This window comes from Hesperophylax consimilis, unplaced genomic scaffold, assembly GCF_061612785.1.
Source record: "Hesperophylax consimilis isolate HC1 unplaced genomic scaffold, BYU_Hcon_1.0 scaffold_40, whole genome shotgun sequence".
In the NCBI taxonomy this organism is placed as follows: Eukaryota; Metazoa; Arthropoda; class Insecta; order Trichoptera; family Limnephilidae; genus Hesperophylax; species Hesperophylax consimilis.
Window position 1 is genome coordinate 1 of NW_028301270.1, and position 72089 is coordinate 72089.

Sequence of the window (72089 nt, forward strand, 5' to 3'; positions counted from 1 at the left end):
TTAAAATTAAAGAATTAGTTCACTGGTGAACTAAACAAGTCTCATGATTTGTATTAAAATTACAACTCTGGTGTTAATTAGTAATATATTATATTATACATGATAAAACTAAAACTCTCATTCTTTGCGCTTATATTGATTTTGTCTACTAGATACCTTTGGTTAATTTTAAAGAAAAAACATTATATTTATCCACGATAAAACGAAAATGTTATCACAATTTTTAACATATAAAGCAGAAAACATTACAGTTTCAGTTGTTCAATTACAATAGTAATTATTTCAACATATTTTCTATTAAAATTAAAGAATTAGTTCACTGGTGAACTAAACAAGTCTCATGATTTGTATTAAAATTACAACTCTGGTGTTAATTAGTAATATATTATATTATACATGATAAAACTAAAACTCTCATTCTTTGCGCTTATATTGATTTTGTCTACTAGATACCTTTGGTTAATTTTAAAGAAAAAACATTATATTTATCCACGATAAAACGAAAATGTTATCACAATTTTTAACATATAAAGCAGAAAACATTACAGTTTCAGTTGTTCAATTACAATAGTAATTATTTCAACATATTTTCTATTAAAATTAAAGAATTAGTTCACTGGTGAACTAAACAAGTCTCATGATTTGTATTAAAATTACAACTCTGGTTGTACGGGACCAAGTTAGTGAAGCCCGCACAAATACTGCAAATTCAATAGGGCACCGGCACACATTGACACCTTGATCTGAGAGTTTTTGCAGGGGCAGTAGGAAAACATTAAATTAAACAAGTATTACTTTCCCGAGAACTCTCGGATGAGAAGTGACTGTTTGTACCAGTTACTTCTCTATTTATTGGACAAAATTATACATTAAATTTCACACATGTTCAATGAGAGTAATTAGCGATCACCCTTATCTCTTCACTGTGTTGAACAAAACAAAAACATTAGTTTTTAAATGTATGGTGGCGCCGAAAATCCATTAATATTAACTATAGCAGTCGCACATTAAGGATGTGGAATAATATTATAGTATCATATTTATTTTGACGCAGATATCTAAATGGTTTTATCAAAAATATTAAGGACATCGTAAAAACTTGAGATCTTGTTATCTCATAATGACTTTGGCTCTGCACGTCCGATATACTCCCCACGGTGCAGTCTCTGCTGCGCCCAGCTACTCCGTCGGGCGTGTTCTGTTTCATCCCAGCGTCTCGTGTTTGCAGTTGATGTCATTGCAAGGGGTTTCGGCTAGGCAGGTGTTGTCGTGCTGGTGATTGGATCGGCTGGTGTTGTTGAAGCAGGTAGTATGACGGCGATTTTAATGGCCGGTCTAACATATATTCCGGAACTTGTCTGGATACGGGCTGTCCTGACTTGTCCGTCAGCGGCGGGCACGGCCTCAAGGACGCGGCCACGCGGCCAGCTGTTCCGTGGCAGCGTGGAGTCCATAATGACCACCAGGTCATCCTTCTTAATGGGTGTGACCGGGTTGTGCCATTTTTGCCGAGCCGCCATGGTGGGAAGGTATTCTAGAAGCCACCGCCTCCAGAATATGTCTGCAAGTTGCTGGCCGATACGCCACTGGCGGCGAAGGCATATTTCCTCTTCCTTTTTGCCAAACATGGACAAGAGGGGACGCTTTCCAGCCGACCCTAGAAGAAAGTGGTTGGGGGTCAAAGGCTCTTCGTCGCGTGGGTCAACTGATATGTGAGTGAGTGGTCTGTTGTTCACTGTGAATTCAGCCTCTGCCAGGGCCGTGAGTAAGGTTTCTTCTCTAGGTGCCCGTTCCTTAAGTGTGGTGCTCAGGGCTCTTTTTACTGACCGTACAAGCCTCTCCCAAGCTCCCCCCATGTGGGGCGTCATTGGAGGTATGAAATGCCACTCAATGCCCTGGGTGGCTATGGCATCAAGCATTCTGGCATCGTGGCTCAATGATACCAGAGCGTCTCTCATCTCTGCATCGGCTCCATGAAAATTTGTTCCGTTGTCGGAGTACATGGCTGCGGGTTGTCCCCTTCGCGCAGTCATCCGCTGTATGGCCATGATGGCTGAGTCTGCGGTCAGTGAGGCGGCCAGTTCTATGTGAATGGCGCGGGTCGAGAGACAAGTGAAGATGGCTCCATATCGTTTTTCCCGATGTCTGCCAACCGTGATCTCCATAGGCCCGAAGTAGTCGAGCCCGCAATGTGTAAATGGGCGGATGTGATGCATCAGTCGAGGTGGTGGTAGCGCCCCCATTAGTGGTGGAGAGGGTTTGCTTCTCCTTATGTGGCAGGTGGGGCAGGCGTGTGCTATCTTCCTGCTTGTAGTGCGCAGACGCAGTACAAAGAAATCGCCCCGCACCTCTGCGACCGTCTTCTCCGTGCTGGGATGGTCCGCCTTCTGGTGGTAGTGGCGAATCAGGAGCTGAGTGTACGGGTGGTCTCCATCCAGGATGACGGGAGTCCGTGCTACACACTTCGTTTTCGCTAGAGCTCGCAGCCGGGTACCCATCCGCAGGGCGCCGTCTTGTCCGAAGAAGGGGTTTAATGGGTTCAGACGACTACCAGTCGGCAGCATTTGGCCTTGCTTGAGGGTGGTCATGTCAGTATTGAAGGCGTCCTCCTGAGACCTTTTTATCCATCTGTCTTCCGCCTCCTTGATCTCCTCCGCTCGCAGTGGGCCCCCTACAGATTTGTTAATTTTCATCCGACATCGTTTCACAAAGCGGAGAACCCATGCTGTTGCACGAATCAGCCGTTGCCATGAGGAGAATCTCTCGATGGATGGTAAGGCTTCCCTTGCAGTTGATAGAAGGCCGACGTAGTGAGGCTTAACCTCTAGTGTCTGGTCGTCGGGCCTTTTGACAGGTGCACGCTCTTTTGGCCACGCACTCTCAGGTAAAATGATAAAGGCCGGGCCGGTAAACCACCTTCCTTTGGGTGATAGGTCGGGCACATCTGAGTCCCTTGTACCGATGTCAGCGGGATTGAGCTTGGTTGGCACCCATCTCCAGTCGAGTATGTTGGTTAACTCATCTATTTCGCCCAGTCTGTTTGCCACGAAGGCAGAGTACGTACGTGGGTCAGTTCGTAACCAGCACAATACGGTTGCAGAGTCTGTCCAGAAGTACGTTTGGGATATACGGGCCTGGCTTTCCTTGTGGATGGTCTGGGCTAGTCTTGCCGCGATGAGTCCGGCTTGTAACTCAAGGCGGGGAATGGAGAGGGGCTTCAGTGGCGCCACTTTGCATTTACTGGCCAGAAATGTCGCCTGTAGGGATCCATTTACTTCTTCGGTGTAATAGGCGACAGCGCAGCAGGCTTGTTCTGACGCATCGCAGAAGAGATGTAGGGTCACGCTGTTCTGCTTGAGATGGAGGCAGCGTCTCGGAACTGAAATACTGTGTGTATTCAACAGGCTCAGCCATTCGGTCCACCTCTGTGTATGTTCAGGGGTAATGGGGTTGTCCCAGCCTATACTCGAGCGCCACACGGCCTGCAGCAGTATCTTCGACCGGATTGTAAGGCAGGAAATGAAGCCTACTGGGTCGAAGATTTTCATTACTATTGAGAGCAGCTGCCTTTTCGTGGGTCGCGTGGCCACTTCTGGGGTGATCGCCTCTTGGAATGAGTACAGGAAGTTATCAGTGGATGGGTCCCAAACTAGTCCGAGCACTCGTTCCGTCTCCGTACCTCCACCGCTGATCCGCACTGTGGAACTGGCCCGGTCTTCTGTGGGAACACCGGCTATGGCAGCTGGACTGTTAGATGCCCAGCTAGTTAGGTGGAATCCTCCTTTTGCGAGGAGGGTGCTCACACCGTGGACGAGTGAGGCAGCTTCCTGACAACTGTCTACCGCATCTAGGTAGTCATCCATGTAGAATTTAGAACGAATGGCTGCTGCGGCAGTCGGGTTCTCATGTTCGTATTCCCCGGCTACCTTGTTCCGGACGAACTGGGCGCTGCTCGGTGAACAAGTGGCTCCGAACATCATAGATGACATCTGGTAAGTATCAGGTTCGTGTTGGTTCGGTAATCTCCAGAGGTAGAGTTGGGACAGCTGATCTTCCCGCCTTATCTTGATCTGCAGAAACATTTCCTTGATATCTGCGGCAATGGCGATGTTTCCCTCTCGAAAGCGCAGAATATTCCCTAAGAGGGAAGACAGCAGGTCAGGGCCGGTAAGCAGCTGGTCATTAAGGGAGGTCCCTCGGCATCGACTGGCGGCGTCAAACACTATCCTGATCTTCCCTGGCTTATTGGGGTTTGTCACCGCAAAGTGCGGCAGGTACCATTTTCTGGGTGCGGTTGTTGACGCTTCCAGTTTAGACAGCTTCCTGGCGTAGCCTTTGTTGACCAGCTGGCTCATCTTGTCGCTGTAGGCTGCTGCCAGATTCTGATCTGCTGCCAGCTTCTTCTCAAGGGAATGAAGTCGTTTCAGCGCGCACTGCCGGTTGTCAGGCAATGTGGCTTCCGGATTACGCCACAGGAGGCCAGTTTCCCACCTCCCAGTGCGAAGAGGCCGGGTAGTCGTGTTCATTAGTGCGATGGCCCTTTGTTCGCTTGCCTGGGTTCTCACCGCGGCAGTTACGCCAAGAGAGTCGACGGCAAAGTTGCATTTTACCAATTCTCTTAGGCGGATATCTGCGGCTGATTCAATTTGTAGTGCCAGCGTCGTGGATTTATTGTCACTGCCAGTCCCGACACCCCCATGGGCGATCCACCCCAGTGCGGTTCGTGACACTATTCGCGTAGTGTCATGGTCTTCGCGCACTTCCCGTGAAACGATCAGATGAGCATTGTCTTGCCCTATCAAAAGTTTTGGGGTGACAAGGTTTCCCTGGGCCTGTTGTTCTGGCAGGTTGAGGTCGGAGATCGTGTTGGCGATGATGTAGTAGGTGTCACTGCTATCACATCCTCTTATGGTCAGCTTCACTCGGCGGGAGAGTGTGTCAGAGGTGCACATCCCTTTGGCGCCATGGATCCGTATGCTGCGGACTGGGCCGCTCACCCCGATCCGTGTCGCGATGTCAGCGTCGACAAGTGTCACAGTTGAGCCTTCGTCGAGGAGCGCGAACACCAAAACTTTGCTTCCTTGGGGGACGCCCAACATAACCTGCACAATTTTTAACAGCACGCTCCGGTCCGTCGTCTGGCGTCACAAGTTAACCTCACCGACAGCACCTTCCGGTACGAACTGTGGGTCATGAAGCAAACGGTGATGTGGTGATCTGCACCCTCCTATGCCGCACCATGCCTTGGTTTTACAGTCCCGCGAGTGGTGTCGATCCAGACACTTACGACACAGGTTCTTCTGTCGCACCATTGTCCACCGGAGGGCGAGACTTTTCTCCGCGAACTCGGTGCACTCGCGAGTTTTGTGGTTGCCACCGCACTGGCCGCAACTTTCACTAGACAGTTTGCGTTTACGCGTATTGTTCATTTTATTTTCGCGAGGCTCACTCCTCTTTCGCGATGTAACAAATTCAGCGGGTCTAGAGTCTGGTTTAACTTCTTCACCGTTTACTACATGCACCTGCTCGGTCCGTCGCGGTCGAGGTCGCACTGGGTCGATCATCCCGCTGTTGGGTATAGCGTTAGCCATACTTTTCAGAAATGCTGCCAGCTGAGTTATTGTAGCTAGACTCGTAAGACCACGTGTCTCATACAGCCAGGTCATCCGTAGCGTAATCGGCATCTTTGTTGTGATGTCATTCAGTAGGGTGGGGTTGGTCAGGTATCCGTCAGTCCTAAGGATCCTAAGTGATGTCACCAAGTTCTGGACGGTTCCGGAGAAGTCTGCCAGGTCCTCGAGGGTTGCGTCTATTGTGAGATACGGCAGCTTTTTCACCTTTTCCAACATCAGCGTGGCTATTGCGCTGGCGCCACCGTATCGCTGCTCGAGGACAGAGAGGATCTCTGGAACTTGAGCGGGATCCATGAGGAGAGGGCCGACTGCATCCCGAGCCTTCCCTTTTAGTGAACGCTGCAGCCGGATGAGGTTTTCAGATGAAGTCATTCTGCAAGTGGTTGTGGATTGGGTGTACTGGGCTTTCCATGTGGGCCACTCGAGCGGGTCACCCAGGAAGAGGGGAAGATCCTTGGCCGTGGTCTGCCTTGCGATTAAGGCGGCCATCCGTGTATCGTCCTCTATCGTGCGAGGGCTTTCTTGGGCACGGGACGTGCGAAAACCCTCTGCTATTGCTGAGGTGATCTGGGACAGCTGATCAGCGCCTTTTTGCACCCACTCGTGAGTGTGCTGTGCTGTCTCATCGGCCGTAGGCAGTGGCGGAAACAGTGGTGAAAAATCCTGACTCGTAGGGAATTGCTGCGATCTGTTATGCGTAAATTCCACTTCTCCAGGTACTGCTGCTTGGGGCTGTCGCTCGGGGTACTGTGGTAGAGTATAATCGGCTATGGGAATGCTTGCCACGGGTGCCGTGTGTCCCGTAGTTTCCGACAGTATATGCACTGAGCGTGCATTTGAGGCGGGTCCGGGTTTTATGATAGCGTGGCCAGCATTTGAGGCGGGCCGTGTTCCCGGCAGTGTACGCACCGGGCATGCATTCAAGGCTTTCCCGGGTGCTGTGATAGTGTAACCGGCTTTCGAGGCGGGCCACACTCCAGGCGCTGTTTGCACCGGGCATGCATTCGAGGCTTGCCCGGGTGCTGTGATAGCGTAGCCGGCATTCGAGGCGGGCCACGCTTCAGGCGCTGTTTGCACCGGGCATGCATTCGAGGCTTGCCCGGGTGCTGTGATAGCGTAGCCGGCATTCGAGGCGGGCCACGCTCCAGGCGCTGTTTGCACCGGGCATGCATTCGAGGCTTGCCCGGGTGCTGTGATAGCGTAGCCGGCATTCGAGGCGGGCCACGCTCCAGGCGCTGTTTGCACCGGGCATGCATTCGAGGCTTGCCCGGGTGCTGTGATAGCGTAGCCGGCATTCGAGGCGGGCCACGCTCCAGGCGCTGTTTGCACCGGGCATGCATTCGAGGCTTGCCCGGGTGCTGTGATAGCGTAGCCGGCATTCGAGGCGGGCCACGTTCCAGGCGCTGTTTGCACCGGGCATGCATTCGAGGCTTGCCCGGGTGCTGTGATAGCGTAGTCGGCATTCGAGGCGGGCCACGCTCCAGGCGCTGTTTGCACCGGGCATGCATTCGAGGCTTGCCCGGGTGCTGTGATAGCGTAGCCGGCATTCGAGGCGGGCCAGGCTCCAGGCGCCACGGGGGCTTGGGTAGTTGTGAACCTGGAATCGGCAGGTTGGTGGCCTGCTTGCAGTGCGGCGGATGTCTTTGTTGCTGCTGCCAGGGCTGCAAGTAGGTTGGCGGTGTGCTTAACGTGCTGCTTCTCTCGAGTGCGCAACTCACGGCGCAACATTTGTATTGCATCCTCAGTTGACTCTGACCGTTGGTCATCATCCTCTCCGTCGGACTCCTGGGGGGCCGGGGAACTGTGGGTCAGGATGGGACCCCAAGCTGTGGTTGATTGTTCAATGGAGTCCGAGGCAAGCATAGCTTGATCAGCTTGCTGGGGTGCATCTTGGCTAATGGGAACATCAGTCGGAGAGTTGGAAGTAGGGTCCGGGGCTCGGCGAGACATACGTTTGTCTCGGTCTGCGGGAACGCTGGTTGCTGATCGCGACGCCCCGGATGAAGTAGAGATTTTATGGCCACTGCGAAGCGAAGGCATCTTTACTGAAGCACGATTAAAGGCGTAATGCGTAGAACCGGCACGAAGGACCAATTTGTACGGGACCAAGTTAGTGAAGCCCGCACAAATACTGCAAATTCAATAGGGCACCGGCACACATTGACACCTTGATCTGAGAGTTTTTGCAGGGGCAGTAGGAAAACATTAAATTAAACAAGTATTACTTTCCCGAGAACTCTCGGATGAGAAGTGACTGTTTGTACCAGTTACTTCTCTATTTATTGGACAAAATTATACATTAAATTTCACACATGTTCAATGAGAGTAATTAGCGATCACCCTTATCTCTTCACTGTGTTGAACAAAACAAAAACATTAGTTTTTAAATGTATGGTGGCGCCGAAAATCCATTAATATTAACTATAGCAGTCGCACATTAAGGATGTGGAATAATATTATAGTATCATATTTATTTTGACGCAGATATCTAAATGGTTTTATCAAAAATATTAAGGACATCGTAAAAACTTGAGATCTTGTTATCTCATAATGACTTTGGCTCTGCACGTCCGATATACTGGTGTTAATTAGTAATATATTATATTATACATGATAAAACTAAAACTCTCATTCTTTGCGCTTATATTGATTTTGTCTACTAGATACCTTTGGTTAATTTTAAAGAAAAAACATTATATTTATCCACGATAAAACGAAAATGTTATCACAATTTTTAACATATAAAGCAGAAAACATTACAGTTTCAGTTGTTCAATTACAACTATAATAATTTCAACATATTTTCTATTATAAGCTAAAGAAGAATAAATGTACAGATAAACAACTATGATTTTGGTTTTAATTAAATAAAAAATGAAAAAAAGTAAAACATATTTATCCAAGATAAAAATAAAACTCTCATTGATGACGCTGATATTGATTTTGTATACTAGATATATTTGGTTAATTTTAAAGAAAAACATTATATTTATCCATGATAAAACGAAAATGCTACTAAATGGTATCACAATTTTTATCATATAACGCAGAAAACATTACAGTTTCAGTTGTTCAATTACGATTGTAATTATTTCAACATATTTTCTATTATAAGCTAAAGAAGAATAAATGTACCGACAAAGAACTATGATTTTGGTTTTAATTAAATTAAAACATTGAATTTATCCATGATAAAAATGCAGCGTTTTATGTGGACTGAAGCTTTTTAAAATTTAAATGTTAAACAATTCTTTTTATATTATACAGAAAATGATGTTTATAAAAAATGTTACATATTTTGAATACAAGTTAAACACCACATTTAGTTTTATTTATCAACCCAGTGTTGATTGCGGACCATATGGGAGGGAGTTGAAGAGTCGGAGGTCAACTTCGACTTTTCCTCTCTCCAGCCACTGCTGGCTGCAACAGGGGAGAAGTTTGCTTAACCAATCAAAAAAAAAATAATGGACTTTAGCTGTAATCATGAGAATTATGAGATTCAATTGAATCTCATAATTCTCTATTAAATTTGGTGGTTAAACTATTGGAAGAAATAAGACATCTAATTGTTAAGAATTAGATTTGGCCTTTATTTCTTCCAATATTTTAGTTAAGAGTGTTAACACTCCATCAAAAAATTCTTTTTGATTTTGCAAATTCCTCTCCCCCTGTTTGATGAGGGTAGCGGATAGACTCTGGGAATATTCGAACCTCTGATTTGCCGCAGTACGCCTCGGAGTCTGTGCGGGTAAAGGCTCAAGGGTAGGGGGTTCCACAAGGGGAGGTGTGGCCTCCAAGAGCAGCGGTTCCTCAACAGACTGCCAGCTGCTGCAGCCAGCAACAGGCTGGGGTCCTCCGAGAGATGAGAAGTCGAAGTTGACCTCCGACGGTTCGACTCCCGTGTGCCCCGTAATGAGCACCGGGTTTATGCAGTTTAAAATAAGCTCGTCAGTCGCATTGAGGCTGACTGCTGGAGCTGGTGGTCCGCCTCCTGTCCCGGCCGCATGCCGCTTCAAGGAGGCATTCTTTGTTTTAGCTTTCGACCTTAAGTCTTGCCATGTCTGAAAATATTTTTGAATTATATTAATTATTTACACAAAATATTAGTGGAAAGAGACTTTATAAGATCTTTAATTATTAAAAAAGAAGGACAACATCAAGATCACACAATTTTACTTGAATTTCGAAACAATCGGCTTTGAAGTAACATAGCCCCACTATCATTCTTTTCAATATCGTGATTTTTAACATACACATTAGGCTTAAAATGAAACACCATGTGAGCGGTGACCGGACAACTCAGAATGAAATCAACTAAACTCTTCAGAAAAGTCAATAAAGGTGGTGATAAAAATAAATAAAAAATTGGTTAAGGGCTATTTCAGAATTATTTTTTTCGTAGCTTTGACGTTTCAAAGAGGTGTTGAGTTGACTTGATTTGGCGTGAAACCCATGTGAGATGGGAGCATGGTGTTCGTTTTGTTGAAAAGAAATTTGTCATAGGCAGTGCTTCGCCTGAACGAAGCGTTAAGGTAACAAATAGACATTAAATGTACAATACACACAAATTAATGGAAATGAATAAACAAACCTTTCTCCAGTGTTTAAAATCCTTATTCGCTCCTGCCAGGGCATTTAGTTGCTCGGCAATACCTATCCATCTACGCCGGGATTCTGCAAATGTAAAAGTGGGTGAAAATTTCCCACTCACTAAATCTTTATCCGAACTTACAAGCTCAATTAAGAGTTGCTTTTGGCAATTTGTGATGTGTCCGGCAGCCATTTCTGTTTTGAATAACGAACATATAACGAATAACTGTTTGACAGTCACACCATAGAAATCCCAAAAACACCAGGAACATAGACAATATTTACAGGGGTGCCAATATAATCATCTCTTCTACCAACTTCGACCGTTCGACGCTCAAGAATACGTAAAATTGAAACATTCGAAAAAGTTAGTCGCGGCGACTAGTAGTTTTTCACTCGAAGACGGCGCATACGAAAACTATTGATCGTTTAACTCCAGAATCGCAGGCCAGGCCTAGGCGCGCTACCGCCGAATTACGAAGTCAGTGCTGTCATATTTTAGTGTTCGTATGCGACACGGGAGTCGATTTTCGCCATGAAGTTTTTATGTTTTAAATCGAAAGTTTTACGAAAATTAAAATGTTAAAATTATTAAAATGAGCACAGTTAAAAAAGGAAAAGGAGTAAAGAAATAAATGAAGTCATATATTTTAATAAATATGTATTTTTTATTTAGGAAATGACATAACATACAAAACACATGTAGGTTTATCTCTAATAATAATGGAAACATATAACAAATCGTATTTTTGTAATTAAATTAAATTACATAGGTATTATATTCACACAATAATGGACACATTACATTATGTAGGAAATAATTGTTTCTAAAATATATTAAATATTACTAATTTCTTAAATTCCTCATGAAAGTAATGTTTATACTGGAAGATTGGAAGTGAAATTTGAACACATATCAGATAGACAATTTAGTATAATAATATATTATGTATAATTGGAAATAAGTTTCTAATAAATTCTATTAAAAGTAATGTTTATACTGGAAGATTGGAAGTGAAATTTGAACAGATTCAGATAGACAATTTAGTATGATAATATATTATGTATAATTGGAAAGAATTGTTTCTAATAAATTCCTCATGAAAGTAATGTACACATACTCACCATCGACTAGGATAGAAACTATAAAAAAGGCGTAACCATAGACAATATAATTCTCATTCGGAGCCAACCCATTGGCTAGCCTAAAATCGGCCAATGACAGCGGCCTAAAAACATGCATGAAGTTCGTATTGGTTTGTGGAAAATATACGTCACAAGTCACCCATAGAGATAACCGTGTCTTTTTTTTCTGACCCACTTTTTTCTCGGAGTTATACCCCCCTGCTTTTCGTGCTCTCGAAAAAAACAGTGTTTGTGTTGCCAAACCCAGGTTTTGGCTTATCTACAATTAATCCCATTTCACTTTTAAACCGTTCCTGTAATTCTTTTTTTCTAGTACTTAAAATAAGTTTATTTGCATCCCCTCTGACTTGCCAGAGTTGTATTCGATAAGCGATAATACCTGGATGACTTTTATAGCGCCGTTTTTGTGCAAAAACACCTCAAAACATTCAAAAGTTTTTATACAGGCATGCAATGTAGATAAGCCGAAGGAATAAAGTTTTTCAAAAGTTTTTATACAGGCATGCAATGTAGATAAGCCGAAGGAATAAAATTCTTGCCGTGGAACTCTATTGATAACCGTAGTATTCATTTCACTGGGTTTGGCACCACAAATATAACACGACATAGTCGACTTGTTTCCAGTCATTACATTGCAAATTTTGCCATCTACCATAGTTAATAACATTTTAAATTTTATATTCAAATCTATATCTTTAATGTTAATTCTAAAATTTATCAAATCCGAGAAGCTGCGATCCACTTTTTGGTTACATTCAAAGATATTAAGTGTACTTGGCTTTTCAAATTTTTTTCACTGCATGCACTGAGATTTTGACGTTCAAATTTACTTAAAATATAAATAATAATACCTGGATGACTTTTATAGCGCCGTTTTTGTGCAAAAACACCTCAAGGGCTCAAGGGCATATATTCCCTGAAACCTTTCTTTCTTGGGTAAACTTCTCCACGTCTCGAACAATTCCTACCTGGAAATCTGGTATGTGGTGCCTGTGAAATGACAAATTATGATTGGTGAGCATTAATGAGCAAAAATATCGAAACTGATTTGAATAGAAAATGAATTGTTCAATCTACAAAAAAAAAATCACGGAACCTTATTGATGCTTTATCCGAAAAAAAATCTCGAGAAGTTAGAAATTGAATATTTTTAAACCACATAAAAATACACAAGTTAAACATTATTTTTTTAAAAAACTGTAATGTTTTATATTAAAAATTTTCAATTATAACATACGACGTAGATTTTGCAACAATAAAATTTGGCTGTCATCAGTTGTTTTGTTCTGCTCTATCTAAAATTAATTTTTTACCATTCTTTTTTGTTTTCTGGCAAAAAAAAAGTGTAGTGTGTTGTGCCTTGAGGTTTCTTCTCCCTCCTGATCTTCCAGGAGTCACTTTTCGCTGCTGATTTCCAGATATTTATAAACTTTTTTTACTTCTGTCATTTTCCATACTATTATTGTAGTTGTTTACTGTTGTGAATAATTGAGGAAGATTTCCCTCCTGGACCCCCTACAAAGCCCCCAGATCCCTCTCCAGACCCCCCAGACGGGGAAAATGGCGAAATTTCTGACAGTGATTCTGTCATTTTGACTTCTACCAAAAAAAGGAAATTAACTCCTTCTTTCCCAATAAAACTTGACTCTCCTTCGACTTCACAGTCCCCACCAGCACTTTCTCAACTTCCTCCAACAAACTTTTATTCTCCTCATTCCCGTGGCCCATTCATAGTATACGCCCAAAAAACTGAGCAAGGAAAAACCATCCACCTTCTTGAATTTGGCAAATTCCTATCAAATAGCAAGAACCTTTCAATCAAGCCTGGAGGTGTAAAAGCCGAGGGTCGCTTCCGAATCTCCGTCGAATTCCTCTCAGGGCCAGCTGCCAACAGTTTCATCAAAACTATCTTCATTTCATCTAATTCAAAGTTCAAGGCATATATCCCTTCTTTCAATGTCACTCGCATGGGCCTGGTCAGAGGTATCTCGACTGATCTGTCCATCGAAGAAATTCTGTCTTCACTTTCAACCCCCCAACACATTGGCAATCCCATAAAAGCCAGGAGGCTAAATTACAAGGACTCCTCTGAGGGTATAATTTCCTGGAAGCCCTCCCAATCTGTCATTATCACCTTTGAAGGTCAATCTCTTCCCTCCCATATAGATTTATTCTTCGACTCATTACCAGTTGAAATGTATACTTATCCCACCACTCAATGTTTCAATTGCTGCCGTTTTGGTCATACCAAAGCTGCATGCAGATCTCAACCCAGATGTTTTAAATGTGGAGAAAACCACGCAGCTGACCAATGTCCTTCTTCCTCCTCACCCAAATGTTTTAACTGCTCAGGCTCACATACAGCTATCAACACTTCTTGCCCAGAACAATCTCGCCAAAAAAATATTAAAATTTATATGGCCTCTTAGAACTTGTCTTTTCTGCAGGCTTCTAAACTATTCCCGCCTGTCAAAAAATCATTTGCTGAGGCTTTATCCAGCAACTCCTCATCCAACCCTCTTCCCTCTTCTACAACAACTTTTTCTCGTTCAACTAAATTCACATACAAAAACGCTATCTCTAAACCGGCTCCTGGATACGATCAGCAACAACACAACTCACTGCTTTTAAATCCCAATGGTTCACCTCTTTCAAATACCACAAATGGGTGTGCAAATAATTATAATCCGTCCTCAATGAACTCTGTAAATCTTTCTGAAAAACTCTCCCAAGACAATTCTTCATTTATCCAAACTCTCATTATGCTTCTAATTTACCTTATTTCTTCTCAAACTAATCTACCGTCCAACGCTGCTACTATTATTTCCACATTAAACTCATTTATTCAAAATGACTCTTCAAGATTTCAAAATACTTCAGTGGAATAGCCGAAGTGCTATTTCTAACAAATCTGATCTCCTTAACCTATTAAATTCCAACTTTATTTCTTTGGCTGCTATCTCGGAGACTTGGTTTACTCCATCCACCCACTTTAATGTGGGAGGGTATTCCTGTCTCCGCGACGACCGCCCGGAAGGTTCGGGCGGCGGTGCTGCCCTTTTTATTAAGAAATCCATATCATTTTCCCCAATAAATAATATCAAACCCCCCAATGCTGACTTCCAAATGGTTGCAGCTAAAATAAAGGACACATCCTTTATTTCAGTCTATCTTCCCCCAACAGCCCAACAACCCTTCAATAAACAAATTTGGTTGCAAATTGTAAGTCAACTAAGCCCTCCTTTCTTTATATTAGGCGATTTTAATGCCCATTCCCCCTTCTGGGGTTCTGCTTTCTCCGACCGAGATGGTCGAAGTGTGATGGATTTCCTAGATCAATCCAACCTTTTCAGTGGATCTCTCGATATGCTCAACTAGTCTGGCTTCTCTCTCCTCGTGGGCGGTGTCCCCCGACCCTTGCTCCAGTGATCATTTCCCGATCACCATTACTTATCAAACTTCTTTCCAATCGGACAAGTCTCATATTTCGACAAAGATTAAAACGAAACACACCAAATGGGATGAATTTAACTCTCATATGGACAAGTTCCTACTAAATTTACCCAACACCAATATATTTTCCGTCAAAGATGACTATAATAACTTTAAATAAATGCTCATAACTGCAATAAATAAATCAAATCCTCCCCCTAAAACTAAATCTCTTTTAAAAAAACTCCCTCCAACTCCCTGGTGGGATGAGGAATGTTCCAAAGTAGTAAGAATTCGGAAAGTTAAATCTCTTTCCTATCGTTACAATATGACTATGGAGAACTATCATACAAAAACGCTGAATCCAATGCCAAAAGGGTATTGAGGTCAAAAAAAAGATCTGGGTGGTACAACTTCTGCAGTTCAGTATCTCCGAACACTCCAATTTCGGAAGTTTGGTCTATGATCCGAAGATTTCGATCCTCCTTCAGTTCACCATCTCCTCGAGCGTCTCATTCTAAATGGATAGATGAATTTTTGGACAAAATTTCCCCCCCTTTATTTAAAAATTCTCCAATCCCCAACGCTTCTGAAGTAAAATTTTTGGGAGTAACATTTGATAGGAAATTTAAATGGTCTTCCCATATTAATAATTAAGTTACTAAATGCGAAAAAAATTTAAATATCATCAGATCATTATTTGGCGTTTGGTGGGGAGCTCACCCTACTTGCATTAAGTTGCTTTACAACGCACTTATTCGAAGCCATCTCGATTATGCCTGCCCACTTTTTAGTACTGCCTCAAAAAATGTACTTGATAAATTAGACAAAATTCAATCTAAATCTTTGCGAATTATAACTGGAGCAATGCAATCGTCACCCATCAATTCCCTTCAAGTAGAATGTTCTGATCCTCCTCTTTATTTAAGGCGTCAACTATTTGCTGACAAATTTGTTCTTAAATGTTTAAATTCTAAATGTCATCAGGTTATCCCCAGCGTCTCGTTGTTCATTGACTCAACCCATTCATCTACAATCAAAGCTTCAACTAAACCTCTTCCTGACATCTGTAAAAATTTTAAGTCTCTCTCAGAACTTCACATCATCCAAAACGATCTACTTCCCCTTATACAAATTAAAATATAGTCACGTCACCCTATCCCCAACAATAATAGAAGGGATCGGAATCCTTAAAAGTCATTCCAATCTCCCGGCCCGAACTGTCAATAATATTTTCAATGACATTATTTCATCTAAATGGCCCAACTTTTCTCTTTTATTTACTGATGGATCCAAATCTCCCGATTCTCCTAACTGTGGTATAGGTATTAACGTTTACCACAATAATTCTAATGACAGAATATTTCATTCAATTTCAAATCAATTTTCAATATTTTCAGCCGAGTGCATTGCAATAATAGAATCTCTCAAATATATAATCAAAAATAATTTTGAACATTCCCTCGTTCTCTCTGACTCTCTCAGTTCCCTCCAAAAACTTAAATCCAGTCCTCTTCTTCATCCTGATGATCACTTTGTATGCCTTATTCGAGAGATGATAGCCTCCATTCAAAGCTCTGGTAAAACTGTAACTCTGATTTGGATTCCTGGACATGTTGGTGTCATGGGTAATGATATTGCGGATGAATTAGTTTATTTGCATCCCCTCTGACTTGCCAGAGTTGTATTCGATAAGCGATATGCAAAAAACATTCAAAAGTTTTTATACAGGCATGCAATGTAGATAAGCCGAAGGAATAAAATTCTTGCCGTGGAACTCTATTGATAACCGTAGTATTCATTTCACTGGGTTTGGCACCACAAATATAACACGACATAGTCGAATTGTTTCCAGTCATTACATTGCAAATTTTGCCATCTACCATAGTTAATAACATTTTAAATTTTATATTCAAATCTACATCTTTAATGCTAATTCTAAAATTTATCAAATCCGAGAAGCTCTGATCCACTTTTTGGTTACATTCAAAGATATTAAGTGTACTTGGCTTTTCAAATTTTTTTGGCTGCATGCAATGAGATTTTGACGTTCAAATTTACTTAAAATATGATTATATATTCCCTGAAACCTTTCTTTCTTGGGTAAACTTCTCCACGTCTCAAACAATTCCTGCCTGGAAATCTGGTATGTGGTGCCTGTGAAATGACAAATTATGATTGGTGAGCATTAATGAGCAAAAATATCGAAACTGATTTGAATAGAAAATGAATTGTTCAATCTAAAAAAAAAAATCACGGAACCTTATTGATGCTTTATCCGAAAAAAAATCTCGAGAAGTTAGAAATTGAATATTTTTAAACCACATAAAAATACACAAGTTAAACATTATTTTTTTAAAAAACTGTAATGTTTTATATTAAAAATTTTCAATTATAACATACTACGTAGATTTTGCAACAATAACATTTGGCTGTCATCAGTTGTTTTGTTCTGCTCTATCTAAAATTAATTTTTTACCATTCTTCTTTGTTTTCTGGCAAAAAAAAAGTGTAGTGTGTTGTGCGCGTCCCCTTAAGAGTTACATCCCAGTTTTCAAATAGTATGTGGGCTACGCTAGGTTTGTATAGACTGGTTTGTGATTTAATTCTAATCAGTGGCGGTTCGTGGTCTTTTTAACAGGGGGTTCAGAAATTCAAGAGAAGAAAAACATATCTAATTAAAATTTACTTACTGTTGTCCTTCGTCAAATAGTCGAATACGGCAGCAGTCACACAACTTAAATAAAGTTAGTGGGAGGGGTACCTACATATTATTGTTTTTAAATCACTTCACTAGACACAAATATTAGATAATGAGAAAAGTTTTATAGGAATTAAATTGTTTAATGTTTTTATAGCACTCAATGTATGTTGCTAATTATTATTGTTTTTTCGAGAAGAATAATTTCGTAGAATATACATATAATAGATATTTAAAACATTAAAAAAAAAACAAATAAAGGTGGCACGAAATAAATTTACTAAGTCTACTTCAATAGGTAGTAGATTTGCAAATGCCATAAGCAAACGGTTGGAGAAATGCAGAAACAAGAAAACAAAAATATGTACAAAAATGACTACAAAGTTAAATACCATAATATAACATAAAAAATAACTCTTGCTTCCCTAAAGGTCAAACGTCGACCGCGAAGTTCTCGGGTTTCTTCGGTTACATTCGTCAATGTTCGGAGGTCACGTGATAACATAACGCGTGTTCGGCGCACACAATTTGTCTTACTTTTGCAAAGAAATACCAAATTTTGTATATGTCACCGTCATAGGGATCTGTACCGGCTAAAATTCTTTTGTATGAAGAGTTTGGCGCGGATTTCAACTCGCACAAAATTTGGAATATTTATCGTATTTTTCGGTGGCGCGGGTTTTGAAGGCGAAATTTTAATAGCGTGCTATCTATAATGTGCTTATATTATTATAAAACAAGTTTGTTTTATTTTCTCATCTTTTTAATGGGGGTTCGCCGCACAAACGCACTTTAGAGAAAACCGCCACTGATTCTAATACATATTTTCTGTAACAAAAAAATGCCCCTTTAATAACGCCTGCTCGCGTCCCCTTTAGAGTTATATCCCAGTTTTCAAGTAGTTTGTGGGCTACGCTAGGTTTGTATAGACTGGTTTGTGATTTGATTCAAATACCTATTTTCCATGTTCTAAGCTAACCTCACCTAAACTACATAAACAGATTACGTTTAATCACATTTTATTCTATTTGGTTGTTATTCGGGTTATTTTATTTAATTATATGTTGATTATTTGTTATAAATAATACATTGACTCACGTATTAATATGGATTAATTATACACGATGATATTATTTATTTTATATGGCAATACTTAATTTTTTTTGGTTGGCAGCAGTGTCTATGAAATATTTTGTATCGCGTAATTGACTATGAACGAAATTAAAATTAAAAGTGCGTATTTTTCCGTCTCCCCCGACATAATAAATCATGTTTTGAATTAATAAAGCTAAATCCATTTATTTGAAAGTGAAATATTGCGTAAAGAGTGAAGCGAAGTGTGAATAAAAATGTTTATAAATGTAATATGTATGTTTGCATGTGCATGAACCAATGAGTGTGTGCCCACAAATTTATTCAAATATATGTATGTTTGAATGTATGTGCCTAAAATGAGCTTTTCGCCCGTTGCAGGCAACTAATGGGTAAATGTACTAAGCCATTTGATGTTTGGGTGTAGATGAGACGAAGAGTGTGGGACTACAAAATTAAAGAAAGAAATATACTGATCATTTTTTCACTACGGGGCGACAGTACCTATATGTAAAAACTTTTAACTGAAAAAAGTTTATTTAAAAAAAAAAAAAAAAATTGAATAAACCGTTTTTAATAGTAAATTACTTTCCCAAACGTCTGTGCTCCTGGTAGATTACAGCGTCACCGAGCTTATTTTTCGCAGAAATGGCTTTATAAGAATTATCATTAATTTAATTAAAAAAAATAAATATATGCAAAACGAAATATGTTACCTACTGGTTAAAAAAATAAAGGGATCATGCTATGTATGAATGGCTCCCGGGGCGACGGTTCTCATGACCGCCACCCTAAATTAAATGATTATTATTAATCGCGAAATGCAAAAACCTTTAATAAAAAAAAAAATCGTTACTTCAACCTACTTAATATTTATAACGCAAAAATATTATTCGTTTAAAAAAAAATCAGAATGTGAATGAAGCATTACCTATGTTATTTTTTATTATTAAATGAAAAATCTTTATCATTGTACGTGGACCCAATTTATTGGAAAACGTTTTTAAGTTTGATTAGCCTTAAATATTTTTCTCAAAACACTGGTTGTTCATCGATCATCGATCTATTTTTTCATCGATCTGTGGTTTACATATGTCATTTGAACTCTTTGAACTCAATATTTATGTTTGAAGTGTAGGATGCGCATTTTTTTGCAGGTTAATAATAATTATTTCATAACACTTCGATTTATTTTATAGTTTCTATGAGGCTGTGCAGTTTAATGTTTATTATACCATAATTTGCAGCAAAAGCTTACGGGAAATGCACTGTGTTTCAGTAAACTCTTTGATACAAAACGTCAAATTCGTGCACATAAGGAAGTCTTTTTAAACTTTAATTTAATAAAAATAGAATTGAAATGCATCTTTTACAATGTATTCAAAATTAATATGTCGTTTCGTGTCATAATTACGTTTTAACGTAGTGTGTATTCCAAAATCTGAGCCATTTAAAGGTGAACAATATTTACGAATAATAATAATCCTTGTTTCTCCCAGGGTATTTTCATAAGCATTTGCAGGGAGAATAATCTACCATAATACATACGTAATTTTTTTTAATAACCACAAACATATCCAAATAAAGCTGAAACTGAAATCAGCGTTCAACGCAACCAAAATTGCTTGAACGGCTCTCTGATGGCAATTGAATGTTATATTTGAATTTCTATAAAACAACTGGCTTTTAATAATAAAAAAATAAAATTTGGATGATTTGCGTAGCGATGAACAGACTTGTAATATATTTCTACCATCTGTCTTACAGATTGCATTCACCGACTTGTCGATCATTAATACAAAACTATATGTAGGTACAATGTATTTGACCAACAAATCTATGCTGTGTTAAGATTTACACGCTACTTGTAAAAGTATGGATTGTTTCACAGGACTTGAACAATTCATCAAATGTAATTTTTTATTATTATTTCACTGGGAGAACTGTACGCAATACTTAAATAATAACAGAATTTGAATATTATCTTTGAAATTCTTCAAATTGTAATTAAAATAATGGGTCGCTTTTCCTCCCTCCTACAACATGAGTCTCTTCAAGGCCTGTATTCACTCTTTTCTTTCCTCAAAAGACCCTCCTCACTGCATCCCCAAAGATGCCATAAGCCCCGAGGGAAATTATTTTCATTCAGGCCTCCTGTGCATTTAGTGTAAAAAGGGGAAAAATAAAATAACAGATTCAATAATAACAGAGGAAATAAGTAAAAATCAAACAACGTTTTAATTTCATTAAAGTGTATTTATTTTTTTTAAATCTGATTCAATATAAGTAATATGGGAAGAACCAGAAAGAAACCCATATATCATATTAATTGCGTTTCATATTTCATGTCAAATATCAGCTAGAATAATAATATATAATATAATATGTAATCTTAAGGTGCAGTCTAACTACGAGAGCGGACGTGTTTTAACCGCTCCGGTTTGTTTAATCCTTTCAGAAGGTTTCCCTTGTTAAGAGATCGCTGAAAAATGTTCAGCATCCGTGTTTTATATAGTGCTTACCTTCTTATTTCACGAAATGCGCGTAACTTCTACCGTTTAGCCGGAATTTGCAATTATTATAGCATTTTAAACCGATTAAATTTTTAAAGTGAACCTAGAACAAAGATTCTCAATGCAGTCGAAGATTTTATACCTGACTCAAGTGTCAAGTGGTGTCGGGATTTACGGGACCTTTTCAACCGAGGATGTCTGCCTGGAGGACAGATAAGCCATATTTTGTTTAAAGTTTTTGTTTTTATTTTCTGTTTTTGTTTATGTATTTTGTTACAGATGACACACATAAACATCACTTTGACTTTGGTTCAAGATTTTGCTTATGATAGCCTGCGATAAGCGAGCCCTAAGGGTCTGAGACAGAGGTGTGAAATCGTCGGATCGCGACAATAGAAAGAATTTTTTTTTTTGCTGGATTTTATTTAGGTATTGGAGCCAGGAAGGAGTCTGAAAGGGTCGAGAGGATGCACTAGGTGGTATGAAAGGCTGGGAGGTGACTGGAGAGACTAAGGTAGACTAGGATGAGGTGATTTTGCACAGCGGTGCTGCCAAGGTCTGTTATCTATGTGAGGATGTTGTGTCGGCGCTCTTTATTGGCAGCAGACACATGTCAGCGCTATATTAGCGGCGGACACATGCCTGAACGGATGACGAACCTCGTGCTGGCACAGTTGGTGGACGGGGTAGTCTCTCTCCCTGCAGCAGCTGGTACAATTCTTTCGCTACCTAGGACTCTTGCAGCAGAGTCTCCATCTTCTGTCTTCGTCGAGCGTCACAGCGGTGCTGCCAAGGTTTGTTGTCTATGTGAGGATGTTGTGTCGGCGCTCTTTATTGGCAGCAGACACATGTCAGCGCTATATTGGCGGCAGACACATGCCTGAACGGATGACGAACATCGTGCTGGCGCAGTTGGTCTAAATAACAAATGTAGATCCTAGGAAATAAATTGTACAGCGCCCTTGAGGTGATTTTTCACAAAAACGGCGCTCTACAAATTATCCAATTATTATTATTATTACGCTGTCAGTATTTTTTCATTTAATAAAGAATTTAACCTTTGATAGAGATAAGCATTTTAAAGTTTGCAATTTAAATTTGATTCAATCTCTGAATATAAAACATTATGCTACGAAAGCTTTCTTCCTAGAAGAGAGAAGGCCAAATGAATTATGAAGCTATCGCCAATATCGTTTTTCAAATTCGCCACAAAGGCCTGTACCTTCAAAATTCTATTCGAGTAACACTGCTCCCCGTGTCAAAGGAAGTTGCGTTACTTTTCAAATATCGCTTTAATAATTATCTAGAAAATGATGAAAAAACATTTCATTAATTGTGCTAAAATAAAACACACTCTCGGGAGATCTTTTTATCTTTCTTCTACTTAGTCTGATAGGTCAGTATGGAAACGATATGCTGTTATTAAGTATATTTTATAATAATCTCTGTGATTTGTTTTGGGATATTATGCTGTGTTGCGCTACCTCCTTCTTTAGGCAACGTTTCTATATAAGATATACTTTTTCAAAGTATGTGTGAGATAATTAATTATTCGTTTATCGTAGATGTTTACTTTTCTATAACTGAATCTATATTTCATTTTAAATAGTGGTCAGAGATATTCAATATTTTTTTTACGCATATTGATATTTAGATGGATCGTTTTAAATAATCTTTAAAGCGGACTCCTTTTGATGGACGATGCAACAATTTTTCCGCGGGAAGCTCTACGACAAACGGGCAAGTTTTATTTTTATTTGAAAGTCGACACGTCATCAAACTATTTAAATTTAAAGGCAAATTGAATGCAGTATGGCACGTTCTGCCACCGGGAATCAAAATTGCGGCTATTCCATTCCAAGCTACTCTTAAAACGCTGAACCCCTGCGATTGCAATGAATGAACTAATGTTTTGTACAAAAAAGTCTTTCCTGCTCCTCCTGCACCATCGATGAAGAAGCACCTAGAAGAACCTTCAATCGATCTATCCGAGAGCACTTGAAGGATTGAATCAAACACTTCTCGTTGTTGGGCGTTCAACAATGACTGCATCTCAGATGCCAGGTTTTCTTCATTTACATTGTCTGCAGTGGAGCAGAGGGAAGACAGTGAACTAAAATGACAAAAAAAGATTTCTAAGTGCCTTCGGCATCATGAAAACAACCCCTTCTTCTAAACACTTTACCCATTCGTTGATGTTATCCGTCAGTCCCAATTCACGGGCTGCATCACTGAAAGTGGGAAGAATGACGCCGTCAACCGTTCGGAGATGTTCATAAGAAGTAGCACCTTTGACTTTCAATAAGAGAATTCTGAGATAATAAAGTTCTCGATTGCGTGGTGAAACGGAAACAATTCTCCCGATAACTTTGTCGCCCCCTTGTTTGTGTTTTTTCCAGATCTAATTGCTGTTGAAAACAAAAAAAATTCGGGATATCCTGGTAAAAATAGGAATGGGCAGAGTCATCTAAAATTTTAAATGAACAAATTGGCCGTCCAATTAAAAACGTTTATCATTTTCGATTTAAGTAAATATATTAACTGGCAAGCTAGTTATGTAATTAGTTCCATAATTATACTGGTAATGATTAATAACATTAAAATATAATTTAGAATATCATTAAGAAAGGGATGCTAGTTTTCTTTTTAATGAATCTACTATATTTCATTTCGTTTCCCCAAATAGTGATGGGTTTTGACAAATTTAATGATTAGTTCAAGTCACACTGTATGTATTTTACCACGTGAAGAAATCAATAGATTAAAAAAAATGTGTTTCAACACTTTTGCTTTTTGCCCGAAAGTAATGGGTAAAAATGTGGTGCGTGGTGTAATGTTTGAATGTGGATGCAGCGAGAGGCATCTGCCTAATTTTATAATTAAATACATATGCTTGCGTGTAAATGAAGCGGACTGCGTGTCAAAACGTTGCGTTTTCCCCGAAACTAACGGGTAAAAATGTGGTGTGTTATGAAATGTTTGAATGTGAATGAAGCAAGATGTTTGTGCCAAATTTCATATTTACGATTTGATGTTCGAATGTAAATAAAGTGAATGCTTTCATTTAAATCAAATAGCTGTAGGTACCTGACCGACCCCCTATGGTGGTCTGTGAACAAATGATAAATGAACAAATTGGCCGTCCAATTAAAAACCTTGATCGTTTCCGATTTAAGTAGATATATTAACTGGCAAGCTAGTTATGTAATTAGTTCCATAATTATACCATTCATGGATGATTAGTAACTTTAAAATATCAAAGCGTTGAAGTGTCATCATTTTCATCACGCCTTTGGAAAGACATAGAGAGGATTGTGAAATTAGTTCCAGTTCAAAGTAACGCCGGCTGAAGTTCATTCATTCTCGAGGACTTAAAAACGCAGACAGTAGAGAAGTTTTGACATCCTGCAAACGACAAAAATTATGCATATTGTTAATTCATTTATTAATATATAGTATTTTAATGTTATATTCATTTTAAACTTGGTACAACAAAAAAATCTGCAATAAGAGACAAATGATCAGAAGAATTGTGCAAAATTTACAGAATCGGCGTTAATGGCGATTGTCAAAGTTTCAAATGTAATATCAAATAGCAGCCAGAACTAATTACATACATTTTGTAATAGATATTACTTGTACCCTATGTTTAAACATATATATTTAAACATAGGGGTTTATTAGCCATCTACGAACACAGTGCACGATCTTGAGATATGTTATTTGAATATTATAATTAAAGAGTCGCTCATGTTTTCTTGTCTCAAGTGTTAATAGCGTTTTATAATTAAAGAGTCGCTCATGTTTTCTTGTCTCAAGTGTTAATAGCGTTTTAACTTTTGTATGATAATACAATTTGACGCTCAACATGAATTTTATAGCTATGAATTTTAAATATTACAATGGCGTCCAACGCGTCTTGTATTTTAATCTTATTGCATTGTGTTGACTTTCAAATGTTACAATGATAGTCAATAATTGAAACGCCTGATGTAACTTACTATCTAATAGAATTATGCAAACAAACTTTGTAACTTTAAGGTCCGCTTCGTGTCACTAATAAATATTATAATGGCATTACCAAAACCCAGCTTAACTCAAAACACCAGTTTTTGTAGTTGGGCCCCTGTGATTATAAGCTCCGAACCGAGCCAGAAAAGGAACGCAACAACTGCAAACGGCGTTTCGAGCCATTTGCGGTTGTTTCGTTCCTTTCCTATAAATAGCATGAGGCTTTCTAAACGGCACAACTCTGATAATTAAATACATATGCTTGCGTGTAGATGTAGCGGACTGCGTGTCAACACTTTTTCCTTTTGCCCAAAACTAACGGGTTAAAATGTGGTGTGTTATGAGATGTTTGAATGTGAATGAAGCAAGATGTGTGTGCCAAATTTCATATTTACGATTTGATGTTGTTCGAATGCAATATTATGAACATGATACTATTCACCTGAAAGTGCCAGAATTCTGCAGTCCTTTGTTCAGAATGTCGAGTCAAAGCGCTGAACGTCAATTGGAAAACGCAGACAGCAGAATACGTTTCTAAATCCTGCAAATTACATTAGATAACAGTTAGCCATTATATTAATATATATGTAACGTTATATTCATTTTCAACTCGGTACAGCAAAAAGATAAAGAAACGTCATAATAGAAAAAGTTATGTCATACTGAAACTGAAAACTGGCGCACGTAAAGATTAAAGGAACCGTTGTGTCTGCGAATATATCCGGCATGATTGTAGGCAAAAAATGAACGCTTTCTCTTTTATCATTTCACGTGACTTTCTTGTAAAACATTATCTGATAATTCCCAACCATCATACTTGTGCCATTGTATACCTGTTCAAGAAACGCTTAAAGCCGGCTGACAACTTTAATTTCAAACTTATATTTTTAGATATTTCTGAAGTTCCACGACGCCCGGTGGAGATTTCCTCCATTGTCAATTGCAATAAGCAGACAGTAGAGATGTTTCAATAGATGAAAGATAGGCTTTTATTTACGTTATAATAATAGTATGAACATGATAATATTCACCTTGAGAAAGTGCATTGAGGATTCTGCGCTGTCCTTTGTTCAGAACGTCGAGTCAAAGCGTTGCACGGTCATCACGACTTGACGATATTTCTGAAGCAACGCCAGTAACGTATGTAAGTAACGTAACGCCGGCTGTCATTACTCGGCTTTCTCGAATACTGAAAAACGCAGACTGCAAAGACGTTTTCAAAACCCTGCAAATGACATTTTAATAACAGTTAGGCATTTTGTATCATTTTATTAATATATATTGCAAAATTTACAGACTCGGCGATAATGGCAATTGTCAAAGTTTTAAAATGTATGTCAAATAGCAGCCAGAACAAACTACACGTAATATGCAGTCGTCTTATGTCATAATACTAATAATCATTTATAACAATGCCGCTAAAACATTCTGAAAAGTTCCCAATTATCATACGTGTACATTAGGGTGGATCGCCATTGTATGGAATTTTTTTTTTTTTATAAATTAGTTTTCGCGGGGTGCGGAATAGATGCTCTAGGTACATACAATTAAGCATACAAAATATCAATTTAAAATTTTGATAGCAAGTACTGCCCCAAAGCAGTTGAATTATTTAAAATCTGGTAAAAAATTGTCCCTTTATAAAACAGTTTTGTGTCAACATTAATACTTTAATTTTTACTTTTACATTTCATAATGAATAAAAATTGCCGCGCCTTATTTAATAATATTAAAAAAATGTGACAATATTTATTTTTCCGCGAAAATTTGACAAATTGCCGAGTCCACTTTCTCGCGCCTCGCTCGCGCACCGCGCATCTTTAGATCAACCGTCCATATCTCGCAGTACAGTTTCAAATTTTACTAACGTTGATCTTCCAACTGACCAACATTACTTTGCTTCATCTACTCCTTCTTCTTATGTTATAAATCCAACAGACAGTGGACTATCTGTTGTATCCAGAACATTGGATCGATACAGTATTTCTGATCAGGCAGGTGCTGCCATCGTCTGCGCTACGTTGCAAAATATTGGATTAGTGATTAGTGAACAGATAATCTAACAAACGTGATCGATCGTAATAAGATTCGAAGTGCTCGTGCCAAAACTAGGACCACACTGACTGCCATCAACCAGTCCCATTTTGATTTGTGCATTTGCATATCGTTTGACGGCCAAAAGATAAAACATTAATCATGGAGGATGGACGCAGAAAAGTTGTGATAGAAGAACATATCAGTCTTTGAAAGAACCTAGCTCACAATACATTGGCCACATGGGCGTTAAGTTCGGTGATGCTAAAACAATAGCTCACAAATTGTTTGCATATTTTGTGGCAAAATCCATTGATTTAGCGTGCATCGTGGCTATCGGATGTGACGGAACAGCAGTTAATAATGGAACTAAGTCTGGCATTATTCGACTTGTTGAAGGAAAACTCCATCGTCCACTTCAGTGGTTGGTCTGTCAGTTACATGCTAATGAGTTAAGTTTGAGGCACCTTTTCGAATACCTTGATGGAACGACAACAGGTCCTAGAAGTTTTAGCGGCCAACTAGAAAAGTTACTCAAGAACTGTGAACATCTTCCTGTGATAGAATTTCAAGCAATAGAATGCAACTTACCTATGAACCTTACTTATGAAATTACAAAATCCCGTGACGACCTTAGCACAGACCAGCTTTATTTATTGGAAATGTGCCGAGTAATCGCCGAAGGACAATGTAATGAAAACTTAACGAAAAGAAATCCGGGTAAAATCTGTCATTCGCGTTGGTTAACAACAGCCAATACTATTCTCCGACTTTACACATCAACTAAGAATCCAACAGAAATCAGGTGATATTGACTGAATTTGTGCTAAGAGTGTATGCTCCGATGTGGTTTAAAATAAAAACACAGCCTTTAAGACAACCAAGAGCAGACTTCAACCGGCGAGACACCTCCACGAAACCATAAAATTGTCTCGTTACCTTCCAGAGCATTTGAAAAAGGTGGTAGATCCCATAATTCAACGCAAAGGGTATTTTGGCCAATCGAAAATATACTTATTAGTATGTTAAACGACGAACGAAGACAGACATTAGAGAGTTGGCTCTCAGACGGATTCTAAGTATCCAATAACGTTGGGGTTCTCTCCAATAAGAGTATTTAAGCTACCTACTTTTAATTTCAACGCAGAAGACTATATTGACTTGATCTACTGGGAAAAAACATCAGAAGCACCTCTTACAAAAATGATATCTAGCGAGACAATAATTGATGCCATTGCAGACCACGAAATTATCGAATCCAACATTTTGTGTAAGTTCCGATTGATGCCCTGTCACACGCAAGCCACGGAAAGATGCATCAAAGTGGTAACGGCATCATGTTGTGCTGTTTGCGGTCCTGAAAGACGTGAAGGGTGTATACAAAATAAGCTAGAATCTTGTCGTATAATGCCAGTATTGAATTCGAAGAAGGACTATAAAATACAATAACTTTTATGATTTTTGACTATATTTTTAAACAGTGTTTGTGATTTTTTTTGTCTAGCAATGGTACTTTTATTGTTTCTTGATTAGTAGATAATATTATTAGTAAATGAAAAGTTAATTTTTTCATATTTTAACTACTTTTATTGAGAAAAGATTAAACCCTTCTTTTTCTAGTTTCACGCTATTTTTTAAAAATTTGAATCGACTTGGGGCAGTACTTGCACTCGAAATATCTTAATGCTGTCATAATGACTTTTTAAGGTATCCCCATAGAGCATCCATTCCACACCCCGCTGCTAAGAAAAACATAAAAACAAAAAATCGATCCACCCTAGTGTACATACCTGTCCAAGAAACGCTCCCAAAAACCATCGATGAAATCGCCTAGGTGTATTTTTACCGAATTTGGAAAAGCGTAGACGCCATTTTTTTAGATTTTAAAATCCACTTGAACACAACGTCCCGTGAAAGTATCCATTAAAGTATCCATACAGTAGAATCCTGCAAATAACGAATGTAATAACATTAAAATATAATTTAGAATATCATTAAGAAAGGGACGCTAGTTTTCTTTTTAATGAATCTACTATATTTCATTTCGTTTCCCCAAATAGTGATGGGTTTTGACAAATTTAATGATTAGTTCAAGTCACACTGTATGTATTTTACCACGTGAAGAAATCAATAGATTAAAAAAAATGTGTTTCAACACTTTTGCTTTTTGCCCGAAAGTAATGGGTAAAAATGTGGTGCGTGGTGTAATGTTTGAATGTGGATGTAGCGAGAGGCATCTGCCTAATTTTATAATTAAATACATATGCTTGCGTGTAAATGAAGCGGACTGCGTGTCAAAACGTTGCTTTTTCCCCGAAACTAATGGGTAAAAATGTGGTGTGTTATGAAATGTTTGAATGTGAATAAAGCAAGATGTTATAGTTATGTCATACTGAAAACTGGCGCACGTAAAGATTAAAGGAACCGTCGTGTCTGCGAATATATCCGGCATGATTCTAGGCAAAAAGTGAACGCTTTCTCTTTTATCATTGGTGGATATGTCCTCCATTGTCAATTGCAATAGAGATGTTTTACATTGACAGTAGAGATGTTTCAATAGATGAAAGTTAGGCTTTTATTTACGTTATAATAATGACATTAATTAATTAATTATAACCATTGATGTATATACACTCAATGACTCAATGTTATATAACTCAATGATTATAACATGATAATATTCACCTTGAGAAGATGCTAGAATTCTGCGCTGTCCTTTGTCCAGAACGTCTAGTCAAAGCGTTGTTAGAGACGATATTTCGACAGCCTAGACGTTTCAGAACCCTACAAATGACAGTTAGGCATTTGTATAATCATTTATTAATATAAATTATTACGTTATATTATGGGTAAAACTCACTTTAAGTTCATTTTCGATCAAAGCTTGCAGATAGGCACCATTGTTTTCTTCGTCGCGTTCATGAGTGCAAATTCGATTTCCAATTGGGCAACTTGTCAAAGACACACGGAACTTGAGAATAATCTCAACTCATCTATTATCCATTATCGATATCCATTTCGACGGACTTTCCAATATTTTGAAATACACAGAAAACAAACAGACGCGTAAAAAATGCGGTTATTTAGTTAAAAGAGGACGCCATTTTGAGAAAAAAAAATGGCCACGTGACTACCGATGATACCATTATGAAAAGAAAAACATTTAGACATAAATTAAACCTATTACCCTAAAAATCGGGAAATTTAAAAACATCTTTCGTAAAATTTAAAAAACAAAATCAACGATACCTGATCAATTCAGACCCGACGCTCGATAAAAATCAATCGTGTTTTTAATTTACGTTCCAGTAATGCGAAAAACGCAAAATTTTCGAGCGAAAAGGCGCAAGAAATTTTTTTTAATGATTTCGCGTTCGGGGTGTGTTCGATGTTGAATAAAAACATAAACGGTGGAGGAGAAAATGTTTTGCAGATAATCCCGATCGATGAAAACGAAACGTTGCGAAAATGCACCAAAATTTGGCCGTTTCGAAACCGCGCGCGTGGCAACACTCGCGGGGAAAAGTTGATTTGTCGCCGGGAAGCTCTGCCGATTGACCGGCCGCGAATTAACTTATTGGAGTGTCGCCGTCCCGGCCGCCGAAGAAGAGAAAATCAGCGCTCTCGTATGGCGCGCCGCCATAGTTCCGGGACGATTTTGACAACATCGATTCCCTAACGAAACCTCTCGAGTTTCCGGGAATTATTTCGATACAAACTCTGGCTTAATTTCGCCCAAAACGCGTCCCGCCATAGTGAACCTCGAGTCGAAGCGGCTCCGTGAGAGCGGCGGTCGATTTTCGCTCGCCAGGAATTCGGCAAAAAACAATTGAATGGGACTTTTTTTCTCGCATGCCAAAACGAACCTAGTGTCCTATGTGACTTAGGGGTCGAGTGGTCGATTTTCGCCTAATTTTAAGCGACCAAATAAAAACAAAGAAACTGTGTATTACTGTATACTAGCTTTTTGCCCGTTGCAGGCAACTGATGGGTAAAAATTAATCGCGTGGTGTAGTATTTGAATGTAGATGAGGCGAGGGTGTGGGACTGCAGATTTTTAAGTAACATAAATTGCCCCTTTAATAACGCCTGCTCGCGTCCCCTTTAGAGTTACATCCCAGTTTTCAAATAGTATGTGGGCTACGCTAGGTTTGTATAGACTGGTTTGTGATTTAATTCTGATACATATTTTCTGTAACATAAATTGCCCCTTAAATAACGCCTGCTCGCGTCCCCTTTAGAGTTATATCCCAGTTTTCAAGTAGTTTGTGGGCTACGCTAGGTTTGTATAGACTGGTTTGTGATTTGATTCTAAAACCTATTTTCCATGTTATTTTCTGTAACAAAAAGATGCCCCTGACCACAAATGTATTAAAATATATTTTTGTTTAGAAAGAAATGAATATTTTGAGAAAAAAAAGAGCCAAGGAGCTTACCGATCATTTTTTCACCGAGCCATTCGGATTCTGTAAGTCGAGACGCGTAATTTGATACCCATATCGTATGTACGGTTTTTGTCACCAACATTCTTCAAAAGTTGTTATTTTGGAAAAAAAAAATGCTCAATTAACACCAAAAATATGTATGCTTGCATGTGAATGAAGCAATGAATGTGTGACCACAAATGTATTGAAATATATGTTTGTTTAGAAAGAAATGAATATTTTGAGAAAAAAAAGAGCCAAGGAGCTTACTGATCATTTTTTCACCGAGCCGTTCGGATTCTGTGAGTCGAGACGCGTAATTTGATATCCATATCGTATGTACGGTTTTTGTCACCAACATTCTTCAAAAGTTGTTATTTTGGAAAAAAAAATTGCTCAATTAACACGAAAAATATGTATGCTTGCATGTGAATGAAGCAATGAATGTGTGACCACAAATGTATTAAAATATATTTTTGTTTAGAAAGGAATGAATATTTTGAGAAAAAAAAGAGCCAAGGAGCTTACCGATCATTTTTTCACCGAGCCATTCGGATTCTGTAAGTCGAGACGCGTAATTTGATACCCATATCGTATGTACGGTTTTTCTCATCGACATTCTTCAAAAGTCCCAGCGAGTTTTATTTTGGAAAAAAACATCGCTCTACAAACATGTAAAATGTAAAACTTTTATTGGAAAAAATTATATAAAAAAAAAATCTTCAAACTTAATATATTTAAAAAAAAAATTACCAAAAAAATATATTCATAACGCAATTAGGTACCTACTCGTTAAAAATAAAGAGACAAAAACTTAAAATATGAATGGCTCCCGGGGCGACGGTACCCATGCCCGCCTCTCAAATTTATTACAAACACTCAAACTGGAAATTTTTTTGATTAAAAACTGTTTATTTTACAAAACAATAACACCGCTTCACCCTATATAACTTCTGCGCTCTGGGTACAATTTATAAATTTGCGTGACGCTATTGATGTAGTTTTTCACTACGGGGCGACGGTACCACAACTACAACTACAACTTCAACTACAACTCCTACTCCTACTCCGACTCCTACTCCTACTCCTACTCCTACTCCTACTCCTACTCCTACTCCTACTCCTACTCCTACTCCTACTCCTACTCCTACTCCTACTCCTACTCCTACTCCTACTCCTACTCCTACTCCTACTCCTACTCCTACTCCTACTCATACTCCTACTCCTACTCCTACTTCTTCTACTACTCCTACTACTACTCCTACTCCTACTCCTACTCCTACTCCTACTCCTACTCCTACTCCTCCTACTACTTCTACTACTACTCCTACTACTACTCCTACTCCTACTCCTACCCCTACTCCTACTCCTACTCCTCCTACTACTTCTACTACTACTCCTACTACTGCTACTACTACTTGGTACAATTTATAAATTTGCGTGACGCAATTGATGTAGTTTTTCACTACGGGGCGACGGTATCCGTGTCAAATTATTTTTATTAAACTTTATTTTTTTTATTTTTTTTGTTGTTTGTTTTTGGGGTGTTATGCCGTGTTGCGCTAACTCCTTCTTTAGCCGACGTTTCGGATCTACTTGATCTGCCCTGATGATGGACACTGCAACGCTGTCCGAAACGTCGGTTAAAGAAGGAGTTAGCGCAACACGGCATAACACCCCAAAAACAAATAACAAAAATGCTTTTGGCCGTGAGAATCTAAAAACTTTCCATTTATTTTATTTCGTTCAAAAGCACTATCGATTTAAAAAAAATATACTGCCAAAGTAAGTACCTACAAATATTTTATTGTTTCTTTGAATTCCATCTGTGTAGGTACCTGCACCAACTATTAAAAATTTACCGAAAAAATATTTACATAACGCAGTTAGGCACCTACTCGTTAAAAAATAATCAGATGAAAACCTATGAATCGCTCCCAGTTACCTTTTCCAATTTCTGCGCTCCTGGTAGAAATTAAAAATCTGCGAGACGCTCTCGATGTAGTTTTTCACTACGGGGCGACGGTATCCGTGCCAAATTATTTTACCAAACTTTTTTTTATTTCGTTCATAAGCATTATCGATTTTTAAAAATATACTGCCAAAGTAAGTACCTCTACAAATTTTATCGTTTCTTTGAAGTAACATCACTATGTAATAAAACATCTCTTCGGTGCTTGTCTATGATTGGCTGATTTCTGATTATACAAAAGCCCGCCTGTTGGCATTTTTCGGGTCAAATTGCAAATGTCAAAAGTTTATCCGGTTACTGTAAGACATTTTGAACCGAGCGCCATCTGTGGGACGGCCGAATAACGTTCCTTAACCTTCGGAGGATGAATTTTTTCGATAATTTCACCTGCAGACTGCGTGTTTGCGACGGAATTTAATCATTAGGATGACCATGTACATTTTATAAATAAATCGTACCACGTGGTTTCGTCGTTACCACGTGACTATTTCTTTTCCGATTTGTCGCCGGGAAGCTCTGCCGATTGACCGGCCGCGAATTAACTTATTGGAGTGTCGCCGTCCTGGCCGCCGAAGAAGAGAAAATCAGCGCTCTCGTATTGCGCGCCGCCAGCGTTGCCGGACGATTTTGACGACATCGATTCCCTAACGAAACCTCTCGAGTTTCCGGGAATTATTTTCATACAAAATTCGGATTACTCGGTATTTCGGGTTTTGCACGCTAAATTGAACGCCGGGCTCTACGCGCGCAGAGAGGCGTCTCGGTCTACTTTTGCTTGAAGCCTGAAACAAATGAGAGGCAACTTTTTCGCTACTTTCACGCCAAAACAAACCTTAGAGTGTAAAGCGACTTGGGGTCAAGTGGTCGATTTTCGCCTAATTTTAAGCGACCAAATAAAAACAAAGAAACTGTGTATTACTGTATATACTAGCTTTTTGCCCGTTGCAGGCAACTGATGGGTAAATGTGATAAGCGATCTGATGTTTGAATGTAGATGAGACGAAGAGTGTGGGACTACAAAATTAAAAAAAAGAAATGGATATTTTGAGAAAAAAAGAGCCAAGGAGCTTACTGATAATTTTTTCACCGAGCCATTCGTGTTGTGTAGGTCGAGACGCGTAATTTGATATCCATATCGTATGTACGGTTTTTGTCACCAACATTCTTCAAAAGTTGTTATTTTGGAAAAAAAATTGCTCAATTAACACGAAAAATATGTATGCTTGCATGTGAATGAAGCAATGAATGTGTGACCACAAATGTATTGAAATATATGTTTGTTTAGAAAGAAATGAATATTTTGAGAAAAAAAAGAGCCAAGGAGGTTACCGATCATTTTTTCACCGAGCCGTTCGGATTCTGTGAGTCGAGACGCGGAATTTGATATCCATATCGTATGTACGGTTTTTGTCACCAACATTCTTCAAAAGTTGTTATTTTGGAAAAAAAATTGCTCAATTAACACGAAAAATATGTATGCTTGCATGTGAATGAAGCAATGAATGTGTGACCACAAATGTATTGAAATATATGTTTGTTTAGAAAGAAATGAATATTTTGAGAAAAAAAAGAGCCAAGGAGGTTACCGATCATTTTTTCACCGAGCCGTTCGGATTCTGTGAGTCGAGACGCGGAATTTGATATCCATATCGTATGTACGGTTTTTGTCACCGACATTCTTCAAAAGTCCCAGCGAGTTTTATTTTGGAAAAAAACATCGCTCTACAAACATGTAAAATGTAAAACTTTTATTGGAAAAAATTAAATAAAAAAAAAAATCTTCGAACTTAATATATTTAAAAAAAAAATTACCAAAAAAATATATTCATAACGCAATTAGGTACCTGCTCGTTAAAAATAAAGAGACAAAAACTTAAAATATGAATGGCTCCCGGGGCGACGGTACCCATGCCCGCCTCTCAAATTTATTACAAACACTCATTCTGGAAAAATTTTTGATTAAAAAATGTTTATTTTACATAACAATAACACCGCTTCACCCTATATAACTTCTGCGCTCTGGGTATAATTTATAAATTTGCGTGACGCTATTGATGTAGTTTTTCACTACGGGGCGACGGTACCACTACTACTACTACAATTACAACTACAACTACAACTACAACTACAACTACAACTACAACTTCTACTCCTACTCCGACTCCTACTCCTACTCCTACTCCTACTCCTACTCCTACTCCTACTCCTACTCCTACTCCTACTCATACTCCTACTCCTTCTTCTACTACTACTCCTACTACTACTCCTACTCCTACTCCTACCCCTACTCCTACTCTTCCTACTACTACTACTTCTCCTACTACTGCTACTACTACTTGGTACAATTTATAAATTTGCGTGACGCAATTGATGTAGTTTTTCACTACGGGGCGACGGTATCCGTGTCAAATTATTTTTACCAAACTTTATTTTTTTTTTTTTTTTTTGTTTTTTTTTGGGGTGTTATGCCGTGTCGCGCTAACTCCTTCTTTAGCCGACGTTTCGGATCTACTTGATCTGCCCTGATGATGGACACTGCAACGCTGTCCGAAACGTCGGCTAAAGAAGGAGTTAGCGCAACACGGCATAACACCCCAAAAACAAATAACAAAAATGCTTTTGGCCGTGAGAATCTAAAAACTTTCCATTTATTTTATTTCGTTCAAAAGCACTATCGATTTAAAAAAAATATACTGCCAAAGTAAGTACCTACACATATTTTATTGTTTCTTTGAATTCCATCTGTGTAGGTACCTGCACCTACTATTAAAAATTTATCGAAAAAATATTTACATAACGCAATTAGGCACCTACTCGTTAAAAAATAAACAGATGAAAACCTATGAATAGCTTCCAGGCTAACCTCATCCAAGTTCTGCGCTCCTGGTAGAAATAATAAATTAGCGAGAGGCTATTGATGCAGTTTTTCACTTCTGGGCGACGGTATCCGTGCCAAATTATTTTACCAAACTTTATTTTATTTCGTTCATAAGCATTATCGATTTTTAAAAATATACTGCCAAAGTAAGTACCTCTACAAATTTTATCGTTTCTTTGAAGTAACATCACTATGTAATAAAACATCTCTTCGGTGCTTGTCTATGATTGGCTGATTTCTGATTATACAAAAGCCCGCCTGTTGGCATTTTTCGGGTCAAATTGCAAATGTCAAAAGTTTATCCGGTTACTGTAAGACATTTTGAACCGAGCGCCATCTGTGGGACGGCCGAATAACGTTCCTTAACCTTCGGAGGATGATTTTTTTCGATAATTTCACCTGCAGACTGCGTGTTTGCGACGGAATTTAATCATTAGGATGACCATGTACATTTTATAAATAAATCGTACCACGTGGTTTCGTCGTTACCACGTGACTATTTCTTTTCCAATGATGCCATTATTCAAAGAAAAACATTTAGACATAAATTAAACCCATTACCCTAAAAATCGGGATATTTCGTACAACTTTTCGTGAAATTTAAAAAACAAAATCAACGATACCCGATCAATTCAGACACGACGCTCGATAAAAATCAATCGTGTTTTTAATTTACGTTCGAGTAATGCGAAAAACGCAAAATTTTCGAGCAAAAAGGCGCAAGAAATTTTTTTTTAATGATTTCGCGTTCGGGGTGCGTTCGATGTTGAATAAAAACATAAACGGTGAAGGAGAAAAAGTTTTACAGATCGGTGGCGATCGATGAAAACGAAACATTGAGAAAATGCACCAAAATTTGGCCGTTTCGAAACCGTGCGTGTTGCAACACTCGCTGATTTGTCGCCGGGAAGCTCTGCCGATTGACCGGCCGCGAATTAACTTATTGGAGTGTCGCCGTCCCGGCCGCCGAAGAAGAGAAAATCAGCGCTCTCGTATGGCGCGCCGCCATAGTTCCGGGACGATTTTGACAACATCGATTCCCTAACGAAACCTCTCGAGTTTCCGGGAATTATTTTCATACAAAATTCGGATTACTCGGTATTTCGGGTTTTCCACGCCAAATTGAACGCCGGGCTCTACGCGCGCAGAGAGGCGTCTCGGTCTACTTTTGCTTGAAGCCTGAAACAAATGAGAGGCAACTTTTTCGCTACTTTCACGCCAAAACAAACCTTAGAGTGTAAAGCGACTTGGGGTCAAGTGGTCGATTTTCGCCTAATTTTAAGCGACCAAATAAAAACAAAGAAACTGTGTATTACTGTATATACTAGCTTTTTGCCCGTTGCAGGCAACTGATGGGTCAATGTGATAAGCGATCTGATGTTTGAATGTAGATGAGACGAAGAGTGTGGGACTACAAAATTAAAAAAAAGAAATGGATATTTTGAGAAAAAAAGAGCCAAGGAGCTTACTGATAATTTTTTCACCGAGCCATTCGTGTTGTGTAGGTCGAGACGCGTAATTTGATATCCATATCGTATGTACGGTTTTTGTCACCAACATTCTTCAAAAGTTGTTATTTTGGAAAAAAAATTGCTCAATTAACACGAAAAATATGTATGCTTGCATGTGAATGAAGCAATGAATGTGTGACCACAAATGTATTGAAATATATGTTTGTTTAGAAAGAAATGAATATTTTGAGAAAAAAAAGAGCCAAGGAGGTTACCGATCATTTTTTCACCGAGCCGTTCGGATTCTGTGAGTCGAGACGCGGAATTTGATATCCATATCGTATGTACGGTTTTTGTCACCGACATTCTTCAAAAGTCCCAGCGAGTTTTATTTTGGAAAAAAACATCGCTCTACAAACATGTAAAATGTAAAACTTTTATTGGAAAAAATTAAATAAAAAAAAAAATCTTCGAACTTAATATATTTAAAAAAAAAATTACCAAAAAAATATATTCATAACGCAATTAGGTACCTGCTCGTTAAAAATAAAGAGACAAAAACTTAAAATATGAATGGCTCCCGGGGCGACGGTACCCATGCCCGCCTCTCAAATTTATTACAAACACTCATTCTGGAAAAATTTTTGATTAAAAAATGTTTATTTTACATAACAATAACACCGCTTCACCCTATATAACTTCTGCGCTCTGGGTATAATTTATAAATTTGCGTGACGCTATTGATGTAGTTTTTCACTACGGGGCGACGGTACCACTACTACTACTACAATTACAATTACAACTACAACTACAACTACAACTACAACTTCTACTCCTACTCCGACTCCTACTCCTACTCCTACTCCTACTCCTACTCCTACTCCTACTCCTACTCCTACTCCTACTCCTACTCCTACTCCTACTCCTACTCCTACTCCTACTCCTACTCCTACTCCTACTCATACTCCTACTCCTACTCCTTCTTCTACTACTACTCCTACTACTACTCCTACTCCTACTCCTACCCCTACTCATACTCTTCCTACTACTACTACTTCTCCTACTACTGCTACTACTACTTGGTACAATTTATAAATTTGCGTGACGCAATTGATGTAGTTTTTCACTACGGGGCGACGGTATCCGTGTCAAATTATTTTTACCAAACTTTATTTTATTTCTTTTTTTTGTTGTTTTTTTTTGGGGTGTTATGCCGTGTTGCGCTAACTCCTTCTTTAGCCGACGTTTCGGATCTACTTGATCTGCCCTGATGATGGATACTGCAACGCTGTCCGAAACGTCGGCTAAAGAAGGAGTTAGCGCAACACGGCATAACACCCCAAAAACAAATAACAAAAATGCTTTTGGCCGTGAGAATCTAAAAACTTTCCATTTATTTTATTTCGTTCAAAAGCACTATCGATTTAAAAAAAATATACTGCCAAAGTAAGTACCTACAAATATTTTATTGTTTCTTTGAATTCCATCTGTGTAGGTACCTGCACCTACTATTAAAAATTTATCGAAAAAATATTTACATAACGCAATTAGGCACCTACTCGTTAAAAAATAAACAGATGAAAACCTATGAATAGCTTCCAGGCTAACCTCATCCAAGTTCTGCGCTCCTGGTAGAAATAATAAATTAGCGAGAGGCTATTGATGCAGTTTTTCACTTCTGGGCGACGGTATCCGTGCCAAATTATTTTACCAAACTTTATTTTATTTCGTTCATAAGCATTATCGATTTTTAAAAATATACTGCCAAAGTAAGTACCTCTACAAATTTTATCGTTTCTTTGAAGTAACATCACTATGTAATAAAACATCTCTTCGGTGCTTGTCTATGATTGGCTGATTTCTGATTATACAAAAGCCCGCCTGTTGGCATTTTTCGGGTCAAATTGCAAATGTCAAAAGTTTATCCGGTTACTGTAAGACATTTTGAACCGAGCGCCATCTGTGGGACGGCCGAATAACGTTCCTTAACCTTCGGAGGATGATTTTTTTCGATAATTTCACCTGCAGACTGCGTGTTTGCGACGGAATTTAATCATTAGGATGACCATGTACATTTTATAAATAAATCGTACCACGTGGTTTCGTCGTTACCACGTGACTATTTCTTTTCCAATGATGCCATTATTCAAAGAAAAACATTTAGACATAAATTAAACCCATTACCCTAAAAATCGGGATATTTCGTACAACTTTTCGTGAAATTTAAAAAACAAAATCAACGATACCCGATCAATTCAGACACGACGCTCGATAAAAATCAATCGTGTTTTTAATTTACGTTCGAGTAATGCGAAAAACGCAAAATTTTCGAGCAAAAAGGCGCAAGAAATTTTTTTTTAATGATTTCGCGTTCGGGGTGCGTTCGATGTTGAATAAAAACATAAACGGTGAAGGAGAAAAAGTTTTACAGATCGGTGGCGATCGATGAAAACGAAACATTGAGAAAATGCACCAAAATTTGGCCGTTTCGAAACCGTGCGTGTTGCAACACTCGCTGATTTGTCGCCGGGAAGCTCTGCCGATTGACCGGCCGCGAATTAACTTATTGGAGTGTCGCCGTCCCGGCCGCCGAAGAAGAGAAAATCAGCGCTCTCGTATGGCGCGCCGCCATAGTTCCGGGACGATTTTGACAACATCGATTCCCTAACGAAACCTCTCGAGTTTCCGGGAATTATTTTCATACAAAATTCGGATTACTCGGTATTTCGGGTTTTCCACGCCAAATTGAACGCCGGGCTCTACGCGCGCAGAGAGGCGTCTCGGTCTACTTTTGCTTGAACACTGAAACAAAAGAAAGGCAACTTTTTCGCTACTTTCACGCCAAAACGAACCTTAGAGTGTGAGCGACTTGAAGGGTCAAGTGGTCGATTTTCGCCTAATTTTAAGCGACCAAATAAAAACAAAGAAACTGCGTATTACTGTATATATACTAGCTTTTTGCCCGTTGCAGGCAACTGATGGGTAAAAATTAATCGCGCGGTGTAGTATTTGAATGTAGATGAGGCGAGGGTGTGGGACTGCAAATTTTTAAGTAATGTAAATTTCCCCTTTAATAACGCCTGCTCGCGTCCCCTTAAGAGTTACATCCCAGTTTTCAAAAAGTATGTGGGCTACGCTAGGTTTGTATAGACTGGTTTGTGATTTAATTCTAAAACCTATTTTCCATGTTATTTTCTTTAACATAAATTGCCCCTTAAATAACGCCTGCTCGCGTCCCCTTTAGAGTTATATCCCAGTTTTCAAGTAGTTTGTGGGCTACGCTAGGTTTGTATAGACTGGTTTGTGATTTGATTCAAATACCTATTTTCCATGTTCTAACCTAACCTAACCTCAAAAATACGCAAAATTTATAAACTTTTAAAATTGTCATATGTATGTTTGCATGTGAATGAAGCAACGAATGTGTGACCACAAATCTATAAAAATATACTTGTGTTTATAAAGAAATGAATATTTTGAGAAAAAAAAGAGCCAAGGAGCTTACTGATCATTTTTTCACCGAGCTGTTCGGATTCTGTGAGTCGAGACGCGTAATTTGATACCCATATCGTATGTACTGTTTTTGTCACCAACATTCTTCAAAAGTTGTTATTTTGGAAAAAAAATTGCTCAATTAACACGCAAAATTTAAAAACTTTTAAAAATGTAATATGTATTTTGGCATATAAATGAAACTATGAGTGTGTGACCACAAATATATTAAAATATATGTATGGATAGAAAGAAATGGATATTTTGAGAAAAAAAAGTGCCAAGGAGCTTTCTGATCATTTTTTCACTGAGCCATTCGGATTTTGTAAGTCGAGACGCGTAATTTGATACCCATATCGTATGTACGGTTTTTGTCACCGACACTCGTCAAAAGTCCCAGCGAGTTTTATTTTGGAAAAAAACATTGCTCTATAAACAAAAGCAAAATGTAAAAACTCTTTTTGGAAATTTTTTATTTTTAAATTTAAAATCTACCACTACCACTACCACTACCCCTACCCCTACCCATTCCCCTACCCCTACCCCTACCCCTACCACTACCACTACCCCTACCCCTACCCCTACCCCTGCCCCTGCCCCTACCCCTACCCCTACCCCTACCCCTACCGCTACCCCTACCCCTACCCCTACCCCTACCCATTCCCCTACCCCTACCCCTACCACTACCCCTTCCCCTACCCCTTCCCCTACCCCTACCCTTACCCCTACCCCTACCCCTACCCCTACCCCTACCACTACCACTACCCCTACCCGTACCCCTACCACTACCCCTACCCCTACCCCTACCCCTACCCCTACCACTACCACTACCACTACCCCTACCCCTACCCCTACCCCTTAAACTACCACTACCACTACCACTACCCCTACCCCTACCCCTACCCCTACCCCTACCACTACCACTACCACTACCACTACCACTACCCCTACCCCTTCCCCTACCACTACCACTACTTCTACTACTTGGTACAATTTATCAATTTGCGTGACGCTATTGATGTTGTTTTTCACCACGGGGCGACGGTACCCGTGCCAAATTATTGATCGGTTTTTTTTAAATTTTCAATCCATACGTTATAAAACAACACTGCGGACCTAACCTAGAAAACGGGCTAAATCACGCTGTCAGTACCTGCCTACCTAGGACGTCTACCCGGTACCATCTGTGTAGGTACCTGCACCTACTATTAAAAAAATATCGAAAAAATATTTGCATAACGCAATTAGGCACCTACTCGTTAAAAAATAAACAAATGAAAACTTTAAATATGAATCGCTTCCAGGCTAACCTCATCCAATTTCTGCGCTCCTGGTAGAAATTAAAAATCTGCGTAACGCTATTGATGTAGTTTTTCACTACGGGGCGACGGTATCCGTGTCAAATTATTTTTACCGAACTTTATTTTATTTCGTTCAAAAGTTTTATCGATTTTTAAAAATATACTGCCAAAGTAAGTACCTCTACAAATTTTATCGTTTCTTTGAAGTAACATCACTATGTAATAAAACATCTCTTCGGTGCTTGTCTACGATCGGCTATTATCTCTGACTAACCAAAAGCCCGCCTGTTGGCATTTTTTGTTAAAATGGCAAATGTCAAAAGTTTCGCCGGTTACTGTTAGACATTTTGAACCGAGCGCCATCTGTGGGACGGCCGAATAACGTTCCTTAACCTTCGGAGGATGAATTTTTTCGATAATTTCACCTGCAGACTGCGTTTGCGACGGAATTTAATCATTAGGATGACCATGTACATTTTATAAATAAATCGTACCACGTGGTTTCGTCGTTACCACGTGACTATTTCTTTTCCAATGATGCCATTATTCAAAGAAAAACATTTACACATAAATTTAACCTATTACCCTAAAAATCGGGATATTTCGTACAACTTTTCGTGAAATTTAAAAAAAAAAATCAACGATACCTGATCAATTCAGACCCGACGCACGATAAAAATCAATCGTGTTTTTAATTTGCGTTCGAGTAATGCGAAAAACGCAAAATTTTCGAGCAAAAAGGCGCAGGAATTTTTTTTTTAATGATTTCGCGTTCGGGGTGCGTTCGAAATTGAATAAAAATATAAACGGTGAAGGAGAAACCGTTTTACAGTTCGGTGGCGATCGATGAAAACGAAACATTGAGAAAATGCACCAAAATTTGGCCGTTTCGAAACCGTGCGTGTTGCAACACTCGTTGATTTGTCGCCGGGAAGCTCTGCCGATTGACCGGCCGCGAATTAACTTATTGGAGTGTCGCCGTCCCGGCCGCCGAAGAAGAGAAAATCAGCGCTTTCGTATGGCGCGCCGCCATAGTTCCGGGACGATTTTGACAACATCGATTCCCGAACGAAACCTCTCGAGTTTCCGGGAATTATTTTCATACAAACTTATACTGAAAATCGCCCAAAACGCGTCCCGCTATAGTGAACCTCGAGTCGAAGCGGCTCAGTGAGAGCGGCGGTCGATTTTCGCTCGCCAGGAATTCGGCAAAAAACAATTGAATGGGACTTTTTTTCAAGCACGCCAACACGAACCTAGAGTGTGAGCGACTTGAAGGTTCAAGTGGTCGATTTTCGCCTAATTTTAAGCGACCAAATAAAAACAAAGAAACTGTGTATTACTATATGTACTAGCTTTTTGCCCGTTGCAGGCAACTGATGGGTAAAAATTAATTGCGTGGTGTAGTATTTGAATGTAGATGAGGCGAGGGTGTGGGACTACAATTTTTTAAGTAATGTAAATTTCCCCTTTAATAACGCCTGCTCGCGTCCCCTTAAGAGTTACATCCCAGTTTTCAAAAAGTATGTGGGCTACGCTAGGTTTGTATAGACTGGTTTGTGATTTGATTCAAATACCTATTTTCCATGTTCTAACCTAACCTAACCTCAAAAATACGCAAAATTTAGAAACTTTTAAAAATGTAATATGTATGTTTGCATGTGAATGAAGCAATGAATGTGTGACCACAAATGTATTGAAATATATGTTTGTTTAGAAAGAAATGAATATTTTGAGAAAAAAAAGAGCCAAGGAGCTTACTGATCATTTTTTCACCGAGCCGTTCGGATTCTGTGAGTCGAGACGCGTAATTTGATATCCATATCGTATGTACGGTTTTTGTCACCAACATTCTTCAAAAGTTGTTATTTTGGAAAAAAAAATTGCTCAATTAACACGAAAAATATGTATGCTTGCATGTGAATAAAGCAATGAATGTGTGACCACAAATGTATTAAAATATATTTTTGTTTAGAAAGAAATGAATATTTTGAGAAAAAAAAGAGCCAAGGAGCTTACTGATCATTTTTTCACCGAGCCGTTCGGATTCTGTGAGTCGAGACGCGTAATTTGATATCCATATCGTATGTACGGTTTTTGTCACCAACATTCTTCAAAAGTTGTTATTTTGGAAAAAAAAATTGCTCAATTAACACGAAAAATATGTATGCTTGCATGTGAATAAAGCAATGAATGTGTGACCACAAATGTATTAAAATATATTTTTGTTTAGAAAGAAATGAATATTTTGAGAAAAAAAAGAGCCAAGGAGCTTACCGATCATTTTTTCACCGAGCCGTTCGGATTCTGTGAGTCGAGACGCGTAATTTGATATCCATATCGTATGTACGGTTTTTGTCACCAACATTCTTCAAAAGTTGTTATTTTGGAAAAAAAATTGCTCAATTAACACGCAAAATTTAAGAACTTTTAAAAATGTAATATGTATTTTGGCATATAAATGAAACTATGAGTGTGTGACCACAAATATATTAAAATATATGTATGGATAGAAAGAAATGGATATTTTGAGAAAAAAAAGTGCCAAGGAGCTTTCTGATCATTTTTTCACTGAGCCATTCGGATTTTGTAAGTCGAGACGCGTAATTTGATACCCATATCGTATGTACGGTTTTTGTCACCGACACTCGTCAAAAGTCCCAGCGAGTTTTATTTTGGAAAAAAACATTGCTCTATAAACAAAAGCAAAATGTAAAAACTCTTATTGGAAATTTTTTATTTTTAAATTTAAAATCTACCACTACCACTACACTACCCCTACCCCTACCCCAACCCCTACCCCTACCACTACCCCTACCACTACCACTACCACTACCACTACCCCTACCCCTACCCCTACCCCTACCCCTACCCCTACCGCTACCCCTACCCCTACCCCTTCCCCTACTCCTACCCCTACCCCTACCACTACCACTACCCCTACCCGTACCCCTACCCCTACCCCTACCCCTACCCCTACCACTACCACTACCACTACCACTACCCCTACCCCTACCCCTACCACTACCACAACTTCTACTACTTGGTACAATTTATCAATTTGCGTGACGCTATTGATGTTGTTTTTCACCACGGGGCAACGGTACCCGTTTCAAATTATTGATCGGTTTTTTTTAAATTTTCAATCCATACGTTATAAAACAACACTACGGACCGAACCTAGAAAACGGGCTAAATCACGCTGTCAGTACCTGCCTACCTAGGACGTCTACCCGGTACCATCTGTGTAGGTACCTGCACCTACTATTAAAAAAATACCGAAAAAATATTTGCATAACGCAATTAGGCACCTACTCGTTATAAAATAAACAAATGAAAACTTTAAATATGAATCGCTTCCAGGCTAACCTCATCCAATTTATGCGCTCCTGGTAGAAATTAAAAAATTGCGTAACGCTATTGATGTAGTTTTTCACTACGGGGCGACGGTACACTTGCCAAATTATTTTTACCAAACTTTATTTTATTTCGTTCAAAAGCACTATCGATTTTTAAAAATATACTGCCAAGTAAGTACCTACACAGTTTTTATTGTTTCTTTGAATTCACAACATTTCGCTGCTTGTCTACGATCGGCTATTATCTCTGACTAACCAAAAGCCCGATTGTTGGCATTTTTTGTTAAAATAGCAAATGTCAAAACTTTCGCCGGTTACTGTGACACATTTTGAACCGAACGCCATCTGTGGGACGGCCGAATAACGTTCCTTAACCTTCGGAGGATGATTTTTTTCGATAATATTAAAGGCGGACGGCGTGTTTGCTGCGGATTGCAATCATCAAGTTGAGCGTGTCGATTTTATAAAAAAGCATACCGAGTGGTTTTCGCTTGACCACGTGACTTCGCGAAGCTCTCCCGATTAAATCATTTTTTTGCGTGTCGGGCGAACCTGGCGGCCGGAGAGAGAACTGCGCACTTTCGTATAGCGCCGCGAGCGCTTCCAGTTTCCGCCGCTAGATGCTACAAAAATTTGTGTCGACAAATTACACCGAACAAATATTTTAGTAAACATTTTCATAGAAAATCATACTGACTCGAGTTTCACGTTTTTGCACGCTGAATTGAACTTGAATTCTATGCAAACAGAGAGGCGTCTCGGTCTACTTTCGCGTGAAGCCTGAAACAAAAGAAAGGCAACTTTTTTCAAGCACACGAAAATGAACCTAGAGTGTGAGCGACTTGAAGGTTCGAGTGGTCGATTTTCGCCTAATTTTAAGCGACCAAATAAAACAAAGAAACTGAGTATTAATATATGTATATATATATATTATAAGACTTTTGGTGGCTTAAAACACAGTTTATTGTTTAGGTTACACAGATTACAATAGCAAAATAGTCACAGTTTACAATTTACACGAATACACTTTGAAAATAACATTTATCGACTAGGCAAGGATTTATATAGGATCCTTGCGGGATAGTAATTGGGAACAACAAAATAGAATCGAGTCGCGGCACAACTGTTCGGGACTAGCCTAGGTTTGCTTGGGGCGGATTACTGTCTCTCAAGGGCTGTGCGCAGCACAGGTAGCCAATAAGAGGAGCGCGCCTTTAGCGAGTCTAGTAGTCTTCAAGTCGGTTGCTTAGCAATGGTAGTAGATAGCTGTCCTCAGAGGGCCGTGCGGGGCACGGGTAGCCAGCTGAGGGAGGGTACTAGCCAAGGCGAGCAGACAGGAGAACTGTACTGTGCTTGGCAATGGTAGTAGATAGCTGTCCTCAGAGGGCCGTGCGGAGCACGGGTAGCCAGCTGAGGGAGGGTACTAGCCAAAGCGAGCAGACAGAAGAACTGTACTGTGTAAGGGTGAGTTGCTGCTTTTAAGGGCTTCATCCCGTGTCAGCAGCGTAGGGGATGGTCGGCCGCGTGGGGGGGGGGGGGGATGCGTAGAAAGCGTTCTGCGCATCTCGTCGCCTGCGTGCAGCAAGACAGGGACGATGCCATATCGGGAGAGAGAGATGGTGTATTGGCAGTAATATTCCGCGCGCTACAATATATATAATATATATACTAGCTTTTTGCCCGTTGCAGGCAACTGATGGGTAAAAATTAATCGCGCAGTGTAGTATTTGAATGTAGATGAGGCGAGGGTTTGGGACTGCAGATTTTTAAATAACAAAGAATTGCCCCTTTAATAACGCCTGCTCGCGTCCCCTTAAGAGTTACATCCCAGTTTTCAAAAAGTATGTGGGCTACGCTAGGTTTGTATAGACTGGTTTGTGATTTGATTCTAATACCTTTTCCCATGTTCTAAACTAACCTTACCTCAAAAACACGCATAATTTAAAAACTTTTAAAAATGTAATATGTATGTTTGCATGTGCATGAACCAATGAGTGTGTGCTCACAAATTTATTCAAATATATGTATGTTTGAATGTATGTGCCTAAAATGAGCTTTTCGCCCGTTGCAGGCAACTAATGGGTAAATGTACTAAGCCATTTGATGTTTGGGTGTAGATGAGACGAAGAGTGTGGGACTACAAAATTATAGAAAGAAATATACTGATCATTTTTTCACTACGGGGCGACAGTACCCATATGTAAAAACTTTTAACTGAAAAAAGTTTATTTAAAAAAAAAAAACAATTGAATAAACCGTTTTTAATAGTAAATTACTTTCCCAAACGTCTGTGCTCCTGGTAGATTACAGCGTCACCGAGCTAATTTTTCGCAGAAATGGCTTTATAAGAATTATCATTAATTTAATTAAAAAAAAAAAATATATGCAAAACGAAATATGTTACCTACTGGTTAAAAAAATAAAGAGATCATGCTATGTATGAATGGCTCCCGGGGCGACGGTTCTCATGACCGCCACCCTAAATTAAATGATCATTATTAATCGCGAAATGCAAAAACCTTTAATAAAAAAAATCGTTACTTCAACCTTCTTAATATTTATAACGCAAAAAAATTATTCGTTTTAAAAAAAATCAGAATGTGAATGAAGCATTACCTATGTTATTTTTGATTAATGAAAAATTTTTATCATTGTATGTGGACCCAATTTATTGGAAAACGTTTTTAAGTTTGATTAGCCTTAAATATTTTTCTCAAAACACTGGTTGTTTATCGATCATCGATCTATTTTATCATCGATCTGTGGTTTCCATATGTCATTTGAACTTTGAACTCAATATTTATGTTTGAAGTGTAGGATGCGCATTTTTTTGCAGGTTAATAATAATTATTTCATAACACTTCGATTTATTTTATAGTTTCTATGAGGCTGTGCAGTTTAATGTTTATTATACCATAATTTGCAGCAAAAGCTTACGGGAAATGCACTGCGTTTCAGTAAACTCTTTGATACAAAACGTCAAATTCGTGCACATAAGGAAGTCTTTTTAAACTTTAATTTAATAAAAATAGAATTGAAATGCATCTTTTACAATGTATTCAAAATTAATTTGTCGTTTCGTGTCATAATTACGTTTTAACGTAGTGTGTATTCCAAAATCTGAGCCATAAAGGTGGACAATATTTACGAATAATAATAATCCTTGTTTCTCCCAGGGTATTTTCATAAGCATTTGCAGGGAGAATAATCTACCATAATACATACGTAATTTTTTTTAATAACCACAAACATATCCAAATAAAGCTGAAACTGAAATCAGCGTTCAACGCAACCAAAATTGCTTGAACGGCTCTCTGATGGCAATTGAATGTTATATTTGAATTTCTATAAAACAACTGGCTTTTAATAATAAAAAAATAAAATTTGGATGATTTGCGTAGCGATGAACAGACTTGTAATATATTTCTACCATCTGTCTTACAGATTGCATTCACCGACTTGTCGATCATTAATACAAAACTATATGTAGGTACAATGTATTTGACCAACAAATCTATGCTGTGTTAAGATTTACACGCTACTTGTAAAAGTATGGATTGTTTCACAGGACTTGAACAATTCATCAAATGTAATTTTTTATTATTATTTCACTGGGAGAACTGTACGCAATACTTAAATAATAACAGAATTTGAATATTATCTTTGAAATTCTTCAAATTGTAATTAAAATAATGGGTCGCTTTTCCTCCCTCCTACAACATGAGTCTCTTCAAGGCCTGTATTCACTCTTTTCTTTCCTCAAAAGACCCTCCTCACTGCATCCCCAAAGATGCCATAAGCCCCGAGGGAAATTATTTTCATTCAGGCCTCCTATGCATTTAGTGTAAAAAGGGGGAAAATAAAATAACAGATTTTGGAAATAAGTAAAAATCAAACAAAGTTTTAATTTCATTAAAGTGTATTTATTTTTTTTAAATCTGATTCAATATAAGTAATATGGGAAGAACCAGAAAGAAACCCATATATCATATTAATTGCGTTTCATATATTCATATTTCATGTCAAATATCAGCTAGAATAATAATTATAATATGTAATCTTACATCAACTTATTTTTATATTTATTGATCATTGTAAAAAAAAGAGTTCATTTAATTACATTTTCAAATTATATATTCACCATATTTCATTACATTGATTAATTATGTTACTAATTATATCAGTTTGCGATGCAGTTGTGTGGTAAAAGATATATTTGTCTATAAAATGATTTACGGGACATAATGTCGACAAAGAGATACAGTTGATATTAGAAGAACAATTATATTGAAAGAAACTATGCACTTGATGCAGTTAGTACCTACTTGAATAATAAACTGTGTTTATATATTTTAAAATCCAACATAAGATAGCGTAATACATACATTGATAAAAAAATTGTATTTACGTATATTACTATATTGTACAATTATTTTTGTGTTATAACTAAAAAAATAAGAATATGAAGTACTCTCAAGGTATAGAATGTTAAAATTAACAGAGAAACTTTTATTTAAACATATTAAAAATATGTTAAATCGTTAACACAAACTGTCCACATACAATTTTATTTGTAAATCGTTTAATTCTAGGAATTGGTTTATAAATAAAGTAGTATTTATTGATCTACCTTCAAAATTATCTTTGTAAGGAATTTACTGTGCAGGTAAATTATTGGAAATTACCTATGTTAATTCAAGGCCATCTGTTAAATAATAATTTATCTGATCTGACAGCGTATTTTTTCATTTAACCTGTCCGGTGGTGAGTTTCTGGAAAGAAAACGGTCCCGCTGGAGGGAGTTTTTTCAACAATCAAAATATAGAAAAAAATAAATGCCACCTCGTAGAGTATAAAAAAATAAAAATAAAATCCTTAGAAACTAGCACGAAAAAACAAATACTAAGCTATTTAGAAGGAAAAAATAAAAACAATTTTGCAGAAATCGCCAACCATCGAAATCGGAGCAGATTTTTGTTTTTACTTAATAAAAATCAGATTCACTTACCACAATTTTAATGAAGCCAAGGGGGGAAGAACGACTTTTTATACACACTAACATATACGTATTATTATTTACACTTATACTATTGTATTTTCATTATAAAAATTAAACATAGGTATACAATGTATATGCAGTCAATAATTACGATAAAAATAACACTATTCTAATTATTATGTACACTATCTTAGGAATAAAATTGTCTTCACTAACTAATACTGCTTTTTCGTATGGTAGTCTTCGAAACATGGATATACGCAAAATGCAAGATTGCAGTCGGTGCACATATATTTCGTGTCACTTCTTTTTTGAGCTCGAACTGCTGTATGTCTACACACATGGCATTGTCGTTGAGTTCAGTTTCTAACGGGAATATTTGCTCTTATACCTGAGTTAGTTGAATCGAATTCATGAATAATGGGCGTAAACTTACCCTGATCCCATTTACGATGATCAACTTTTCTCTTTTTGGATGTTGAACAACTAGGGAAAGTTTCATCCCCATCAGATTCGTCGGATGAGCTATCTGAATGTATTGGCAAATCATAAAGATCCTCGTAAACATCTTCATCTTTACTTTCTATTAAAATGTCAGCAATGTCTTGTTCATTCAAAGGGTTAACCATTTTTTTATAAAAGTAAAATATATAAATTGAACTAGTTATCAATACGAATCACAAAGTCAAATCACAGTAAAACACTGTCCAAATTATGAATAACCTAAAATAATAAAATGTCAATGATAATAACACTTTGTAGTCGGGCGTTTCAAACAATAGACTCTAGCCTATAGCGGATGTTTTTTGCGATTAGCACAAAAATATATCCTCATCCCTTTCGTTAGTATCTGAAGAAATTTTTGAAGGGTAAAAGAAAATATCAATTAAATAAATTCCACTAAAAACACGTCTGTTTTGTAACTCTATATATCATAACTAAAGCACGTGTATATTAGCGCCACTCTATCTTCACAAGTAAGGGAATACATCCAATTGCTAAACAATTTTTGTGTTATCTCTCATTCAGGAAATGATTATTGTCATAACATCCTCGGGATTATCTCATAAAAGTAAAGGTCCAATGAATTTATAAGACGCCATAAAAATATAATAGGTACTCATATTCCCAGTTCAACTAACAAAGAGCTGCGCAAAAGTATGTGTGTACATAAAAGAAACAATGGCTTATCTTTTTTTTGTTACATGTGTGTGTAGTTTGTAATGTCTTCAAGCGTTTAGATTAAATAGTCATGGGAAATAATGGGGTAACTTTCAGAGGCGGTTCCTTGGTACGTGCATTTGTGCATTGCACTGCTTGTCTTCAATCTCCACATAACAAATTACAACGACATCTGTGCCTCAGTGATCGGTGTAAGAAATTCGTAATTCCCGTCAGGTCATTATTTGAGCTATTTTCTAGTAAAAAAATCCCGCGCAAGAGCAAGCGGTCGTGCAATGTGCATACCCCGATATGCACAGAACCAACTTTTACCATACTACTAAAACAGCGTCGGGCGGTATCGAGACAGCCCGAAGTAGCCGAAACGGTGACATGAGCGAGACAGATTACACTCTTAACGTCAAATTACGAGTTAGAGCAGTGCAGATACATAACCCATCCGTGCATTATCGAAGTGCTTTGACGGCGAGTGAATTTTGCATCACTTTGATCATGCGTAATCCAATGCGTTTGGAATGGATTCGCTTAGAAATACTAATGTTCAATGTTAACGCAACAACATTAACACGTATTAGAACTCGTTCGCGGTGAAATCAAACTGTTTCGCTATATTTTCAACGATGAATTGAGTGTCCTTTATTTTCAAGATAATTTTGTATTATTTAATCAGTTATTTTACAAATATAACTTAGAAAATAGAATGAATTGCAGTAGGTGTTCCCATTCATTAATTTGCTCCACCTAAATTACAGACTAGGTACATTTTAAAAGTGAAATGCACTGCTGGTAATTACAGTCACGGGCCGCGTCTGGTAACTTTACCTTCCTCGCCTTTGAAGTGGAGCCAGCGTAAAGGATATTTTTTCCCATCCCGCCGATAAGCACCAGTCGGCCGCGAGGAAAAATACCATTCCCGCTCATAGTGTGTATACAGTATAACGAATAATATTTCAAATAGTTCATAACACTAAGATTCACTATTGAATTTTGTTCAAACTGTCAAAAACTGTATTCAAACTGAAAACAAACACTGTCGGTACAATATATGTAATAAATATTCACATTCAAACACGTGAGGTAATTTTTAATGCAAGATGATTAGGTTATTCAGTGTAAAAACAAACAAAAACCACAAATTTCACTTCACAAAAGACGTCGCTCGCAATACAAATGTTGTTTACCACCAACTGCCAGACGGTGACGTCACGGAATATTTTAATTGTGAATAACTCCGTTGGTAATGTACCTAAATCGATAAAAACTTTTGCAAGTTATGACAAATTGTCCCTAGATAGCAGTAACTATCGGTTTTCCGGAAGAAATTCAATAGTTAATTAATTTTAGGCGCAACCGTACGGGTACGGTCATACTCCTTACGAGGATTTTTTTTCTCACCGTACCTGTACGGTCATACCACCGGACAGGTTAATAAAGAATTTAACCTTTGATAGAGATAAGCATTTTGAAGTTTGCAATTTAAATTTGATTCAATCTCTGAATATAAAACATTATGCTACGAAAGCTTTCTTCCTAGAAGAGAGAAGGCCAAATGAATTATGAAGCTATCGCCAATATCGTTTTTCAAATTCGCCACAAAGGCCTGTACCTTCAAAATTCTATTCGAGTAACACTGCTCCCCGTGTCAAAGGAAGTTGCGTTACTTTTCAAATATCGCTTTAATAATTATCTAGAAAATGATGAAAAAACATTTCATTAATTGTGCTAAAATAAAACACACTCTCGGGAGATCTTTTTATCTTTCTTCTACTTAGTCTGATAGGTCAGTATGGAAACGATATGCTGTTATTAAGTATATTTTATAATAATCTCTGTGATTTGTTTTGGGATATTATGCTGTGTTGCGCTACCTCCTTCTTTAGGCAACGTTTCTATATAAGATATACTTTTTCAAAGTATGTGTGAGATAATTAATTATTCGTTTATCGTAGATGTTTACTTTTCTATAACTGAATCTATATTTCATTTATCTAAATAGTGGTCAAAGATATTTAATATTTTTTTATAGTTAATATGTTAGTCAAGCTATTTTTTTAAGTAATTTTTAGAACAACTTTTGAGTTTGAACTTGTTTTACTTTTTAAAGTTTAAACAGAATATAAAAATAATGCTTATGGGAATCTATTTAATCTGAAACTAAATTTTCCTAATGATAAAAATCAACAGTTCCCTCAAATAGTGACAAATTTAGGTTTGCGTTATCATCAAATGATAAGTTCAAGTCACACTGTATGTATTTAACCCTGCGAATAAATTTAAAATGGGAAGATTAGTCTTAAATAGATTAAATTTACTGGTTTAAATAGATATGAAACGACAATACCTAATCTAAAATTTCCCTGTAAACAATGTTTTGGGTCGTAACTCCGGCCTGATTTACACCTTGACGACTTCCGTCGACTATTTGAATTTTTAATGAATTTATTGTTTTGACTCTGGAGCAAGCTACATACAATTGTCCATGCGTAAAGACAGGTTCTGGTAAATAAACACCAATCTGATTAAAAGTTTGACCCTGCGATTTATTAATTGTCATTCCATAAGCAAGCTGAACTGGGAACTGGCGCCTGTAAAGATTAAAAGGAACAGTTACATCTGCGGAAGTATCTAATATAATTCTAGGTAAAAAATGAATGCTCCCCCTTTTATCTCCTGTGATTGTTTCAACCTGTAAAATGTTATCTGAAAAATTTTTAACTATCATTCGAGTTCCGTTGCATAAGCCATTTGCGATGGACATATTTCTTAACAGCATTACTACGGCTCCAATCTTCAAATTCAAGGCATGAACAGGTAAACCGGGTGGATTGAAAGAATTTAAAAATTCCAATGGAAATCTAACCTGCTCCTCGGGATCTGGATTACCCTTGTCATCTCTCGCGGAATCAATACTATAAAATGTTTTCAAGGGACCTTCTAATTTTTCTAAGACTTTTTCGTTAATTTTACGTGCATCTACATTTTTGGGACACAGTATCGCTCTGTCACTGAATAAATTGGAATCGGCTATAGAATGAGAATCTCCGTAAAGTGCGCTAATAACATCTTGGCAAATCGTACTTGACGGCAAAACTATTGATGACGGTACGCAATTTTGAGGAGTTGGTAATGTTCCATTCCCCAACTCCAACAACCATTCGGCAAACGCAGTCTGGTCGCTCGCAGTACGCATATTGATATTTAGATGGATCGTTTTAAATAATCTCCAAAGTGGACTCCTTTTGATGGACGATGCAACAATTTTTCCGCGGGAAGCTCTACGACAAACGGGCAAGACTTGTCTAAAATCTCCGCCTAAAACGATAACTTTCCCGCCAAAGGGCAGTTCGTTTCTCATTACATCTCTTATCGCACGTTCTATCATTTCAAAAGCTAAAATAGGAGCCATCGGAGCTTCATCCCACAATATTAATTTGGCGTTTCTTATTAAAGTTTTATTTTTATTTGAAAGTCGACACGTCATCGAACTATTTAAATTTAAAGGCAAATTGAATGCAGTGTGGCACGTTCTGCCACCGGGAATCAAAATTGCGGCTATTCCAGTCCAAGCTACGCTTAAAACGCTGAACCCCTGCGATTGCAACGAATGAACTAATGTTTTGTACAAAAAAGTCTTTCCTGCTCCTCCTGCACCATCGATGAAGAAGCACCTAGAAGAACCTTCAATCGATCTATCCGAGAGCACTTGAAGGATTGAATCAAACACTTCTCGTTGTTGGGCGTTCAACAATGACTGCATCTCAGATGCCAGGTTTCCTTCATTTACATTGTCTGCACGACTAATGTCTATATTCACAGTTCTATCAGGTTCCGGTAGACCTTGTGCGATGCAAGAAGAACCTTCGTTCAGGAGGGCGTCACTTATTTCGAGAAGTGCCAGATTCACCGCCAAGTCTGCACTATTAACATTTCTGAGAAAATCTTCCGACATGGCTGATTTGAAAGTATTCCAAATTTGCAGTGGATCAGAGGGAAGACAGTGAACTAAAATGACAACAAAAAGATTTCTAAGTGCCTTCGGCATCATGAAAACAACCCCTTCTTCTAAACACTTTACCCATTCGTTGATATTATCCGTCAGTCCCAATTCACGGGCTGCATCACTGAAAGTAGGAAGAATGACGCCGTCAACCGTTCGGAGATGTTCATAAGAAGTAGCACCTTTGACTTTCAATAAGAGAATTCTGAGATGGTAAAGTTCTCGCTTGCGTGGTGAAACGGAAACAATTCGCCCGATAACTTTGTCGCCCCCTTGTTTGCGTTTTTTCCAGATCTTATTGCTGTTGAAAACAAAAAAATTCGGGATATCCTGGTAAAAATAGGAATGGGCAGAGTCATCTAATCGATTCAAATTGTACCAAGCAGTTAAAGTCGTAATGTGGCTGAGCGCTAGTGCTTCTTCTTCATTTCCTTCTCTGAAATAAACCTGTTCTCCGCCCGGCAAATGTACGCCAAGTAAAATTGTGGTATGGGACTGACCGTGAATTGGATTTTCGAGAATACGCCAAGCTGCTTCCGGGGCGCTGATGAACCTACAATCCAAAAACTGACTAATTTCATCATGAACGATCGCACTGTTGCTGGTGCTCTCAGCTGCTTCTTGAAGAAGTCTTATTTCCATGCGAGCACAATCGTGACCCTTAGCGAGATACTTATGAATGTACTTAATTGCAACGACGGAGGAACAAATTTCTGCATTAATGTGGGCGTTGAATTTTCTTGTCAGATATGGGTTGAAGGGCACGACAAACCTATTGTCTACTTTGAGACTACGACACAAATGATCCTCTGCACTATTGTCACGCCGTTTGTACACCGGGTAGCCGTTTAAATCCGCTTCAGTCTCTTCGCGAAATGCTTTAGGAAATTTCTTAGAGCATTTCCCGTCAACCATACAAATTGAGTTAGGATTGACTGCGCCGCATGGACCGTGAATATTATGCTTTAGAATCGTCCTATATAAATCCTGGTCCCTCTCTCTGTCGGGTAACTCTGCACTGATGACACTATCTATATCGGACGGGGAATACAACTTGTCTGAATCACCAAGAGTGAACAAACCGTGAAGATGTGGCAAACCTCTCTTTTGTTCCTCAATTACGTAAACGTACGCTAAAACCTTACCGAACACTTCCCTTTTAACAATATCATCGATGAACTCCTCAACCTTCAGCTGGAAAACTCGCGCCACTAAATCTGGCCTATCAGAGGCACTTTGCCATGGATGGAGCTCATTAACTATTTCACGCCATTTTGGATTACAGGTTAACGTTATGAAAAGGTCAGGCCGACCGTATTTTCTGACCACTGACATAGAATCCTGGTATAATTTAGACATATGCCGAGGGCCACCGATGAAGGTCGACGGCAAGATAACGACGTTTCCTGCACGAATGTCACAATCTACATGCCTATCGTTCAAATGATCCAACAATCCCTGGTAACACTCGACACGCAATTCCTGTTGATGTAACCTCAAATAAGTAAGTCTATTGGATTCGCAGCGAACATACGAATTGACGATGTACTGCTGAAACAACTTTCCTGAAGAATGAATGGGGTTGAAAATAGCACGCCTAATAGCAATTTTGTGCGAATAAAATTGGAGCAAAGTGACATTCTTCCGAACTCCAGTCGCAAAATCTGGGTGGTGCTGAAGATCTGGTGACCACGCGCATTCTCCTGAAGGAAATAGCAAAGGAAAGACCATGGAATCTAAATTTGGAGATAACATACTGATGCGTTGGGTGCTATGAGGCCTATTATTGGGAAAAACGGCTATATCAATTTCGGCAGGCAGATTGCCTTGATGGTCTTGAACAAAAATCACAGCGACATCATTCGGACTCGTTGGAGCATTATATCGCCGCTGATCGTCGGATGAAGAACGCGAAAACAACAAACTAACGATACGCCGTGGATCACTGCTTTCTCTGCAACGTGCTTCTTCTTCCTCAACAGCCGTTTGAAGATTCATATAGCTACCTGCATAAGGACTAATTTGACGGATTACCCTATCTACAATGGACATGATTTCCTGGACACAATTCACGTTAGCCGGATGATTCATTCGAAGAGTGACTGCCGTGTCTGAATCAAATACATATAACTGAGCATAAGAGGGGGATCGATCTGCTTCTGGCTCCATCGTGGTTGAAGTAAGATGACATATCTCGCCTGAAATTTTCAAACAAAACGGACCCCTGCCTGGAACGTTGACAATTTTAGCACCAAAAGAAGCAAAAGCGCTGGCATTGTTGTATTGTCTGATGAAAGCTCTGAAATTCTTAGCACGGGCACCATTACCTAGCAAAAAGTCTTTAAACTCGGCTGGATAGTCTGATTGTGGGTTGAAGAAGACCTTTCCAGAGTGGCAACAACTATGTTTCAGACGACTTCTCTCTGCTGCAAAATGAACCGCTCGACAGTGGTTTACGGTACATTCACGATCCAAAACTCCTAAATAATGAACAGAAGGAGACATTGCATTTGAAGTTCCTGAAATGGCACATTTGAATGAAGAAACACTGCTCCTATTGCGTGGAAGGACTATTCTGGGCAATAAAACTGTTTCAAAATTTAATACGTCACCAGGGTTAGATGCAGTCACATTCGTCGCTGGTGTAGGGATTTCGTTGATCGCAGAAACCACATCATGAGGTGATTCACGAACCTCGGATTCTGCAACAGCTCTCGTTGGTGCAGGAGCGTTGGGTGCAAGAACCGCTCCATCATGTAATGTTTCAACTACGAATTCCGCTACACCTCGCGATGTTGATGGACTTTCATCCTCCACTGATTCGACATTACGTTGAGCATGTTTAATGCGATTGTATTGTAAATTTAATATGTCACCAGGGTCGGAGATCATCGTCGGTGCAGGGATTTCATTCAGCGCAGAAACAATTTCATCGTGTAGTGATTCATGAACCACGAATTCTGCAACAGCTCTCGTTGGTGCAGAATCTCCATTTGGCGCAAAAACTACTTCATGGTGAAATGCTTCATCAACCATGAATTCCACTACACCTCGCGATGTTGATGGACTTTCATCCGCCAGTGAATCGACATTACGTTGAGCATGTTTAATGCGATAGTTTTGTTTGTCTGTTTGAATTTTTTTTTCTTTCGAATCGATTTTTCTCTGTTTATAAGCAGCTTTTTTATTCAAACATAATTTATTTTTGCGTTCTAGTTCTTTCCGTTCAGCCATTTTTTTTTCACTCAGTTTTTTTTCAGCCAGTATTTTTTCGACCAACTTCTTGCATTCAAATTCTGCATTCTTTTTCTGATTTCTCTTTTCATAAGCTACTTTGTTTTTCAATTTTATTTTATTTTTGCGTTCTTCTTCCACAATAATGCTTTTCTGAACATTTTCAGCCTGTTTCTTACTTTCATTCTTTGCCTTTTTCTTTTGATATTCTATTTGATTTAAAGTTAGTTTTTTTTCTCCTGTATTTAATTTACTTTCATTCGCTTTGAATTTTTCATTACCAAACATTTTCATATTTTCATTTTCCCGCCTATTTTCCGACCCTCTAGAACTGGTATCGGCGATACATTCTCCCACTTGATCAATAGCTAATTCCTCTTTCTTATCAAGATCATCTGACACAACATCCATATCAATAATTTTCCTATCGCCGATGCATTCAGAAGATATTTCACAAATTTGTGTGTGAACACAGCATTTTCGCAAATTTCGCCTTTCACACTGAGCATTTATAGCACACTTACCCTGATCTATCAACTCACTCCCCGAAACACTACTTTGCGAACTTTCATTCATAATTATTCAGTAAAATCAATAAAAATTTTCAGACAATGCGTAAAACACAGCTCTAACACATAAAAATCGGAAATCGAAAGAAAGTTCAAAACCATAGATATTGCAATTAAAGTTAGCGTCCCTAGCTAGGGATGTCGACATAAGAATAAAAATGTAACTTGTCACTGCGACTCGGTAGTGATTTTCGTCACTGACAAAATTTAAAATATAAAGAGATAAAAACTTTAAATATGAATGGCTCCCAGGGCGACGGTACCCATCCGCCTCCCAAATTTAATGATTAATATTACAAACACTCAAACTGGAAAAACTTTTGATTAAAAAAATGTTTATTTTGCAAAACAATTAACATCGCTTCACCTTATTAAGTTCTGCGCTCCTGGTACAAATAATAAACTTGCGTGACGCTATTGATGTTGTTTTTCACTACGGGGCGACGGTACCCGTGCCAAATTATTTTTACGAAACTAAATTTTATTTTGTTCAAAAGCATTATCGATTTTTCAAAAGATAAACTACCAAAATAAGTACCTGCACAGATATTATCGTTTTTTTTTTAAATTTTAAATCCATACTTTTTATTACAATACAACGGACCTAACCTAGAAAACGGGCTAAAACACGCTCTCAGTACCTGCCTACCTCGGACCTCTACCCGGTACCATCTGTGTAGGTACCTGCACCTACTATCAAAAATTTACCAAAAAAATATTTATATAACGCAATTAGGCACCTACTCGTTAAAAAATAAAGAGATGAAAATATTAAATATGAATCGCTCCCAGGCTAACCTTTTCCAATTTCTGCGCTCCTGGTAGAAATTAAAAATCTGCGAGACGCTCTTGATGTAGTTTTTCACTACGGGGCGACGGTATCCGTGTCAAATTATTTTTACCAAACTTTATTTTATTTCGTTCAAAAGCATTATCGATTTAAAAAAATAAACTGCAAAAGTAAGTACCTACACAGATTTTATCGTTTTTTTGAAGTAACATCCCTAAAATAAAAGTACATCACTTCGCTATGGCATTTTTCGGTTTAAAATAGCAAATGTCAAAACTTTATCCGGTTATTATGGGACATTTTGAACCGAGCGCCATATGTAGAACGGCCGATTAACGTTCCTAAACCTTCGGAGGATGATTTTTTTCGATAATTTCACCTGCAGACTGCGTGTTTGCGACGGAATTTAATCATTAGGATGACCATGTACATTTTATAAATAAATCGTACCACGTGGTTTCGTCGTTACCACGTGACTATTTCTTTTCCAATGATGCCATTATTCAAAGAAAAACATTTACACATAAATTAAACCTATTACCCTAAAAATCGGGATATTTCGTACAACTTTTCGTGAAATTTAAAAAAAAAAATCAACGATACCTGATTAAATCAGACACGATGCTCGATCAAAAATAATCGTCTTTTTAATTTGCGTTCGAGTAATGCGAAAAACGCAAAATTTTCGAGCAAAAAGGCGCAAGAATTTTTTTTTAATGATTTCGCGTTTTGGGTGCGTTCGAAATTGAATAAAAATATAAACGGTGAAGGAAAAACAGTTTTACAGATCGGTGGCGATCGATGAAAACGAAACATTGAGAAAATACACCAAAATTTGGCCGTTTCGAAACCGTGCGTGTTGCAACACTCGCGGTGAAAAGTTAATTTGTCGCCGGGAAGCTCTGCCGATTGACCGGCCGCGAATTAATTTATTGGAGTGTCGCCGTCCCGGCCGCCGAAGAAGAGAAAATCAGCGCTCTCGTATGGCGCGCCGCCATAGTTCCGGGACGATTTTGACAACATCGATTCCCTAACGAAACCTCTCGAGTTTCCGGGAATTATTTTCATACAAAATTCGGATTACTCGGTATTTCGGGTTTTCCACGCCAAATTGAACGCCGGGCTCTACGCGCGCAGAGAGGCGTCTCGGTCTACTTTTGCTTGAACACTGAAACAAAAGAAAGGCAACTTTTTCGATACTTTCACGCCAAAACGAACCTTAGAGTGTGAGCGACTTGAAGGGTCAAGTGGTCGATTTTCGCCTAATTTTAAGCGACCAAATAAAAACAAAGAAACTGCGTATTACTGTATACTAGCTTTTTGCCCGTTGCAGGCAACTGATGGGTCAATGTGATAAGCGATCTGATGTTTGAATGTAGATGAGACGAAGAGTGTGGGACTACAAAATTAAAAAAAAGAAATGGATATTTTGAGAAAAAAAGAGCCAAGGAGCTTACTGATAATTTTTTCACCGAGCCATTCGTGTTGTGTAGGTCGAGACGCGTAATTTGATATCCATATCGTATGTACGGTTTTTGTCACCAACATTCTTCAAAAGTTGTTATTTTGGAAAAAAAATTGCTCAATTAACACGAAAAATATGTATGCTTGCATGTGAATGAAGCAATGAATGTGTGACCACAAATGTATTGAAATATATGTTTGTTTAGAAAGAAATGAATATTTTGAGAAAAAAAAGAGCCAAGGAGGTTACCGATCATTTTTTCACCGAGCCGTTCGGATTCTGTGAGTCGAGACGCGGAATTTGATATCCATATCGTATGTACGGTTTTTGTCACCAACATTCTTCAAAAGTTGTTATTTTGGAAAAAAAATTGCTCAATTAACACGAAAAATATGTATGCTTGCATGTGAATGAAGCAATGAATGTGTGACCACAAATGTATTGAAATATATGTTTGTTTAGAAAGAAATGAATATTTTGAGAAAAAAAAGAGCCAAGGAGGTTACCGATCATTTTTTCACCGAGCCGTTCGGATTCTGTGAGTCGAGACGCGGAATTTGATATCCATATCGTATGTACGGTTTTTGTCACCGACATTCTTCAAAAGTCCCAGCGAGTTTTATTTTGGAAAAAAACATCGCTCTACAAACATGTAAAATGTAAAACTTTTATTGGAAAAAATTAAATAAAAAAAAAAATCTTCGAACTTAATATATTTAAAAAAAAAATTACCAAAAAAATATATTCATAACGCAATTAGGTACCTGCTCGTTAAAAATAAAGAGACAAAAACTTAAAATATGAATGGCTCCCGGGGCGACGGTACCCATGCCCGCCTCTCAAATTTATTACAAACACTCATTCTGGAAAAATTTTTGATTAAAAAATGTTTATTTTACATAACAATAACACCGCTTCACCCTATATAACTTCTGCGCTCTGGGTATAATTTATAAATTTGCGTGACGCTATTGATGTAGTTTTTCACTACGGGGCGACGGTACCACTACTACTACTACAATTACAACTACAACTACAACTACAACTACAACTACAACTACAACTTCTACTCCTACTCCGACTCCTACTCCTACTCCTACTCCTACTCCTACTCCTACTCCTACTCCTACTCCTACTCCTACTCCTACTCCTACTCCTACTCCTACTCCTACTCCTACTCATACTCCTACTCCTACTCCTTCTTCTACTACTACTCCTACTACTACTCCTACTCCTACTCCTACCCCTACTCCTACTCTTCCTACTACTACTACTTCTCCTACTACTGCTACTACTACTTGGTACAATTTATAAATTTGCGTGACGCAATTGATGTAGTTTTTCACTACGGGGCGACGGTATCCGTGTCAAATTATTTTTACCAAACTTTATTTTTTTTTTTTTTTTTTTGTTTTTTTTTGGGGTGTTATGCCGTGTCGCGCTAACTCCTTCTTTAGCCGACGTTTCGGATCTACTTGATCTGCCCTGATGATGGACACTGCAACGCTGTCCGAAACGTCGGCTAAAGAAGGAGTTAGCGCAACACGGCATAACACCCCAAAAACAAATAACAAAAATGCTTTTGGCCGTGAGAATCTAAAAACTTTCCATTTATTTTATTTCGTTCAAAAGCACTATCGATTTAAAAAAAATATACTGCCAAAGTAAGTACCTACACATATTTTATTGTTTCTTTGAATTCCATCTGTGTAGGTACCTGCACCTACTATTAAAAATTTATCGAAAAAATATTTACATAACGCAATTAGGCACCTACTCGTTAAAAAATAAACAGATGAAAACCTATGAATAGCTTCCAGGCTAACCTCATCCAAGTTCTGCGCTCCTGGTAGAAATAATAAATTAGCGAGAGGCTATTGATGCAGTTTTTCACTTCTGGGCGACGGTATCCGTGCCAAATTATTTTACCAAACTTTATTTTATTTCGTTCATAAGCATTATCGATTTTTAAAAATATACTGCCAAAGTAAGTACCTCTACAAATTTTATCGTTTCTTTGAAGTAACATCACTATGTAATAAAACATCTCTTCGGTGCTTGTCTATGATTGGCTGATTTCTGATTATACAAAAGCCCGCCTGTTGGCATTTTTCGGGTCAAATTGCAAATGTCAAAAGTTTATCCGGTTACTGTAAGACATTTTGAACCGAGCGCCATCTGTGGGACGGCCGAATAACGTTCCTTAACCTTCGGAGGATGATTTTTTTCGATAATTTCACCTGCAGACTGCGTGTTTGCGACGGAATTTAATCATTAGGATGACCATGTACATTTTATAAATAAATCGTACCACGTGGTTTCGTCGTTACCACGTGACTATTTCTTTTCCAATGATGCCATTATTCAAAGAAAAACATTTAGACATAAATTAAACCCATTACCCTAAAAATCGGGATATTTCGTACAACTTTTCGTGAAATTTAAAAAACAAAATCAACGATACCCGATCAATTCAGACACGACGCTCGATAAAAATCAATCGTGTTTTTAATTTACGTTCGAGTAATGCGAAAAACGCAAAATTTTCGAGCAAAAAGGCGCAAGAAATTTTTTTTTAATGATTTCGCGTTCGGGGTGCGTTCGATGTTGAATAAAAACATAAACGGTGAAGGAGAAAAAGTTTTACAGATCGGTGGCGATCGATGAAAACGAAACATTGAGAAAATGCACCAAAATTTGGCCGTTTCGAAACCGTGCGTGTTGCAACACTCGCTGATTTGTCGCCGGGAAGCTCTGCCGATTGACCGGCCGCGAATTAACTTATTGGAGTGTCGCCGTCCCGGCCGCCGAAGAAGAGAAAATCAGCGCTCTCGTATGGCGCGCCGCCATAGTTCCGGGACGATTTTGACAACATCGATTCCCTAACGAAACCTCTCGAGTTTCCGGGAATTATTTTCATACAAAATTCGGATTACTCGGTATTTCGGGTTTTCCACGCCAAATTGAACGCCGGGCTCTACGCGCGCAGAGAGGCGTCTCGGTCTACTTTTGCTTGAAGCCTGAAACAAATGAGAGGCAACTTTTTCGCTACTTTCACGCCAAAACAAACCTTAGAGTGTAAAGCGACTTGGGGTCAAGTGGTCGATTTTCGCCTAATTTTAAGCGACCAAATAAAAACAAAGAAACTGTGTATTACTGTATATATATATATATACTAGCTTTTTGCCCGTTGCAGGCAACTGATGGGTCAATGTGATAAGCGATCTGATGTTTGAATGTAGATGAGACGAAGAGTGTGGGACTACAAAATTAAAAAAAAGAAATGGATATTTTGAGAAAAAAAGAGCCAAGGAGCTTACTGATAATTTTTTCACCGAGCCATTCGTGTTGTGTAGGTCGAGACGCGTAATTTGATATCCATATCGTATGTACGGTTTTTGTCACCAACATTCTTCAAAAGTTGTTATTTTGGAAAAAAAATTGCTCAATTAACACGAAAAATATGTATGCTTGCATGTGAATGAAGCAATGAATGTGTGACCACAAATGTATTGAAATATATGTTTGTTTAGAAAGAAATGAATATTTTGAGAAAAAAAAGAGCCAAGGAGGTTACCGATCATTTTTTCACCGAGCCGTTCGGATTCTGTGAGTCGAGACGCGGAATTTGATATCCATATCGTATGTACGGTTTTTGTCACCAACATTCTTCAAAAGTTGTTATTTTGGAAAAAAAATTGCTCAATTAACACGAAAAATATGTATGCTTGCATGTGAATGAAGCAATGAATGTGTGACCACAAATGTATTGAAATATATGTTTGTTTAGAAAGAAATGAATATTTTGAGAAAAAAAAGAGCCAAGGAGGTTACCGATCATTTTTTCACCGAGCCGTTCGGATTCTGTGAGTCGAGACGCGGAATTTGATATCCATATCGTATGTACGGTTTTTGTCACCGACATTCTTCAAAAGTCCCAGCGAGTTTTATTTTGGAAAAAAACATCGCTCTACAAACATGTAAAATGTAAAACTTTTATTGGAAAAAATTAAATAAAAAAAAAAATCTTCGAACTTAATATATTTAAAAAAAAAATTACCAAAAAAATATATTCATAACGCAATTAGGTACCTGCTCGTTAAAAATAAAGAGACAAAAACTTAAAATATGAATGGCTCCCGGGGCGACGGTACCCATGCCCGCCTCTCAAATTTATTACAAACACTCATTCTGGAAAAATTTTTGATTAAAAAATGTTTATTTTACATAACAATAACACCGCTTCACCCTATATAACTTCTGCGCTCTGGGTATAATTTATAAATTTGCGTGACGCTATTGATGTAGTTTTTCACTACGGGGCGACGGTACCACTACTACTACTACAATTACAACTACAACTACAACTACAACTACAACTTCTACTCCTACTCCGACTCCTACTCCTACTCCTACTCCTACTCCTACTCCTACTCCTACTCCTACTCATACTCCTACTCCTACTCCTTCTTCTACTACTACTCCTACTACTACTCCTACTCCTACTCCTACCCCTACTCATACTCTTCCTACTACTACTACTTCTCCTACTACTGCTACTACTACTTGGTACAATTTATAAATTTGCGTGACGCAATTGATGTAGTTTTTCACTACGGGGCGACGGTATCCGTGTCAAATTATTTTTACCAAACTTTATTTTATTTCTTTTTTTTGTTGTTTTTTTTTGGGGTGTTATGCCGTGTTGCGCTAACTCCTTCTTTAGCCGACGTTTCGGATCTACTTGATCTGCCCTGATGATGGATACTGCAACGCTGTCCGAAACGTCGGCTAAAGAAGGAGTTAGCGCAACACGGCATAACACCCCAAAAACAAATAACAAAAATGCTTTTGGCCGTGAGAATCTAAAAACTTTCCATTTATTTTATTTCGTTCAAAAGCACTATCGATTTAAAAAAAATATACTGCCAAAGTAAGTACCTACAAATATTTTATTGTTTCTTTGAATTCCATCTGTGTAGGTACCTGCACCTACTATTAAAAATTTATCGAAAAAATATTTACATAACGCAATTAGGCACCTACTCGTTAAAAAATAAACAGATGAAAACCTATGAATAGCCTCCAGGCTAACCTCATCCAAGTTCTGCGCTCCTGGTAGAAATAATAAATTAGCGAGAGGCTATTGATGCAGTTTTTCACTTCTGGGCGACGGTATCCGTGCCAAATTATTTTACCAAACTTTATTTTATTTCGTTCATAAGCATTATCGATTTTTAAAAATATACTGCCAAAGTAAGTACCTCTACAAATTTTATCGTTTCTTTGAAGTAACATCACTATGTAATAAAACATCTCTTCGGTGCTTGTCTATGATTGGCTGATTTCTGATTATACAAAAGCCCGCCTGTTGGCATTTTTCGGGTCAAATTGCAAATGTCAAAAGTTTATCCGGTTACTGTAAGACATTTTGAACCGAGCGCCATCTGTGGGACGGCCGAATAACGTTCCTTAACCTTCGGAGGATGATTTTTTTCGATAATTTCACCTGCAGACTGCGTGTTTGCGACGGAATTTAATCATTAGGATGACCATGTACATTTTATAAATAAATCGTACCACGTGGTTTCGTCGTTACCACGTGACTATTTCTTTTCCAATGATGCCATTATTCAAAGAAAAAAATTTAGACATAAATTAAACCCATTACCCTAAAAATCGGGATATTTCGTACAACTTTTCGTGAAATTTAAAAAACAAAATCAACGATACCCGATCAATTCAGACACGACGCTCGATAAAAATCAATCGTGTTTTTAATTTACGTTCGAGTAATGCGAAAAACGCAAAATTTTCGAGCAAAAAGGCGCAAGAAATTTTTTTTTAATGATTTCGCGTTCGGGGTGCGTTCGATGTTGAATAAAAACATAAACGGTGAAGGAGAAAAAGTTTTACAGATCGGTGGCGATCGATGAAAACGAAACATTGAGAAAATGCACCAAAATTTGGCCGTTTCGAAACCGTGCGTGTTGCAACACTCGCTGATTTGTCGCCGGGAAGCTCTGCCGATTGACCGGCCGCGAATTAACTTATTGGAGTGTCGCCGTCCCGGCCGCCGAAGAAGAGAAAATCAGCGCTCTCGTATGGCGCGCCGCCATAGTTCCGGGACGATTTTGACAACATCCATTCCCTAACGAAACCTCTCGAGTTTCCGGGAATTATTTTCATACAAAATTCGGATTACTCGGTATTTCGGGTTTTCCACGCCAAATTGAACGCCGGGCTCTACGCGCGCAGAGAGGCGTCTCGGTCTACTTTTGCTTGAACACTGAAACAAAAGAAAGGCAACTTTTTCGCTACTTTCACGCCAAAACGAACCTTAGAGTGTGAGCGACTTGAAGGGTCAAGTGGTCGATTTTCGCCTAATTTTAAGCGACCAAATAAAAACAAAGAAACTGCGTATTACTGTATACTAGCTTTTTGCCCGTTGCAGGCAACTGATGGGTAAAAATTAATCGCGCGGTGTAGTATTTGAATGTAGATGAGGCGAGGGTGTGGGACTGCAGATTTTTAAGTAACATAAATTGCCCCTTGAATAACGCCTGCTCGCGTCCCCTTAAGAGTTACATCCCAGTTTTCAAAAAGTATGTGGGCTACGCTAGGTTTGTATAGACTGGTTTGTGATTTGATTCAAATACCTGTTTTCCATGTTATTTTCTGAAACAAAAAATTGCCCCTTTAGTAACGCCTGCTCGCGTCCCCTTTAGAGTTATATCCCAGTTTTCAAGTAGTTTGTGGGCTACGCTAGGTTTGTATAGACTGGTTTGTGATTTAATTCTAATAAATATTTTCTGTAACAAAAAATTGCCCCTTTAATAACGCCTGCTCGCGTCCCCTTTAGAGTTACATCCCAGTTTTCAAATAGTATGTGGGCTACGCTAGGTTTGTATAGACTGGTTTGTGATTTAATTCTAAAACCTATTTTCCATGTTATTTTCTGTAACATAAATTGCCCCTTTAATAACGCCTGCTCGCGTCCCCTTTAGAGTTATATCCCAGTTTTCAAGTAGTTTGTGGGCTACGATAGGTTTGTATAAACTGGTTTGTGATTTAAATCTAATACCTTTTCTCATGTTCTAACCTAATCTTACCTCAAAAACACGCAAAATTTAAAAACTTTTAAAAATGTAATATGTATGTTTGCATGTGAATGAAGCAATGAATGTGTGACCACAAATTTATTCAAATGTATGTATGTTTGAATGTATGTGCCTAAAATTAGCTTTTGGCCCGTTGCAAGCAACTAATGGGTAAATGTACTAAGCCATTTGATGTTTGGGTGTAGATGAGACGAAGAGTGTGGGACTACAAAATTAAAGAAAGAAATATACTGATCATGTTTTCAGTACGGGGTGACAGTACCCATATGTAAAAACTTTTAACTGAAAAAAGGTTATTTAAAAAAAAAAAAAACAATTGAATAAACCGTTTTTAATAGTAAATTACTTTCCCAAACGTCTGTGCTCCTGGTAGATTACAGCGTCACCGAGCTAATTTTTCGCAGAAATGGCTTTATAAGAATTATCATTAATTTAATAAAAAAATAAAAATATATGCAAAACGAAATATGTTACCTACTGGTTAAAAAAATAAAGAGATCATGCTATGTATGAACGGCTCCCGGGGCGACGGTTCTCATGACCGCCACCCTAAATTAAATGATTATTATTAATCGCGAAATGCAAAAACCTTTAATAAAAAAAATCGTTACTTCAACCTACTTAATATTTATAACGCAAAAAAATTATTCGTTTTAAAAAAAATCAGAATGTGAATGAAGCATTACCTATGTTATTTTTGATTATTAAATGAAAAATCTTTATCATTGTATGTGGACCCAATTTATTGGAAAACGTTTTTAAGTTTGATTAGCCATAAATATTTTTCTCAAAACACTGGTTGTTTATCGATCATCGATCTATTTTATCATCGATCTGTGGTTTCCATATGTCATTTGAACTCAATATTTATGTTTGAAGTGTAGGATGCGCATTTTTTTGCAGGTTAATAATAATTATTTCATAACACCTCGATTTATTTTATAGTTTCTATGAGGCTGTGCAGTTTAATGTTTATTATACCATAATTTGCAGCAAAAGCTTACGGGAAATGCACTGTGTTTCAGTAAACTCTTTGATACAAAACGTCAAATTCGTGCACATAAGGAAGTCTTTTTAAACTTTAATTTAATAAAAATAGAATTGAAATGCATCTTTTACAATGTATTCAAAATTAATTTGTCGTTTCGTGTCATAATTACGTTTTAACGTAGTGTGTATTCCAAAATCTGAGCCATTAGGTGGACAATATTTACGAATAATAATAATCCTTGTTTCTCCCAGGGTATTTTCATAAGCATTTGCAGGGAGAATAATCTACCATAATACATACGTAATTTTTTTTAATAACCACAAACATATCCAAATAAAGCTGAAACTGAAATCAGCGTTCAACGCAACCAAAATTGCTTGAACGGCTCTCTGATGGCAATTGAATGTTATATTTGAATTTCTATAAAACAACTGGCTTTTAATAATAAAAAAATAAAATTTGGATGATTTGCGTAGCGATGAACAGACTTGTAATATATTTCTACCATCTGTCTTACAGATTGCATTCACCGACTTGTCGATCATTAATACAAAACTATATGTAGGTATAATGTATTTGACCAACAAATCTATGCTGTGTTAAGATTTACACGCTACTTGTAAAAGTATGGATTGTTTCACAGGACTTGAACAATTCATCAAATGTAATTTTTTATTATTATTTCACTGGAGAACTGTACGCAATACTTAAATAATAACAGAATTTGAATATTATCTTTGAAATTCTTCAAATTGTAATTAAAATAATGGGTCGCTTTTCCTCCCTCCTACAACATGAGTCTCTTCAAGGCCTGTATTCACTCTTTTCTTTCCTCAAAAGACCCTCCTCACTGCATCCCCAAAGATGCCATAAGCCCCGAGGGAAATTATTTTCATTCAGGCCTCCTGTGCATTTAGTGTAAAAAGGGGGAAAATAAAATAACAGATTTTGGAAATAAGTAAAAATCAAACAAAGTTTTAATTTCATTAAAGTGTATTTATTTTTTTAAAATCTGATTCAATATAAGTAATATGGGAAGAACCAGAAAGAAACCCATATATCATATTAATTGCGTTTCATATATTCATATTTCATGTCAAATATCCGCTAGAATAATAATATATAATATAATATGTAATCTTACTTCAAATTATTTTTATATTTATTAATCATTGTAAAAAAATTGTATTTACGTATATTGTACAATTATTTTTGTGTTATAACTAAAAAAATAAGAATATGAAGTACTCTCAAGGTATAGAATGTTAAAATTAACAGAGAAACTTTTATTTAAACATATTAAAAATATGTTAAATCGTTAACACAAACTGTCCACATACAATTTTATTTGTAAATCGTTGAATTCTAGGAATTGTTTTATAAATAAAGTAATATTTATTGATCTACCTTCAAAATTATCTTTGTAAGGAATTTACTGTGCAGGTAAATTATTGGAAATTACCTATGTTAATTCAAGGCCATCTGTTAAATAATAATTTATCTGATCTGACTGCGTATTTTTTCATTTAATAAAGAATTTAACCTTTGATAGAGATAAGCATTTTAAAGTTTGCAATTTAAATTTGATTCAATCTCTGAATATAAAACATTATGCTACGAAAGCTTTCTTCCTAGAAGAGAGAAGGCCAAATGAATTTATCGCCAATATCGTTTTTCAAATTCGCCACAAAGGCCTGTACCTTCAAAAT

The 72089-nt window shown here is 38.0% G+C and overlaps 1 protein-coding gene and 1 long non-coding RNA gene across 3 annotated transcripts; both read right to left on the minus strand.

Moving 5' to 3' along the window:
- Window positions 1-1253: 1253 nt before the first annotated feature.
- Window positions 1254-7673, minus strand: LOC149408940 (uncharacterized). Its single transcript, XM_089650280.1, has 3 exons — window positions 7175-7673; window positions 5288-6616; window positions 1254-5080 (listed from the first exon to the last, which is right to left on the minus strand). Exons 1-3 carry the CDS (start codon window positions 7671-7673, stop codon window positions 1254-1256), a joined length of 5655 nt encoding a protein of 1884 aa, XP_089506406.1.
- Window positions 7674-20832: 13159 nt separating this feature from the next.
- Window positions 20833-30276, minus strand: LOC149408941 (uncharacterized). 2 transcript variants are annotated; one of them, XR_016305330.1, is made up of 6 exons: window positions 30016-30276; window positions 29841-29939; window positions 29002-29102; window positions 26153-26346; window positions 25564-25662; window positions 20833-24515 (listed from the first exon to the last, which is right to left on the minus strand). It is a non-coding gene; the product is annotated as an uncharacterized LOC149408941 (long non-coding RNA). The 2 variants fall into 2 exon arrangements; XR_016305329.1 differs by having other exon boundaries at window positions 28946-29102.
- Between the last annotated feature and the right edge of the window lie 41813 nt (window positions 30277-72089).

Excerpts from the sequence above, each read along its gene's own strand:
- LOC149408940 (XM_089650280.1), bottom strand. The coding sequence starts at position 7,673 with ATGCCTTCGCTTCGCAGTGGCCATAAAATCTCTACTTCATCCGGGGCG. Across the intron at positions 6,617-7,174 it reads CTGGCCCGCCTCGAATGCCG|CGCCTGGAGTGTGGCCCGCC; the intron begins GCTACGCTATCA and ends CGGTGCAAACAG. Across the intron at positions 5,081-5,287 it reads GCGACAGAAGAACCTGTGTC|GAAGCAAAGTTTTGGTGTTC; the intron begins GTAAGTGTCTGG and ends GCGTCCCCCAAG.